This window comes from Lactuca virosa, chromosome 5, assembly GCF_052849685.1.
Source record: "Lactuca virosa cultivar CGN04683 chromosome 5, Lactuca_virosa_CGN04683_v6, whole genome shotgun sequence".
Classification (NCBI taxonomy): Eukaryota; Viridiplantae; Streptophyta; class Magnoliopsida; order Asterales; family Asteraceae; genus Lactuca; species Lactuca virosa.
This window is the reverse complement of record NC_136430.1, coordinates 110,772,890-110,844,978: the sequence shown is the minus strand read 5'-3', so window position 1 is coordinate 110,844,978 and position 72,089 is coordinate 110,772,890. Positions and strand designations below refer to the sequence as shown.

The 72,089-nt window shown below is 38.0% G+C and overlaps 2 protein-coding genes across 2 annotated transcripts; one reads left to right on the top strand and one right to left on the bottom strand.

The window, feature by feature from the left end:
- Positions 1–50,715: 50,715 nt before the first annotated feature.
- Positions 50,716–55,090, top strand: LOC145115100 (sulfite exporter TauE/SafE family protein 3-like). The gene is made up of 12 exons (XM_079051267.1): positions 50,716–51,213; positions 52,477–52,636; positions 52,781–52,981; positions 53,084–53,148; positions 53,227–53,254; positions 53,374–53,453; positions 53,566–53,652; positions 53,749–53,799; positions 53,876–54,097; positions 54,236–54,329; positions 54,407–54,547; positions 54,780–55,090. Exons 1-12 carry the CDS (start codon positions 50,983–50,985, stop codon positions 54,863–54,865), a joined length of 1,446 nt encoding a protein of 481 aa, XP_078907393.1. The 5' UTR covers positions 50,716–50,982; the 3' UTR covers positions 54,866–55,090.
- Positions 55,091–55,808: 718 nt separating this feature from the next.
- On the bottom strand, positions 55,809–57,232 carry LOC145111616 (uncharacterized). Its single transcript, XM_079047880.1, has 3 exons — positions 56,949–57,232; positions 56,433–56,774; positions 55,809–56,211 (listed from the first exon to the last, which is right to left on the bottom strand). The coding sequence occupies exons 1-3, from the start codon at positions 57,230–57,232 to the stop codon at positions 55,809–55,811; spliced, it is 1,029 nt and encodes a 342-aa protein (XP_078904006.1).
- Positions 57,233–72,089: the final 14,857 nt, after the last annotated feature.

The window sequence follows — 72,089 nt, the reverse complement described above, 5'->3', positions numbered from 1 at the left end:
CTCGATCTCCTCTCTGGCCTGCGTCTCCAGCTCAATCTCCCTCTTCCGGGCATTTGCCTGGAGCTCAGCAAATGTCTGATAAGTCGAGTTCGACACGAACTCCCGTATATCCCTCCTCAAAACACCCAAGTACCGGCTCATACGTGCCTGCTCAGTAGACACCTACTCAGGGCAGAACATCGCCCTCTCATGAAACTTCCGGGTAACCACAGTAACCGAATCAGTACCCTGTTTGAGGGTCAAGAACTCCTGAGCCAATCGCTCCCTCTCCACCGGAGGAACATACTCATCTCGAAACATCGTGGTGAACCTCTCCTAGGTCACCGCAGTCAGCTCTGCAGTAGTGAAGTCTGCCGTCACAAACTTCCACCAATCCTTCGCTCCCAAGCGAAGCTGGTTCAGCGCAAACCGAACCCTCAGATGCTCTGGACACGAGCAGGTATAGAAACAACCCTCAACATCGGTAATCCATCTCATAGCAGCAATCGGATCATGCGTCCCATCAAACTCTGGTGGCTTCATGTTGCTGAACTCTCTGTACAGCAACGAGTCACCCCCCTGCGGCCTGGTAGCAGCAACGGCTGCGGTGGCCGCAGCAACAGCTGCATCAGTAAGAGCGGCGTACCGCTCATCAAAAGCCTCCATCATCGTGGTCTTGATAGACCCGAACATCTCTGGAATCTCAGCGCGGATGGCAGCAGCCACCTCATCATGAATCATCTGGCGGAGCTCCTCATCGCTCACAACCCCCTCGCTAGTCCCTGGCCGGTGGCGCGTCCCAACCATGATGTCTCTCTAAAATACAACACAAGATATCAGAGACTCACTCGAGTATACTCGCACTCGATAACTCAACCCTACTTGCTCCTTAGTACCCAATGGATTCTTACTTAGGGTGCACACTGCGCCGGTGTCTTCAGTAGTACGGGCCCTATACTACCATTCACACCGCATCAGCATTCACTCTAAGTCCTCCTCCTTGGATTCCAGATCACAAGTACACTACATCTCACTGGCATAGGCTACCCTTCGGTAGGCCTCCCAACAGCTCCTCACTGCTACCTATTCGCTCTCAAGCATCATATAGCAGCAAAATCATTCCTAGGCTAAGGCCTCACAGATCAGGCCACTCTAGTCCTAATATGATCACCTAGCCTACTCAAGCATGCATAATATCTCATAACACATAAGGTAAGGGTATTTTGGGAAATCACCGTTCGGGCGCTGGCTGATCGTACACACTGCTTCCTTCTGCCTTTCTCAAAATCTTTTATTCTTTTAGAAAAATTGTTTATTTTATGAAAACTTTCTCATCTCCTCAGTTTGAGTTCGGATTCATCTGAAGATGCACCCGAATCCCTCAAACCAAGGCTCTGATACCAACTTGTAACACCCAAATTTTCAAAACAATTTTTCATTTCAAAACATACTTTCCACCACATAAAAATCACAAAATCATAATAAATCTCTGTATCATCACAAAACATGTCCCAAGATCTCATATAAATAAATCCTCTCTCGTGTGTACGAATCATGCCGACGCCTTCCCGCGATCCTCACTAGTACCTAAAACACATCACACAATAACTGTAAGCATAAAAGCTTAGTGAGTTCCCCAATATACCACATACAACACATACGCCACTCGAGGCTACAATACGACCCTCCGGTCCGATGTGTCTCAGCGGGACCCTCCAGTCCCGTAGCTCGTTGGACCCTCTGGTCCGGTCATAGCTCGTTGGACCCTTCGGTCCGGTCTGTATCGTTGGAACCTTCGGTCAGGTCTATATCGTTGGACCCTTCGGTCCGGTCTATATCGTTGGACCCTTCGGTCCGGTCTATATCGTTGGACCCTTTGGTTCGGTCTATACAAAACATAGCATACATATAACACAATGCACATAATCTCATACATACACATAGCATACAAGACCCTCTGGTCTACACATAAATACCACTCTAGGTAATGTATACTGAGAAGACTCACCTCGGATGTCTCGGATAATATCCCGCCCGTGTATATACTGATCTAGCCTCTGCCTATACACATAACATAATCATCTCAATCAATCACAACTCTCTAGGCTAGACTAGACTCTCACATGTCCTCTAAGAAGGCTAAAAGGCTATTTTACCCTTCAAACAGTCCACAAGTTCCATTGTTGACCAAACCCAAAAAGTCAACAATAGTCAACGGTCAACCCTTGACCAGACTAGCCGAGTGCACAAATGTGACTCGGCGAGTTCAGTCGTGAACTCGAGTCCTCTATCCCCCTTCTGACTCACTGAGTCATTCCCCCAATTCGGCAAGTCACTCACTGTGTGATTCACGGGAAACCCTAACCCTACTCGCCGAGTCTGCCCTTGGACTCGGCGAGTTCATGTCATGCACAAACTCAATTGACCTCCTGAGGTCAGATCTGTTCCTTAGAACCATAGATCTGACCTTCCCAAGCCTGATAATCACGTAAAGCTTGGATCTTGACACTCATGTGACGCCTAGGAGGCTTTACTTGGTGATTTAGCCCCAAAAACAACAACCTGAGCTCATTGCCTCCATAGCTCAACAAAAAGCAAGCTGGAATAAGCTCTTTAGACCACTATGGGTCCAGATCCGAAGTCTCAAAGTGAATAGGGGTCATATTCTCACAACTCCTTCCAATAAAAGACATAAAAACTCTACATCTATGGATTCCTTCAACAAAACAGATAAAGGGGCGACATAATACCTCAAAGATGAAGTCTTTTGCTCGAAATCCCCAGATGCACAACCTCCTTGGTCCCCTCCAAGCTGGAATCACCTCCTTCTTGTAAGAATCAATCACAAAGATCAAGAAATGGCTCCTTTCCTCTCACAAACGCTCTAGCTCTTTTAGGGTTTCTCTCTGGGGTTTGGTAGCCGCAAGTGACGGCCCTAAGGGCCTTTAAATAGGTCCCAAACCCAAGAAATTAGGGTTTCATTAAACAGCGTGGACTCGCCGAGCCCACGTATGGACTCGCCGAGTCCAGTCATTAATCCAGTCCAACAATGCACGGCTCTACTCGGCGAGTCTAAGCGCCTACTCGCCGAGTCCCTCTCCAAAACTCAAAAATAATTAGATAAATACAGTACCTAGAAATCCGGATGTTACACATTTCGAACAAAGAAACCAAAGAAGTGTTGCTAAGTTAAAACGAAAAGGAGATATGTTCACTCTCGATATCAAGCCAATTGTTGGTGTTCCCTCAGTATGTTTACTTTCAAAGGCTTCTTTAGATTTAAGCTGGTTGTGGCATAAAAGACTTTCTTACTTGAACTTCACAAATCTGAACAAATTGGTGGTAAATGATCTTGTACGTGGCTTACCCGTTTTAAAATTTGATAACGATTCGTTATCTGCAACGTGCGAACAAGGGAAGCAACATCCACAAGGTCATCCAATAGTCATCGATTCGAAGATCATTGAACCTCTTGAATTACTTCACATTGATCTTTGTGGCCCTTCGACTGTTGCGACTCTCAACAAGACAAGGTACATATTGGTCATTGTTGATGTTCCCTCATTGATATATGATGTTCGAAACAAACTGGAAGTAAAGAAGAGTGTCATTGAGAGTTTAGAGCTTAAAATAAGACCTTTTACAGTAGATAGAGATTATGTTAGGACAAATAACATGTTGTTAGTTAAACAGAGGAATATTTACTGTAATTCAGCTAAACGCTTGTATGCAAAATTGACTGCACTGCATCATTCATCTGACATATGCAAAGAACAACATCGGAAGTTTCTTCCTTTTTTGGCTTATAAAAGAGAAAAGATAGATGAAACTTTGTATGATTGTGAAAAGAAGATATTTTAATACGAAAAAACTCATAATGATTCATATGCATATGGAATAGTTAAGATTGATGATTACTTGAATGTTGATGATCTTGTGCATATTGTTATTGAAACTTCAACTAAAAATGAACAAGTCAAGATGTTGAACATAACTAAGAAGTCAACATTTGATTCTCAATTTTTTTTGCTGATATTGAAGATAATTCTGATAATATCAGTGAAATTGAGGCTAAGGATAGTGTCGATTGCTCACAATTGTTTGTTATTAATGTCAATTCGATGGCTAAAGGCAAAGAAAAATGTCATGATTCAATGTCGAAAGTAAACAGTGATCGACCTTCCACATCCAAAGTCTGTGATCCTCTTGATCATGTTATGGTTGAAGACTATGTGAGTGATGAGGATGATGTTTTGAATGAGAAACCTATTCCTAGAGTTGTAGTCGAACTAGTCTTCGAGGAATCAAATGAGTACATAAAGGTGTTGAAAGATAAAGGAAAACATTATCTGGAATCAAATTTAGTGGTCTATCCATGGTTCAAGGATACAGATGAAGTTGTGTTTCCTAATCAAGTCTTTGTCACTACAGGAAATGGTGATAAGGTGGATCCAGAATCGAACAAACTTTAAAAGCAAGACAATAAAGGAGTGACAAAAGAAGGTTTTTATTCGAATAAAAACACTGTCGAAAATTGTTTGAACAAATACTCAACAACTTTTCAATAACAAAAACCAAAATGTGTTTGGGCAGTGAAAACTGAAAAGTCCGTTATGGAAAATAAAAATAAAGAAAAAGATGTCAACTCTTTACCTAATGATTCAAGACATCAAAAGGTGAAAACACAATTTTTTAAGGGAAATATAGAAAAAGTGGCTTGTGAGGAAGGAGTTTCGAAATCTAAAGCATGAAACAAAACCTATTGAAAAAACGTAAAGCCTTTTTATAAACAAAAGGTTTTTAAGCAAAAATCTTCTGAAAACGTTAAGATATTTTCTCAAAATAAAAAGATATTTCGAAACAAACCGTCTCAAAAGCAAAGTGGTTTTCAAAAGAGTCGAACCAATGTTCAAAATCAATTTCGACCACATAATTTACAAAATCGTGGAAATGGAAGCTATGTACAAAACCATAATCAAAGAAATTTTGGTCAAAAATATGGAAATGGATGTTTTTTTCAAAACAATGAACAAAAGAATTTTGTTCAGAATAATGGATGAAGGAATTTTAGTCCAACTCATGCTCAAAGAAGTTTTGATCAAAATCAAAACGTTTTTCAACAAAATGGTGTTGGTTATCAAAATCAATACAAAAATCGTTTTCAAAATCAACCAAAAAGTTCATTTCAAAAATGAGAATTTGAAAAATTGGAAGTTAAAGGAAAGCAAAGCGAACCTTTCAAACCTAAAAGTCCACACTTTCCAAATCCTCATTCAAAACAGAAGATGAAAGCATCATTTGCAAAAGGGAGAAGTAATGTAAGGAACATCAATGATTGGCTTGAGGGAAAAGGAAAACAATATTAGTTAGGAAAGTATTCTCAAGAGAAAATTCAATCTGCTTATGAGATGTACTTGAATGATTCGATGTGTGGAAGTGCTTCGTCTTAAGAATCTACTCTTGCAGTACGAAAGTGGAAAGAAATTCCAAAGAAGAAAGTTGATGGATTTAAGAAAAAGAATGAAAGAAGGAAAGTCAATGTTGAACCTTTCCCATTGAATGATTACATTTTGATGCGCAAAGCCAATGAAATTGACTTAATTGGCAGTTTCAAGTCGAAAATTCGTAGTTGGGTTATAGGTTCTTCGTTGCATAATGTGTTTCAAGCTAATGTCCAAGGACCCAAAAGGTCTTGGGGACCTAAATTCTTCTAATTGATCGCAGGTTCTTTGTGACGATCAATATGGAGAAAGCTGGTATATCGATTGTGGATGCTCACGTTACATGACTGGAAGGAAGGAGAATTTACGTGAATTTCGAAAGTTGGACAATGTTGGAGTTGTAAAGTTTGGAAACAACAACAAGTTTAAAGTCAAAGGATACGGAAAAGTAAAAAATGGGAAATTCACGGTGAATTGTTTTGCATATGTTGAAGGCTTAAAACATAATCTGATTAGTGTTTCGCAACTGGTTGTTGGCACTGGAAATCAGGTTCTCTTTAACGAGGAAGGAAGTATTATTTCCAAAAAGCAAACGAAGTAAATTTTACTAACGTCGAAACGAAAAGGAAATATGTTCACTCTCGACTTGAAACCAATCGTGGGTGTACCTTCCGTATGTTTGCTTTCGAAAGCATCCCCTGATCTCAGCTAGTTATGGCATCGACGTCTTTCCTATCTTAACTTCAAAAATCTTAACAAACTTGTTTTAAATGATCTTGTTCGAGGCTTACCTGTCTTAAAATTTGATAATGATTCGTTGTGCGCTGCATGTGAACAGGGAAAGCAACATCGACAAGGTCATCCAATCGTTATAGATTCAAAAAATCATGGAACCTTTGTAACTTCTTCACATTGACTTATGTGGACCTTCGACTACTGAAACACTCAATATGTAACACCCGGAATTTTGAGGAGCAATATTGGGAATGAATCACCTTATGAGGATTTGACATGGCGTTTTGGAGGCACCAAAACGGCGTGTCCAGATAAGAAAAGACATGGATTTTATCAAGGACAACTCGACGTGTTTCCTCTTGGAAAACGGCGTGTTGATAGCTAGTAATGAAACCCTAATCTCTCAGGTTTTGCTCCCTATTTAAAGGAATGTGGAGGATAGGGTTTGTTCACCCTCAGCCCTCAAGCCCTGAAAGAAACCCTAATCATCTTTCCCTCCCATTTTTGAAGCTAGTTTGGTGTTCTTGGAGCTAAATAAGGAAGAAGGTAGAAGAAGGAAGTAAAGATCCAGCAAGCAAACCCCCCATTCTTCAATTTGGCCTCTTATGGACCTTTGTAAGTGTCCAAGACTCGATTTTTATCATTTGAAGTTGTTAGATCTTAGGTTTTGTCCCTTTTTCTTCTTGTTCTTGAATGTTGGGATGGTTAGATCTCATAGAGTTTGCAACTTTATGAATCTCCAGGTCAATGTGACCTAGTAGTGTCTTGGATCTGGTCTCTAATCAAGTTTTGATGTCATACATAGAGATTAGGTCATAAATCCTCAATTTGACCTAATATGGGTTAAAGACATACATTGGACATGTATGTCTAAAAATCACCAACCTTTGGGATGGTTTTGGTGTTAGAATCACTTCTGGAAAGGATGGATTTCGTACTTTAAGGATTAAGTGATTATTGGTTAAGCCCTTGCATTTTTAAGCTTCATGGATTGGATGTTGGACCTTTTTGGGTAGTCCCAATGGATAAAGTTGCAAACTTTATCCTTATGGATCACATTTCGGGCTAGATCTGAGCTTTGGAGCTCTTTGAATCAAGGAAAACGACTTAATGTATTAAGTTGTTGGATCTTCGGCAAACACGACGTGTTCTAAGTTAGGGGTGTCGAACGGGTAAAATGTTCGGGTTTCGGGTAGAACAGGTATTTCCTTAAAAAAATAATACCCGGTACCCGACCTATATTGTAATTCGGGTTTTCGGGTTTCGGGTATTCGGGTTTAAGGTCGAGTCGGGTAATTATCGAGACCAATGAGGAAGAAATGTCTGCTCAGTATGGCCAAACCCCTGCTCCAGCTTCAGTTAACACTGAACAATCAGGGCCAACTGAGGGTGTTGAGGTGAAGAATACTGATGTTTCTACTTACTATGCAGGTAAAGCAGTAGAGGATGAGAACAAGGAGAAAACTATTGAACAATCCAATAACTCCTTGAACTCTAAATCTGTTGCTTCTAATTCTGTTACTCCTAACAAGCCTGCTGTTGAGAAATACAGGCCACTAACACAAGTTAAACAGAATGCCTGCTGCAACTGTGCGTGTGGGAAAAGCAAGAGACAAGGCAAGGACACGCCACCAGGGGCAGGAAGAAACAACTTTCCAGTGAGGAAAAAGACATGTTTTCACTTTGGAACACCTGGACACATTTCCCGAAACTGTCCAAATCGCGCATATGTTCCCTACTACGCACAAGGCTGGCATAACGCGCCAAGAGGGAGATACTTCAAAAGAAACTCCTCAAGGTCACGTTCAGACAATGGCGACTGGAACGCGCAAAAGGCGAAAAATCAAAATCCCAAGGGCAAGAAGGGAATATCGGCCAAGAAGCCAAGCTCAAGAGATGCTCCTATGAAGCCAAGACCGGTTAGGTCAAAGTCATCTCGGCAGCCGACTTCAAGTTCACAATCAAGTGCCGAGGCACCCATCCGCTCGAAAAAGAAATGGGTTAAAGCCAACTACAGATGGGTACCGAAGGTTCACTCTCCCAAATCTTCTAATGATTCTAATATTTATACATCTTCTGTTTGTGATAAGCAGGAAATGTCATGGGAGAGAGTACCTTGCAAGGATGACAAAGGTCGACCAAGTTTCAAAATGGACTGGGTTCCAAAGACCAACTGATCACCGCTCTGTGTCGGAGCAGCTATGGAGGCATATCAACAGACTTCGATTTGTTGATAGTGGCTGTTCCAGGCATATGATAGGAGGCATCTCTCAACTGTGCAACACTCTGAACTTTAAGTGAGAGTATGTGTCCTTTGCGGGAAAGAAAAGGAAGAAAGGAAGGGATCACTCATGGGGTTTGTGCTTAACGACATGAAGAATTTTCGGATCTGTTTGGAGATTATGCGTGCTGTTCTCAGACCTTCTGGATGCAGATTCAATCGGTGACTTACGGTTTGAGTTTTCTTCTCTATACTCCTGAGTTTATCTTACACTGTTTCATTTCAAAGACATTTTTCTTTAATTTCCTTATATGTCTTTCTTTAGTAGGTATTGTTTGGGAAGTGATATGAAGTATAGTGCTAAAGGGCAATTTATGATGCGTGTAATGCATTAAAGCCGAATTGTCTAGACTGTGTATTCAATGTGCTGGTAGGCACAAAGGATTCAAAAAAAGGACTAGACATTGATTGACCATGAAAGGACTATACAATATAGACTTAGATACTTTCATTTGGACTGACCATACGACGCTCGGGTAGATTGAGCAGTGAGATAAACACGGGAACCCACAAGACACACTAAATTAATACGCATCTAGAACTGTGGCTTAACTCTTCCTTGATGTACGGACTTATGTCCTTAATTATGGTTCTGATAGGGCAACTGGGGGGTTCTGATAAAGTAGGTCTGTAGGAAATTATTTTCTTGCTTTCTATCTGTCAGTCATATGTTGCTTCCTCTGCGTGATTGGAACATATCCGACCTGGAATGCAACATATGCAACTCTATCTCTATACATTTCCATATCTATGAAATTCTTTCTATCTGTTAGCCATATGCACTCTACTATCTCTCTAAACCCCTATCCATGTTAGTCATATGTTGTTCCCTCTGTGTGATTGGAAGACATCCGACCTGGGATACAACATATGCACTTCTATATCTGACTTCTTTCTTAATGATTGAATACTCACCTAAAGTAAGGAGTTCTTTGGAAGTTCTTGATTACCGGGGTATATCGGGAAGTGGGAAACATGTTCTAGTACATCTAAAATTGAACCATTTAATAGGTTGTCTGTAGATCTTGCTGCTTAATTTAAGTGGACAACAATATCCTTGGTCGTCATCAGCTAAATGTCCATTTAGGAATATATATCACAATGACTTGTCACTTATAATCTGTCCAAATTGTCAACATCCTTTGTATTTAAGTGGACCACAATACCGGTGATTGACCAGATCTAGACATGCAGGCGTGTGCTGATAAACAATATTGGATTGCCTGACAACTTTGATCCCAAATTTTTTTGTTTTTGTTAAATTTGTTCATAGTTTTCCTCTATGCACAAATTTAGGGGGAGAATTAAAAAAAATCAAAAATCAAACAAAATTCAAAAAATTCAAAATAAAAAAAAATTCAAAAAAAATCAAACAATAATCAGAAAATGAAAAATCCAAAAATATGGTGTGCTAAGTTTTTCTTTTAGTTTTGTTTTGTCTTGAAAAGTGAATTCAGATGTAGATGAAACTCATGGAGTCTGTGTCGAAAATTTCTGAGCCAAGGCTTCGTCTGTGATCATCGAAGAATTCTCATTTGAAGGAGCAAGAAATGAAGATTCTTCTTTTATCATTCAATCCTTCAACCCCAGAAGCAAGGCGAAGCTGTTCTTGAAGACTATGTGACAGATTGCATTGAAGCCTCCTCAATCAATTTGCTGCTATCTTGTACCTGATGAAGTGATCTAGAAGATTAGTTCTCTCTGTTGTTCTCTCTGAAGATTCTCAAGCTGAAAGCGCTATCTTTCAAGAATCAGTACATCAAGCCTCCTCACCCGACGAGCGTTCAGCGTCAAATTCTGAAGAAAAAGCCCAAGTGCTCAAGATGAAGTCATTTATTGAAGATTCATCATGTTCATCTTGAAGCTGTGAAGAAATCAAAGATAAACGCTGAAGTCAAACTCCCAACGAAGATTAACACGAAAAGCCAGCTACTTTTTAGGGGGAGTTTGTTAGGTCAGTTAGAAAAGAAAGCTATAAACCAAGGGGGAGATTGTTGGGTCTAAAATTATGGTTTATACTTTGCTTTTCTAGGAAAATGTATTTTTATGTTTAGGACCGTAAACAGCTGGGTGTTTACGGCCGTATATGAGTTTACGGCTGTGTTTACGGCCGTGAACAGGTTTACGGCCGTAAACCCATTCACGGCCCATGTGTACTATTTATATGGTGAGGAGTGCATGTGTGAGGTAAGAGGTGTGGGAGAGCAAGGCTAGAGAGAAGGAGAGCATATTGTAGAGAGAGAAACTAGAGAGAAGTTTTGTGTGTGTGAATCTCTTATGTATGGATCTTCATTCTAATCAATTCATACAAGATTCATCATATTCTTCTTCTCCTTCTCTTCTATTAGATCTGTCATCATCCGTTTGATTGGGTTTCCGCACCATCAAACGGATCTGATTGATACACAAACATACTTGGGGACTTACACTTCAAATGATTCTTAGTTTCATAAAAATATTCATCAATCTTGTTTCTTCACGTTGCCACATTCATTTCCATATCCAATTCGAGCTCTAATTAGATGTACCAACTTCTCCCAATCCTATACAAATAGTATATAATTTGACAGCTTTATACATCAAACATATATACAAAGGAATTCAATTCCATTCCATTTCTTGTAACAGAAAGCAAAACAGATTCCAACTTAATTCCAGAACATATACATCAAACATTTGAAAGCTTTATACATCAAACATTTATACATCAAACTAGGGGTGTCGAACGTTGATTAAGAAGGAAATTATGAGCTTGTTTGATTTCTTATTCTTAGAGAATCTAGTTTGTTTGAGCATGTAAATAACTAAATACTAGTCTTAGGCAAGACTTGAATCATCAACGAAAGGCTGAAGGATGCATTTCCATTAACACATGATAAGATTAGGCTAGCAACAAGCTATTTGGTAAACAATACACCTATACTGTATATCTAATGCTTTAAGTTAGATGTTGTTCATTTGGGATGAAAGGCACTTGGAGAGCCCAATACCCTTACGGTGGGAATCATACAGATCATATTTCATAATGTCACGATGAAATTAAAATATACCCAGAATCTCTAATTCACAAAAATTTGCATAATGGTACAATTGGAGTCATGTCCCTCCCGACAACTGGAGTCCTTATATTTTTTATTTTTCTAAACATATTCAACAAACTAGACAACAAAGAAATCAAAACCAACATATTTTTCTACATAGTTATGCCTAAGCTAAACAAAATGTGAATCAAAACCAACATCTTTTAACTTGTGATTAACAACAACACAACAAAGAAATCAAAGAAAATGCATAATTTTTAACTTGTGATTGTGATTGCATACTTGAACCATCTTTTGATCGATCAAGGTTCAACCGTTCAAGGAGAGTGGGACTTTTCAGCGTGATCAGATGGAGAGGGAAGAAACCGAAGCGTGATCAAATGGAGGATTCGATGAGGGTTTAACGTCTTTGAGGCGTGCGATAGTGAGAAACTAAGAATTGTGATGAGGGTTCAGGACGTCAGCGTCATATTTCCTTTGCGAGTTTGCGTCGAGCCTTCGTTCATAAGAAGGAAACGAAGGGGTTTTTTTTGAAGCATGCGTACGTGACTACATTGTATATTTGGTATTATTTAAAAAACGAATTCGGGTATTCGGGTATACCCGAAAATAAATATTCATACCTTAAACCCAACCTATATTATTATTGGGTTAACCTATTACCCGAATGTTCATACCCGTTACCCGCTCTACCCGACCCATTCTACCCGAATTCGGAACGGGTCGGGTGGGTAGAACGGGTTTCGGTTTTTTTCGACAGGCCTATTCTAAGTAAACACGGCGTGTTGGTCAGGATTTTCCTGACTGTTTGGGTGCAGACGGAGGCGTGTTTCTAAGTCAACACAACGTGTTGGGTCAACATGGACTGTTGACCTTGACCGTTGACTTTGACCAAGTTGGACCTTGAGGGTATTTTGGGTATTTTGTGATTTTGATGGAATTGGTCACTTGGTGGAAATAGGTATCGGTTTAAGAGCTGAGATTCGGAGTCGGCCTTCATCAGTTATGTTCAGTCTGCGAGGTGAGTTTTCCTCACTGTACTTACAGGTCGAAGGCACAAAGGTCAGCCCTTTGGATTGTTATCCTGGTTTACCGTATGATGATGGTGTGTTGAAGTGATCTATTAGATCGGTATCCTGGTATATAGACTGCTATATGATGGTGTGTTGTAGTGATCTATATATCCGTTTGATTAGCTATAGAATGTTATATGATTATCTGTTATATGTGCACATGTTTGGTCGGTGGCTGAGGCTTCACGGCTTTGTGTGTAAGAAAACATGTCGGGGCATTCCAACCCGATGGTTGAGGGCCGAGGGTATTCCATCCCGAGGATGATTGGACCCATAGTATGTTGTCATTCCAACCCGATGGTTGAGGGCCTGGTGTATTCCAACCAATGGTTGATTAGACCCATAGTATGTTGGCATTCCAACCCGTTGGTTGAGGGCCGAGAGTATTCCATCCCGAGGATGATTGGAGCCATAGTATGTTGTCATTCCAACCCGATGGTTGAGGGCCGAGAGTATTCCATCCCGAGGATGATTGGACCCATAGTATGTTGGCACTCCAACCCGATGGTTGAGGGGCCTAGGGCATTCCAACCTGATGGTTGATTGGACCCATAGTATGTTGTTATTGTATTTGTGTTTTTGGTTTTGTTTTGGTATTTTAGGGGAACTCACTAAGCTTTGTGCTTACAATTTTGGCTTATGGTTTCAGGTACTTCAGTGGACCGTGGCAAGGCGACGGCATGACCGTACACATCCTTGGTTTTACAACTAATTGGATCTTGGGAGACTGATTTTAAATAATGTTTTGAAATAATGGTTTTGTAACACTTCTATTAGACAAAAGGGTTGTTTTGAAAAGTTTTAAAATCTGTTGAATTTTTGGGATGTTACACAATAAGAAGAAGTACATATTACTCATTGTTGATGATTTTTCTAGGTTTACTTGGGTTTTCTTTCTTCGACAGAAGTCTGAAACTACACAAGTGATGATTAACTTTATCAAAAAGCATAGAGTTGAGTTTAAAGAAGAAAGTTCAAAGAATAAAGAGTGATAATGGATCAGAATTCAAGAATCGAATTCTAGATTCATTCTTGACTGGGTTGGGAATATCACACAACTTTTCGTCTCCTTACACACCACAACAAAATGGTGTTATGGAAAGGAGGAATCATTCTTTATGTGAAGTTGCAAGAACAATGCTTACTTATGCGAACGTGCCTCAATATCTTTGGGCAGAAGCTGTTTCGACTGCTTGTTTCACACAAGATCATTCTTTCATTCATCGTTGTTTCAATATTACACCTTATGAAATAATAAAGAAGAGGAAACCTAATGTTAAATTCTTTCATTTTTTGGGTGCAGATGTTTCATCATGAATCTCAAGGATAATCTTTCTAAATTTTATTTGAAAACTGATGAAGGAATCTTCTTGGGATATTCACACAACTATGTAGCCGATAGGGTGGTGAGCAAACAAACGAGGAAGATCGAAGAAACTTTCAATCTTACATTCGATGACTATTACGTCAAAGATTTGAACAGACTTTCGTTCAAAATCCTATAATGGCTGAAACAATTATTGAATCTGAAATCATGAATTCTTATGATATTAATCTTGATTTGATTTTTGGAATTCCTGATAGGACCATTGATGCTGAAAATCATGCTGATGATAATCATGTTCCTGAAGCATCGAAACACTCTGATGATTCGACTGTTACAAGGGAACACATTCTTCATCAACTTCAAGGGTGAATGTCGAAAGAGTATCCGTTTCGACTGATGATCATTTGAAAGGGGGGCACTTGAATTCGACTTTACAAAATGACTATCATGATTCGACTGTTGAGGGGGAGCATATGCCAACTACAACTCAAGTTGAAGGGGAGCATGTGCTGAACCATGTTGATGTTGAGGGGGAGCATCACATCTCAAATCCATTGGTCGAGGGGGGAGCCAAGTGGCTTGAATCCTGATAATAACAATGATCAAACTAATGATTTTCATGATGTAACTAATAATATCTCGATTACAGGAGAAGGTTCAGAAGCGGATGATATTTTAAAATATGTGCCTTTAGACTTTGATCCTGCATATCCACCGATGGATAAATAGACAAGAGATCATCCAAAGGAACATGTTCTAGGTGATCCAAATACCGGTGTCTTGACTCCAGCACAGATACGAGCCAGAAATGAAGTGCTGATTGTTCATCAAGAATATTGTATGTTTAATGTGTTCATTTCGAAACTAGAACCAAAAACAGTAAAGGTTGCATTAGAACACTCTGATTGGGTTGTTGCAATGCAATCTGAACTTGCTGAATTCGAACGAAATAAAGTTTGGAGGTTAATTCCTAAACCAAAGGATGTTTCGTTAATTGGTCTAAAATGGATTTTTAAAAATAAAACTGATAAAGAAGGCAATGTTATTCGAAATAAAGCAAGACTAGTCGTAAAAGGTTATTCTCAACAAGAAGGTATCGATTATGAGGAAACCTTTGTCCCTGTTGCAAGACTCGAGGAGGTACAAATTTTTCTTTCTTATGTAGCTCATAAGGATTTCGAAGTTTATCAAATGGATGTCAAATGTGCACTCCTCAATGGAGTTCTAGAGGAAAAGGTATATGTCGAATAGCCACCTGGTTTCATTAACGATAAGTATCCTAATCACTGTTATATTTTAGACAGGCAGTCTATGGGTTGAAACATGTACCTCGTGCCTGGTATGCAACTTTGGAAATTTTTTTGAAAATGACTAAATTTGAACAAGGATCAGTTGATCCTACTTTATTTCGAAAGAAAGTAGGGGATCATCTGATGCTTGTTCAAATTTATGTCGATGTCATTATTTTTGGTTCGACTGGTCCTTTATTATCTAAGGAATTTGAGGAACTCACGAAAAGTAAATTCGAAATGAGTATGATGGGGAAAAATTAATAAATTTTTGGGTTTGCATATTCGTCAAAGCAGGGAAGGTATTTTTATTAATCAAGAAAAATATACATGAAATCTGCTTGAAAGGCCTAGCATGACGAATAACACTAAAGTTAAAGTATTTATGGCTGTTCGCACACACTTAAATCATTCATTGGATAAGCCTGATGTGGACTTAACGACGTATAGAAGCATGATCGGTTCACTTTTGTATTTGACTACAAGTCAACCTGATATTATTTTTGTTTTATTTAATTGTGCCAGGTACCAATTGAACCCAAGAGAACCTAATCTCAATGTTGTTAAGAATATCTTTCGATACCTCAAAGGAACAGTTTCGTTGGGATTCTGGTATCCTTCGAAGACAGGATTCTTTATCCAAGTTTTCTCTGATGCGGATCTAGGTGGATGTCAACTTGATCGAAAGAGAACAACTGGAGGATGTCAATTATTGGATGAAAATCTTGTGAGCTTGCAATCGAAAAAGCAAACTTGTGTTTTGATTTTCGACTGCAGAAGCCGAGTATGTGGTTGCTGATGCATGCACATCAAAAGTAATTTGGATTCAAAGCCAATTACGATACTATGCAATCAATATGAAGAAAATCCATTTGTATTATGATTCGGAAAGTGCTATTCGCATTTGCCACAATCCGGTCCAACATTTGAAAACCAAACACATTGTTTTCGATATCACTTCATAAAGGACCATGTAGAAGACGGGAACATCGAAGTCCATTTTGTCAAAACAACGGATCAACTTGCAGACATTTTCACAACACCTTTAGATGAAAAGTCATTTTTAAGGATTTTGAATGGATTGGGAATGATAGAAGCAAGTTGTGTTCCATGTTCTTCTTGATCGAATTGTTGTCGATTTGTTGGTGTTTTTCTGAACCCTTCAGAGGTTACCGTTTCCATTCAGCGGACTGTGTTCGCATTCGAATTCCCTCTGAACCACTCTGAACTCAACTCGCTTTTGGTAAAATTTGTTCGATGTGCAACACATGATTGATGGTTGCTATCTGATAGGTCGAATGAATCTCAGTAACATTTTATAGTTCATTTATTTTATTTGTTATTTTTCAAAAAGCAAAATTCCAAAAAGATTTTCATATTTTTGTGTTTAATTTATAAAACCAAAAATCCAAAAAGATTTTATTATTTTTGTGTTTGATTCCTAAAAACAAAACTCCAAAAAGATTTTCTTGTTTTTGTTTTTGTACTTGATATTTTTGTCTAACGGTTCATGTCTCATTGTAACAACCTGATGTTGTGATGCATGCAACGAACATATCCTTCAAGGGGACAGGTATTCATTCGAACTGATGTACTATATAAGCATCCCTAGAAGCATGTTGTTGCATTTTGTCCTCAAGCCTCATAGACTCTATGTGTTTGAAGCCTTAATGGAACTCTCACTACGAAAGTTTCTTCCCAATTGGGGTACATTCACATTAGTCGAAGAGCTACATTTCTCTTCTCATATTGAGTAAACAGATTTCTACAATGCCCATATATTTCACAGAGGTACAATGAGTTCTAATACCCAATCTTTTTCACCAAAATTTCTTGCATAATCACACACTACACTGTATATCCTCGACATCTCTTGTCGAAACCAAACAAAATGTATATATGACAACACTCTGTGTTTATGATCTTGAGTCATTCTTCCGTGATGACGGTGAAACCCAATGAGCCCAAATATCAATGAATTGGCGGTGAACATTTTTTGTTCAATATTTTAGCGAAACACTTGTTTCAGTACCTTTTCGATATTGAAAATCTCATTCCATTCGAATTGCGTGATTTTGATAAAAATGTTCTATCACCAATACATTTTTTCCCAACAAGATCCAGTACTTAATTTTTTTGGAATGTGATTTTCGTCTGAATATCATTTTGACTTCTTGTCAATTGAAATCATATCCAACCATACTTGTTCTTGACTACACTGGTCATCCAAGTAATTTTCTTCAATTGAATCACACTTATGTTAAGTTGTGGTGTTGAGAAAAATTGAACCTACCTTTCGAAACCAATGAAAAAGAAGCCCTTCGATGCTCATCAATGAGTATTTGATTGTAATTCACAGGAGACGACACAAGCAACTCGTCATCTCTCTTGATGTCGAATGAAGAGATCTCTTCCTGGGATCATTCTTCTTTCGTATCAAAAACACTTTGATATCTTAATATCCACATTTTTTTAATTTTCTTGTCTCTCATTCTTTCGCACACAAATGCACTGAAATCCTTGAGATTTTGGGTACTATCAACTCGAAACTTAGATTTTTCAAAGACTGGCATATGATTTCGCTTTCATATCCCAAAAGTGAATGAGCCTTGCCTCCATTCCGAAGGAATGATGATCTCTTAGTGTCGAACCAACAACATGTACTTGGTTCCGGTTCGAAAAATGTGATGGTTCTTATCCGTTTGGGAACAGCGAAAGATCCGATGGATATGACAGTTTAGGATTTTCATGGGATTCAAGGAAAATGTGATGATCACTTTTATGATGTAGAGCTTTTTACGGTGTCGGTTAAGTAACCAACATAATATGTGGCAAGGTATTATTGGATACCGGTTCAAATTCAAAATTACCGTCGATTATAAAAGGAAGTTGATGATTTCATTCTCAAACTTTATGCTCTCAGATCAAACTTCTAAAAACCCCAAATTGTTCATCGTGTTCAAACAATTTTGCATTCTCTATAATGGCTGCTCCTCAACTAAAACCAATGAAGAAGACGTTTCGCAACCCATGATGAAGATTCAGAATACTAATCTTCGTTTGGTTCCAACAATTGATCAGTATACGGAGCCATTACGGATGCTTGTTCAAATCCTAAATAACTTTGTATTATGAATTGCATTGTCGTCTTCATTCGCAGTTCCAATGATGTGGATTTCTCTTGCTGGTTCCACTGCTGTCTTCAACAAAACAATGATGGTGATCACATTTCAGTTAACGAATTCAAAGATGAGGAAGCTTACGAGAAAGAACTTTGCCCAAATCCTGAAGTGCATGTATCAGGTACCTTTTATGAAGTTTTGACTGATCAAGTTCTTCATATGTCCAATTAAATGGGGCATCAACCAGTTCTTATCAGGATCAGTCATTTTAAGAAGTCGAGTCTTCCTTGCATATGGAGTTTTCTATTTGGGATCGTGTTACGTTGCTTAACAGGGCAAAGCTCAGGGTTAGACAAAGCCAAACTAGAGATTTATTCAGTTATCACAGGGCTATACTATGGTCTGAATGTGGACTATGCCACACATCTTTGAGATGAGTTTGGAACTGAAATTACTCACACCAATCTTGCTAATGGTGTTTCAAGTGCTCGTTATTGGAGTCGAATTTTGAAAGAGGTTAATCAACAAGAAGGGATTTTGGTTCTTTCTGATGTCAAAACTGTTGAGTTTCCAACTATGGTTGCCCCAAGGATATTTGTTGATGATCCGACCTTGTTTCCAACTGTTGCTCGGGTTTCGGATGCAATGCTTAAGCTTGTTGATCCTAAAAATCCGCTTCTTGTGCAATATTTGTCTTCAATTGACTATATTGAATCAATTGGTGTTCTTCAACCAAAGGGGGCTGAAGGTTCTTCTAAAGCTCCTAAAGCTCCAAAGAAGAAGAAGCAAGTTGAGAAACCACCAACAGTGGAGGAGGATGTTACGAAAGAAATTATTCCTTCGAAATCAGGAATTCTCAAGAGAGCAAAGAAACCAGCAAAGAAATCCACTGATTCCCCAGTTAAGCAACCTGTACAAGAACCAGAAATCGAAAGAACTAAGCAAACGCATGTTGATTCTTCACATACACATTCCTCTCAGAAGGGTAGCAAGAAGATTTGAAAGCCTTAGTTCAACAGGGAAGGTGTTTTGTTTAGAGAAGTATTTGTTCCTGTTTTACCTGCATCGAAGAAGCACCAATCCCTGGATATGGCTCAAAAGTTGAAAAATAAGAAACGAAAGCACCGGGATCCACTTGACCAAGTCATAATCAAAACTGATCACGAAAATGATAGTGACCGATGTCAATGTAAACGTATCTAATTCAGTCATTAGATCACCTTGAAGGGATTCTCCTCTCAAGTCGAAATTTGAGGCAACAGGGGATCCTGATGTCAATGTAAACGTATCTAATACAGATACAAACATCAATTCGAATGATCAAACAACAACATCCATGTTTGAGAAGACTAAGGTCATACCATCCAGGGTTTCACCAACCAAGTCCAATACGAAGGAGGTTCGAACTCCAGACATCCCTGTAATCTTATCTGATAAGGACACAAATGTCAACACGGATGAAGGGGTGTGAAACAATGAATCATCTGTCACTTCTACCTTTGGAACTTCAACCATTCACACTTCAACCATCATCTCATCTATAATCGAAACTTCTACAGTTGAAATATCCACAACTTTACCACCTATTTCATCACCTTTAACATCTTCAGTTCCAGTTTCGACCATCTCACCAACATATTCCACAATCATGCATTAACTGATTACCACTCTCCTCTCTTCTCAGTTCCTTTGTTGATCTTCAATTTGATCCTGAGGAGGAAAATGTTCCTGGTGACTTAATAATGTCAGGTAAACAATTCAAAATCCTCAACTCGAAAATAAATTCACTTCTTCAAATACAAGCAGATACATGGGGAAGGAATTTTGTGACTGGGATTGAGATGGAGTATTTGTTGAAAACTCAAGAAAATCGTTTTTGAAGCTTGGTTGAAGGCATTGAGCAGAAACAAGCCAAAAGGTTATCAGTTCATTCCATAAGCTTTGATTATGAGATTCAGAAGCTTCGTGACGTTGTAGAGGAACGTCATAACATTTATGTTGAATAAGTGACGAAAATGAAGGAATCTGTGGATCTCAAAGTTGCTGAACTCAAATTGGAGATGTCAAAAGAAGTTCAGAAGATGGAGTAAAATTACATTTTGTTGCATAGCAAAGTCGGTGTCATTATGACTGTTATCTCTAAGTTGGTTGAGTTTAACACTGAGTATTCGAACAAGCTTGAATCGAAATCAGAAAAGGATTCTCAAGTGTTTGAAAAGTTGGAAGAATTTTTACCTAGTATCAAGGAGTCTATTTTGAAAGTTGATCTTTAGAACCAATCAACCGTTTCTCAAGAGTCTATTTCTCAATTGATTTCGACTATTGAGACCAATATAAAATAATAGCTTGCTCCAATCCTTGGGTTGGTTCTTCGATTACCAACAAATGCTCCACGTGCGGTGCAAGTGTCGCAAGGGGGAGAGAAAGAATTTTAAGGAGTTGGTTCTTTAAAAGATTCTGAGAAAGGGTTTTTTGTTGGGAAAGTGAGTTCAACTCAAATTCCGACTTTACTTCCCATATCATTGACCACGACTTCTACAACAACAACAACAACTACTACAAGAGCACTGACAAAAGGGATCTCAATAAACGAAGGAATTGTAGGTTCAAGTTCAAGTTCAGTTCCACCAACTTTGAATGATGATCCAAGTAATAAAGGGAAAACTATTTATGTGGTTCCATCAGAAGAACAGAAGAAAAAGAAACAAGCTCTTGAAATCAAGAAGCAAAGGTAGATTAACAGTATCATGAGGCAAAGAGTTAATGACCCACCTGGATTAAACAAGGGTGATCCCAACAAGCGGTGGTGTTTTGAAACGATTGAGGATATTGTTTCGATTAGGTTAAATGATTACTTTCGAAAGGTACCTAAGAAGAGCCATGATATTGAGAATTCTGATTACAATCAGCTTGATTTCCCGATCAACCACATGTTATTCACATCTTCTCAGTTCAAGATTGTTGAAAATTTCAATGGTAAAGATGAGTTCAAAAGACTGAAGATTCATTTCCATGCAGTCTTGGGGAAAAGCGAAGAAGAAGTATGGTCACCTGTGAAGATAGTGAAGGTGATGACTATCATGTGTGACAACCTGTTTGAAGGTCTTCTGCAAAATTTTCGCTATGTGGTCTTAATAGCAAACAATGTTGCTTGTGAGTTTTCAATTGCAGAATTCCCATTGATGAACTTGAACGACTTGATCACGGTCACAAATATTTTGAGTAATATGGATGTTTTGAAGCTAACTGAGACCAACAAGGATGATTTCATCATTGGTTTTGCTCATATCAAGGTTTTCGTAGACAACTACTATGATTACTTGGCAATCACAAATATTGAGCTTGCTTTAGCTATCAAAAAGCCTTCAAAAGTACCTCAATCTTTGCTAAAAGGAAAGATTAATATTGATAAGTATGAAGATGGTGATATAATTCATCAGCCTCTTGGGTTCGTGTTTCGAGGGAAGAACATGAATGGGAAGATGATGAAATTTTTGTTTCAAGTGAGTAATTTAGAGATATATGAATTCTCAATATACTAATCTCCTTGTTCGAATTAACTACTACAAGAAGAATGAAGTTGAAGACAAGGAAGAGATTCAAAATATTATTTTGTGGTATATGGAGATTCGCAATGTACTTCTTCAGACTCTAAAGTTGATGGCATAATTTTGACTACTCTCACTAAGGGGGGATTGTAGGGGTCGAAACGTTTATAGTGAGGTGTCAAAATGGTATGAGTCTGTAAGGAGTCGAAATCCAAATGATTTTGACTCTCTATATATTTGCAAGACACTGTTTGTATTCGAAGCTAGAATGTTTAGTCCTTGTATTTTTATTGAGTCTATTGTACCCTATAAATAGGGTATGTACTAAAGTAGAGAGTAACTTTTGTGTTCTTCAGATTGTAAAGCAATCTCGATACTTTGTACTTTCTTAAGACTTAATACGAGCCAACCAGATTATATTTACATCTTGTGTTCTTAATTGTTTTTCTTGAATTGATTGTGTTCGTAATCAAACCTAGCACACATCAGAAACGATGTGTGTTTTCATGGATTAGCATACAAGTTTCACATTTTTCCTAAGTAACTAAATTGGAAAATTTTGTTGTGTTCTAGTACTTTATGCTTTACTGTTAACGTGAATTATGCCCTATCAGAACCATTTAGGCTAACAACAATCTACCACACAAAGAAGCAATAGGTGAAAAGGACACCCATTCAACAGTCATTTTGTAGGTTGTTTCCTTATACCTCTTTTATAGCATGACTTCATAAATGAGGCCTAGTCTTGGTTTGACTAACAATTTATTAATCTTTTACATATAGTATTATATACTTTGTATCGTTCGGAACAAAACTCACTCCTTCACTTGATAAACCAGCAGCTGATAACTTTGTATCGTCAAATGATTTGGTCATTGTTGTATTTAACTTCAAGTAGACCTGACATTATGTTTGTTGTGTGTTATTGTGCTCGATTTCAAGCCAATCCTCAAGAACCTCATATGATGGCCGTTAAGAACATCTTTCGGTATCTGAAACATACTACTTCTCTTGGTCTCTGGTATCCATTGAATTATGGATTCTTCGTGCAAGCTTACTCCGATGCTGACCTAGGTGGATGTGGCCTTGATCGGAAAAGTACATCAGGGGCATGTCAAATTCTGGATGGCAAGCTTGTTAGTTGGCAATCTAAGAAGCATACGTGTGTATACCTATCTACAGCTGAAGCTGAATATATAGCTGCAACATCGTGTACATCTCAAGTAGTATGGATTTAGAATCAGCATAGGGATTATGGAATTAATATGAAGAGAATCCCTCTGTATTGTGATTCCGAAAGCACAATTAGAATCTGCCATAATCCAGTGCAACACTCAAAGACAAAGCATATTGCACTGAGATATCACTTCATAAAGGATCACGTTGAGGATGGTAACATTGAAGTTCATTTTGTTCGGTCGTCATATCAGTTAGATGACATCTTCACAAAGGCCTTACCTGAAGCCGCGTTTAATCAGATATTACAAGGGCTAGGAATGATTAAAGCGGACTCTGTTCTGAAATCCTATTCGTAATCGGAATTTACTGTTCATGTTCCGAATGGTTCCGAGCTTCGAAACGTTTCGTAATCCATTTTTCTAATTTTGGATGGTTCTGAGCTTCAGAATTGTTCAGAATCTACTATTCATTGGAGTTTCGGAATACTTTCTATCCTTCATGCATTAAGTCCATTCGGATTGGTTCCGAACTTCGAAATGGTTCGGATTCTACTGTGCTTCCTCATTTCGGAATGTTGTATATCCTTTGTATATTAAGTCTCTTCCGACTAGTTCCGAGCTTAGGAATTGTTCGGAAGTTACTGTTTATTTTTGTTTCTGTTTTCTTTATTTCTGTTTTCATTTTTTCTAGAAAATCAAAAATCTCAAAAACATTTTTCTTTATTTGTATTTTCATTTTTTTTTTCAGAAAATCAAAAATCTCAAAAACATTTTTCTTTATTTATGTTTTATCTTTTTCAGAAAATCTAAAATACCAAAAACATCTTACTTTTGAGAAACTACTGTTCTTTTCTCAGGAACATATTCTTTATTACCTCAATTCAGAACGAATGGGGGGGGGGTATGATTTTGAAATTGTATACTAGCTAAGTGTCCCTAGAAGCATGCTGCTGCATGTTGTCCAAAGCCTCTCAGACTATATGTTCGAAGCCTTAATGAAACTTTCATTCCGATCGTTTCTTCCCAATCAGGATATAAATTCACATAAGTCATCGAGCTACCTTACTATTTTCACATTGAGTTAAGAGTTGACTGATTTGTCATTCATTTATAACAGATGTACATTTTCTTCTTAGGAACCAATCTACAATTTCTCCATCAATGTCATGTCCATAAAAGTAACCCTTGAGACTTTCAGCAATTACCACTGAGGTTTATGGTTACACAACATCTGTGTTTATGATCTTGAAATCGTTATCACCACGATTTTGAGTGAGACCCAAAATCCGAAACCTATTTCTGAATTGACGGTGAACGAATTAAATGTTCTAGATATTTTCACCAAGGAATTAACGAATAAAACCTTTATGGTTTGTACCTTTACAAGTTTGAAATCTCATTTTTCTTTTTGAGTGGTCTTAATGAAATGCTCTCGACCCAAGACATTTCTTCCCAAAAGATCCAGGTTTTTTTTTAGGTTTCCATAATATCCAGTCACTTAAAGAATATCCAAAGCATACTTGTTTTTATGGCTACACTGGTCAAACAAGTACTTCTTTCAAATCTTCGAACTTATGTCGAGTTTTGGACTCTGGTTGAAGCTTAAGCCACCCTTATAGCCTGCTTAAAAGAAGCCTTTCACTGTTTCTCAATAAATAGATGATCGTAATTCAACGGGATACCACACAAGCACTTCGGAGTCTCTCTTGACTCAGAAGGAAGAGATCATTGCCCGGTATCCTTCTGATTTTCATGTTAATCTCATTTGACATCACAGAATCCCACAAATTTAATTTGATTTATTTCTTTATCTTTGGCACACTTTTGCACAAAAATCCTTGTTGATTTTTCAAAGTATGGTTCTAATTCCGATTGGTTACTTTTATTCCGAGAATAGGTTATGGTCTCAAAGCTGATGACTTGTAAGATGATTCCGAAAGTGTCAATACCGAAACGACGGTTTCTTGAAGATGAAATTTTCAAATCAGACGCGTCTTTTGAAATCCCTGACATGTGCGTGTCTGTTACAACGACGTCTGACACACACTGTGAGTTGTCACGATTTTCTAGGCTGATTTTAAGGGATACTGGAATCTGGAACGACAATTTTCTCTCACCACTTATAACCAACCATATAAAAGGGTATTGGACGGTTCATTTTCTCTCACCACTCACACAGTATTCAAAACCCTCAAGGGAAAAACCCTAAATGCTCTATATTGTTCATCGTCGTCTTCACAACAACAATGGCAGGATCATCTGAGCACGTCGTGTTTGCTAATCAATCCGCCTCTGTCTTCATGCTTAACATGAAGCACGGCCAGAACATGATCCTTGATCTTGATTCCTCTCGCTACAACGAAGTTCTTAGGCCGATCATCGAATGCCTCAAGTTCTCACCACTGGCCCAGGTGTTAACAATGGCAGAATCCGTTCCTATTGCTCATCTTTCCAAGGCTTACTCATCTGCCATCTGCAACAAAGCAGATGATATCATTCACTTCGAGGTTGCTTCTCACAAGACCTCCATCACTAAGTCCCACTTCAGCAAACTATTTGGGCTTACTTCTACTGAAGCTTCTGTGGATCCTGAATCAATTACCACTTCTTCCCTGATTCAAAAATTCTATCAGATGGGTTACACATGAGATACCACTCTACTATCAAAGTCCAAGAAACCCTTCCTTCCTCCAATGTGGAATGGGGTTTTCACCTTACTATTCAAAAGTTTTTCGGAGAGGGTTACAGGTTCAGACAATACAAGTAAGCTATTTTACACTCTCATCTACGGATTATTTCATGGAGTGAATCTCGACTTTGGTTCAATCCTATGGACTCAACTTATTCAGATTACATTCTCCTCTACTCGTCACACGGAGATCTATTGTACTCAATTTTGGTTGGTTGTGGTCAATCGATCCCTAGGTCATTCCAAAGTTTCATTGATGATTGATTCTGTCATGGCTGTCATTCCGATCCTCCAAACCTCGACGTTTATGATGTCAGACCCTAGGAATTTCACGTTTATCGGCTCAATTCTGGAGGAAATGTTGGTGAAAGTTTCTTCTGATAATGTGATTGTGAATGAATATCGGAAGCTACCATCGTATGGTGTTCGCCCAATAGCGGATGAGTTACGAAAGTTGATCGATGAGGGTACCAAACCGAATAGGGGAGGCAAGAGAAAAGCAAAAGTTGGTCCTTCTGATGTTGTCAAAGCTCCCAAGAAAACCAAAAAGCAAGCTAAGAAACTGAGATCTCCATCTTCAGTTGTTCAGGAGGATTCCGAATCACAAATTGTTACGGAAGTCATAGAGGACAACATAAACCGAAACGAAGTGGAAGACATTGCTGTCACTTCTGAACCAACTCCTACTGACACAATTCCGAAGGTATCAACTCCACCTCCTACTTCTGTTCATCCTTCAGATGATTCTCACATAAAAACTCCACCATCGTCACCTATCACAACCATAATTCCGATTTCCTCCATCCCTCCACTACATCCAAATATTTTTGTTGAAATTTCTCTTCCTTAGATCTCCATCCCTTTAACCTCCACAATCTTCACCGATTCCACCCCTCCAACAACATCATCTGTTTCTACTCCATCGAAAGATTCGATTGTCAAGTCCGTTCCGGAGGCGACTAGGACTTCAGACATTCCTGTCAACGCATCAGATGTGGGGGCAGATGTCAACATCGGTGTGACTATGTATAAAGGCACTACTCCCACTTCTCCTTTCAATGAGGAAGAACACATTCTATTTGAAGATGATTATGAGCCTATGTCGGATTTTGTATTCATCCCCTTTACCATCAACCTCAACAGTGATGATGATGATGCCCCAATGACGAAAGGGCAGTTCAAGCAACTTAATGAAAAATTGGATTCTCTTTTAGAGTCTTCCAAATCTTCAGCTTTATCCAACTGGGAGTACATGATGACAACCCACAAGGCCACTATGGATATGCTTACAAAAGAAAACGCCAAAGTCCTTGAAGAATCTTCCAATGCAATTAAAGCATCTGAGAATACCATCTCGGAAATGACCGCAAAAGTCGAAAAACTACAACAAGAGGTCACCACCTTTATGGTTGAGTTCAGAACACCGTCTGACTCAAATACCGAAGCAATGAACAAATTCATAGTAGGATTTCGTATTTCTTTACAAGCTGAGAAGGAGGCACTCTCAGTTGTATGTTCTGCAATCAAAGTCGACAATGTTGAACTTAACGCCTCCGTTCTCACCAAGATTGAAAAGCTGCAACAAGACTTGGTGACTGAAAACAAAATAATTATCTGATGAGGCTGGTTGAGACTCGTGACTCCCTGTTCATAGTCTCGGTTCGACAACATCTTTCTGAAAAGCTTCAACCAGTCTTTGCCATGTTGAATCAGATTGAAGGTGATTCGGGAAGTAGAGCTCTTCCGAAACAAGGGGAGACAAGGATCAAAAGAATCAACAGCCCAACACCGAAACCGAACAGAAGGATAATGTAGTTTCTGGTTCGGGAAAAGATCAAGATAAAGGCAAAGGCATTATGGAAGATGAAGCTAAAGAAACTCCGAAGATGATTGAATCCGAAAGGCTTGCTATGGAGAAGTGTGATAAAGAGCTGGATGATCTTCAGGCTCTTCGGAAGGAATTAGAAGCTCAAGAAGCTGAGGCTAAAAATGCCAAACTCATGCTTGAAACTCAGAAGTCACTATTTCCTCCTTGGTCGATGGAGCGAATGCAAAAAGAAGCAATTGACGATCCCATCATCTACTGGCTGGAGCCCTCAATTTCGTTTGATTTGAACAACGATGTGGAATCTCAACTTGATTTTCCCATCACACCAAGGGCTTTTCTGTTTCGTTGTTTTGAGAAGATAGAGAAGACTTTGATCTCAGATAGTACAGTGAATCGAAAGCTTTTCTCCTTCTATCTGAAGTATGCCAAACCTTAATTCAAGACTTGGAGTTTGGAGAAGTTAAGTGCAGTAAGGGTTAAATCGCAGGTTCAGACCGAAGACTTTCTGAACATTCAAATCAAGGGATTCAGAGGAGCAAATCACATTGTTGATGAATTCACTTTGGCCGACTTGCCATTTATGAATCCATACGACTCGATTTCTTTGTTCTTGATTGTAATGAAAGATGAACAAAAATACGATCTCATCATTGCCCATCTGAAAAGGATGCTTATCTGCTACATCCTCGAGATTGCGAAGATGGATGTATAGATTGCTTCTGTTCTGAAGAAAAGGCCAATTTTGAAGCCAGAAGAGGAACCAAAGGACCTTCATAAGCTAAAGGTTCGAAAAATCTGAAATGAGCAATTCATCGTAGTGTATAACCGAAAGGAAGGTGAAACAATTCAGAAGAGCATGTTCTTTTTATGAGACAAACATTTGTACTCTTCCGTTGGTCCGAAGACTATTCTTTCTGTAATGCCCATGTTTTGAGGCTAAGCATTAATTCGATGATGTAATAGTCAAGGTCAACCATTGTAACCTATTTTAAAGTAATAAAGATGAATTACTTGAATATTATGTGAATTATGTGATTTTATGTGATTATATACATGTTTGTAAAAATATAATAAAAATAAGCGTCAAAAATAAAACGTTAGATAAGCCCGATATCTATGAAGAAAGTTTTAGTGGTCGTGACAAGGATTTCGGACATATAAAGAACGCTGAAATCCGAGTTGCAACGAAGAAGTTATGGCCTGTCGAAGTTTCGCGACAAAACCGGCAAGACACTGTGTGACGTAAAAAGTGAATTTACGATACAATGCTTTTTAGCCTTAGCGATATAAACGAAAGTCTTATCATACGTTAAACCGAGAGCGTGCATAAAAAGAACGTCCAAATCTTACTTCGTATGAGGAAGTTATGAAATTTCTATGATTTGGTGTGCAGCCCAGAATTCCAATTATAGATCGAGCGATTTTTAGCCGACACAACCTAAACGAGAATTGAAGATCTCTTCAATAATAGTTCAACGGTAAAAAGACAGACAAAAACGGACGTCGTATGAAGAAGTTATGAAATTTTAACAGACTTTTCATATCCCGACCTGTTAAAAATATAACTTTAAAAATTAAGTCAAAATTAGCGAACGGAGTCTAAACGAAAGTCATAGAGTATGGTCTCACCTACGCGTGGATATAAAGAACGTCAAAAACGAAGCTCGTATGCAAAAGTTATGAATTTTTGAAGTAAGAGGTACACATTTCAAGGCTATCCGAAGGCGAACGCCCCGCGTTCGCAAAGGCTAGGTCCAGAGTTGGCCATGTAGCTCCATCCGAAGGGTGACACGTCCGAGCCTCGCAAGCTGCACCCCGCTCCTACGCGCTGTGTACGAGGGAACGCTCTGCGCACCGAAGGCCAGGCTTCCCTATAAATAGATGTGAGGCAGCCCGTATTTCACACACCTCTCACTATTTCTTTCACTCCCTACTCTCTCTAGCCACCCTAAACCCCTCAAAGCCTAGGAAACCTCCCTAGCACTAGAAGAAAGCCCTGGAGCGCCCGAAGGCACAGAGAAAAAGAGTTTTTCAGTTTAACACTCTGCCAGCGCAGAACACGGTTTTTAGCAAAACTGTTGTTTCGTCAAAGGAGATTAGTTTAAGAAGCGAAGCGCTGTCCGAATCACCACCTTAACAAGTGAGTGTATAGTCACTTTCATCTTACACATAGATATGAAGTATTTCATATGAATTACGTGCTATGTGTATATATTATCTGTTTGCCTGAGATCTATGCTGGATGAAAGATCTAAACCTCTTTCTTTTCAGATCTGGACTTTTCTTTCAGATCTAAACTTTTTCTTTCTAATCTGAACCTTTTCCTTCAGATCTAAACTATATATATATATATATATATATATATATATATATATATATATATATATATATATATATTATACTTTGAGATCTATGTTGTATGAAAGATTTAAACTTTGTTTTTCAGATCTGAACTGTATTTGTATTTTATATCTACAAATATGTTGGGTAAAACATGGGTCGATGAAATAGTTGGTGTGTGATGAAATAAAATGATGAGGGTCCTCGGTTTTGACGATGATCTAGTCATCTAGAAGAGTATGGATGACAACCACAGACTTTTCTAGGAAGTCCAGTGGAACGCTAGCAGGCTCGCAACCTGTAGGTGTTTGTGAGCGAGGTGTTCACCAGTGTACTCCATCCCCCTCATGGTTGCCTTACGAACCTATATGGCTGAGGAATCCCCTTAGCAGTAGTGTGCATCCCGATGAAATTCCTTAGGATAGGTCCCTTATAATAGATGCTTTAGGCACGTAAAGTGAGGATAACGGGAACGGGTAATTGGGTTGAATGATTGTTGAAAATAATAAAGTTATTTATTGTGGGTTGAAAACCCTATATGCTCACCAGGCTCCCCAGCCTGACCCACTCAGTTTTTTTTTGTTTCACAGGTAGTGGCATAGGAGCATAGTTGGATGATTTGATGATAGATTATGTATTATAGGCCAGTAGAAATAAATAGAAATGTTGTAAGGCCTATGTTGATTTTGGTTTATGCTTTTGATCTGTATTGACGATGACATCCCGAGATTTGTAATGTAATGAAAATACATTTCTTCGGAAATTCTTTGATAAATTCTTATCTATATTTTTGGGAACGAATTCCGCAACACTTTCTTTAAAAAGTTACTCTGATTTTATTACAAAGCATAAAAAAAATCGGTCTTTTCTGGCCGTGAAAATATGGATGTCACAGTTGGTATCAGAGCAATAGTTTAAGTAAACTAGGAATTTGTAGGATTTCTAGACTTAAACTTAGAATGCTAAGTGATGATTATGAGATGTGTGTCTACTATATTTTAGACACAAGCACTAGTTTATTTTAGGAAAGATGCCTAGAATGCTTTTATGTGCTAAATGCTTTACGTTTTCCTTATATGCTATTGTTTGTTCGGATCTATGGTCTATTGCCGACCGGATCTGGAAACCTTATATGTTCAGGATTCTAAGCGTTCAATTATGATATTATAACTAGCATGTAACGTTTCGGAGTGATAAGGAGAATTTAAACGTCTATCGTAAGTAAAGATCTAAATTCACCTACCTTGATGTATAAATCTAAATCGCAAGGACCCGAAGCGGAGCTGGAAACGTGAATGAAAACAGGAATCAGCGACCTCAACCCCAAGTGATTGAGCAAGCGTCGATAGTAGAAGCTGCACCATAGCTAGTCACTACGGCTGGAGTACAAGCCATGATTCGGGATATGATGGTCGAACAAAGGGAAGAAATGAGACAACTGTTCCTGAATAATTGGGATGAACCTTCGATGCCTGTTGAACAACCGGAACTGAATGACGGACAATCAGAGGAAGGGAATTACAGCCGCACTGTCAGCCAAGTTGAACCCCCGGTGGTGAGAAGGAATGACCCGGAGAGGGTATTCGACAGAGATGGACGTATGTATAAGAACTTCTTGGGCGCCAAACCACCAAGTATTTCCGGAAGCCAAAAGCCAGTAGAGATTATGGATTGGATCTCCGAAATGGAGAGGGTATTTGAAAGCTGCAACTATAGCGACAAGCAGAAAACCGTCTTTGCGGTCATACAACTAAAGACTGGAGTTTTAAGCTGGTGGAAGTTATTGGCAGACACGATGCCACGAGGAGAAGCTTTGAAGATGTGTTGGGAAGCATTCTTGGAGCAGTTGAAAATACAGTACTGCTCCGAAATAGATCTGATAGATCTAAACAATGAGTTCTAGAACTTGAAGAAGGGGAGGATGAGCATTGATGACTATGCTACTGCATTCACCGAGAAGATGAAGTTATTTCCATACATGGTGCCGACTGAACTCGCCAAGATAGAGAAATTTGCTAACAGGTTGCCATCAGACTTTGGTCCAACAGTCAAAATGGAAAGCACGTTGAAGGCAGTCATTAGAGCAGCCAAGAATGTTGAGACCCAATTAAGAGAGAGGGGTCTGGAGAAAACTAAGGTTGGTGAGAAAAGGAAGTTCAACGGATCTTTGAAGTCCAACAAGAAAAGTAAATTCTCGAAATATGGTTCGAGAGGAGGAGGAGGCGAAGCGAAATGGTGTGAAAAGTGCAAAAAGAAGCACCATGGGAAATGTGATGGAGAGGACGCTTGTTTTAAATGTGGGAAGTCTGGGCACTATGTCAGTGAGTGTACCTTCAACAAGAAAGTCTGATATGGGTGCAATGAAGAAGGAAACATTTCGAGGGACTACCCGAAGAAGAAGGAGGCAGCAAGGCCAAATGTTCCACCGAAGCCAAAAGCCAGAGCTTTCCAGATGACACTGGAAGCCACGAAGGATGCAGCGGATGTCGCTTCAGGTACCTTACTTGTAAATGGATTGCCTGCCAATATATTGTTTGATTCCGGAGCAAATTACTCCTTTATATCACATAAATTTGGTGGAAGACTAGCATTGCCTATAGAAAAACTTGATAATGCTCTAGTTGAAGAAGTTTTCAGTGGAAAATTCATACCTGTTAGCGATTGCATTAAGAACATCGTCATCGACTTGAACGGAAACGAATTCCACAAAGAGCTGTTACCCATTGAGTTGAATGGTTTCGACATCATACTGGGAATGGATTGGCTTAGCGCCAATGATGTCGAGATACTATGCAAGAAGAAGATAGTGATGGTAAACTCGCCTGGAAAGGAATCATTTATGGTGTTTGGGGACAAACGCAGAGTAAATTTTGGAATCATTTCCCTGATGAAGGCCAGAAAATGTTTGTCTAAAGGATGCACATCATACTTGGCATTTGTGATAGATGCTAAGAAGGAGATGCAAAGTATACCAGTGATGTGTGACTATCCGGAAGTCTTTCCCGAAGATCTTCTCGGATTACCGCCTGATAGACAAGTAGAGTTTCTGATAGACTTGTTACCAGGAACGACACCAATAGCGAAAGCACCATACCGATTAGCACCGACGGAGTTGATGGAGCTTATGAAGAAACTTCAGGAGTTTTTGGACAACGGTTTCATTAGACCTAGTTCATCACCTTGGGGAGCTCCGATGTTATTCGTAAAGAAGAAGGATGGAAGCATGAGGATGTGCATAGACTACAGAGAGCTGAACAAGGAAACAGTGAAGAACAAGTACCCATTGCCAAGGATTGATGACCTATTCGATCAGCTGCAATGTTCGATCTATTTCTCAAAGATCGACCTTAGGTCAGGATATCATCAGCTGAAGGTGAGAGAGCAGGATATTGAGAAAACCGCATCTAGAACAAGATATGGACACTATGAGTTCTTGGTTATGTCATTTGGACTAACCAATGCTCCAACAACATTCATGGATTTGATGGACAAGGTTTGTAAACCATTCCTAGATAAATCTGTGATAGTGTTCATAGACGACATTCTGGTTTACTCAAAGAGCCAGCAGGAGCATGGCAAGCACCTGCGAGAAGTGTTAGAAGTTTTGAAGAAGGAGAAGTTGTATGCAAAGTGCTCCAAATGCGATTTTTGGATTCGAGAAGTCCAATTCTTGGGTCATGTGGTTAACCAAGACGGGATCATGGTTGACCCAACGAATATTGAAGCTGTGATGAAGTGGGAACAACCGAAAAGTCCCACGGAGATCTGAAGATTTCTAGGATTAGCTGGATATTACCGAAGGTTTATCCAAGGCTTCTCTTCGATAGCTGCTCCATTGACAGCTTTGACCCATAAAGGAGATACTTATACTTGGAATGAGAAGCATGGAGAAGCATTCGAATAGCTAAAGAAGAAGTGTGTGTGAAGCACCAATTCTTTCTCTACCCGATGGAGTTGAAGACTTCGCAGTTTATAGCGATGCATCTGGAGTTGGGTTAGGTTGTGTTCTGACCCAAAGGGAAAAGGTGATAGCATATGCATCTCGACAATTTAAGAAGCAAGAAAAGAACTACCACACTCATGATTTGGAGTTGGCAGTGGTAGTATTTGCCCTAAAGATATGGAGGCATTATCTTTACGGCACAAAGTGCAAACTTTTTACTAATCATAAGAGTCTTCAGTATCTCTTTAATCAGAAGGAATTGAACATGAGAAAACGACGATGGCTAGAGTTGCTCAAGGATTACGACTGTGAGATACTTTACCACCCTGGTAAAGCAAATGTTGTCGCTGATGCTCTAAGTCGAAAGGTAAACCCTGAAAGGAAAAGGCCAAGAGCATTAAGAATTGAAGTTGTCTCAACGATTGTGGAAAGCATCAAGAAAGCTCAGGAAGAAGCTTAAGAGAAAAATGACCGAAAGGAAGAGCGTTTGGGCAAAACGTTGGTGTTCGGTACAAATAATCAAGGGTTGAAGGTATTCCAAGATAGGATTTGGGTACCTAAGATGGGAGGAATAAGAGATCTTCTGATGGAAGAAACTCACAAGACCATGTACTCGATTCATCCCGGCAGCACTAAAATGTATAGGGACATGAAACCCTACTACTGGTGGCCGATGATGAAGCTCGATGTTGCAAAGTATGCGGCCGAGTGTGTAACCTGTGCGAGAGTTAAGGCACAACATCAGAAACCGTATGGGAGTTTAGAACCTTTACCTGTACCCATGGGTAAATGGGAAGACATCACCATGGATTTTGTCACTAAATTGCCCAGAACAAAGGACGGTTACGACATGATTTGGGTGGTCATTGATCGGTTCACTAAGAGTGTACACTTCATAGCAGCCAATGAGAGATGGCCTATGGATAAGCTTGCAAATGCTTACGTGAAGGAGGTAGTAAGACTTCACGGTGTTCATTTAACGATTGTATCCTATCGTGATAGTCGTTTCACGTCAAGGTTTTGGAGAAGTCTACAAGAGCAATTGGGTACGATGTTGTGTTTAGTACACCTTACCATCCGCAAATTGATGGTCAGAGTGAAAGAACGATTCAAACATTGGAAGATATACTAAAAGCATGTACCCTGGAATTCCAAGGTAACTGGGATAAACACTTACCCCTGGTAGAGTTTTCCTACAACAATAGTTACCATTCGAGCATCAAGATGGCACCTTACCAAGATATGTATGGACAGAAGTGTTGTATGCCGTCTTGTTGGGTTGAAGCTGGAGAAAAGCAGTTTATGGGCCCCGAAATAGTCCATCATACTGCTGAAAAACTGAAAGTGATTAGGGAAAGGATGTTAGCAACTCAGGATCGTCAAAAGAGCTATGTTGACAAGAAAAGACGACCGATGACATTCGAAGTTGGAGATTAGGTTTTGCTTAAAGTCTCACCGTGGAAGGGACTTATAAGATTCGGAAAAAAAAAAGGAAAGTTGAGTCCAAGGTTCATTGGACCGTTCAAAGTTCTTCAGAGAATTGGGAACCAAGCTTACAAGCTAGAACTACCAGAAGAACTAGATAGTATTCATAACACTTTCCATGTGTTTTATTTAAGGAATTTCACGGGAGAAGTTCCTTACATAATTCTAATTTCTGAGTTAAGGATGGATGAAAATAAGAGGCTAATTGAAGAACCGGAGGCTATTGTTGACCGTAAGACGAAGAAGTTGCGACGCAAGATGGTCGACTTAGTGTTTGTGCGATGGAAACATTCGAATGGGCCAAACCTCACCTGGGAAATGAAGAGTGACATGATGAGTCGTTATCCGCATTTGTTTGTTGATACATGATTCCGGGAAGGAATCATCCTAAGGGGGGGGGGGGAGAATTGTAACGCCCGTGTTTCGAGGCTAAGCATAATAGTCAAGGTCGACCATTGTAACCTATTTTAAAGTAATAAAGATGAATTAATTGAATATTATGTGAATTATGTGATTTTATGTGATTATATACTTGTTTGTAAAGATATAATAAAAATAAGCATAAAAAATAAAAAAACGTTAGATAAGCCCGATATCTATGAAGAAAGTTGTAGTGGTCGTGACAAGGATTCCGGACATATAAAGAACGCTAAAATCCGAGTTATAACGAAGAAGTTATGGCCTGTCGAAGTTTCGCGACAAAACCGGCACGACACCGCGTGACGTAAAAAGTGAATTTACGATACAATGCTTTTTAGCCTTAGCGATCTAAACGAAAGTCGTATCATACGTTAAACCGAGAGCGTGCATAAAAAGAACGTCCAAATCTGACTTCGTATGAGCAAGTTATGAAATTTCTAAGATTTGGGATAACATTGTGCAGCCCGGAATTCGAATTATAGATCGAGCGATTTTTAGCCGACACAACCTAAACGAGAATCGAAGATCTCATCAATAGTAGTCCAACGGTAAAAAGACAGACAAAAACGGATGTCGTATAAAGAAATTATGAAATTTTAACGGACTTTTCCTATCCCGACCTGTTAAAAATATAACTTTAAAAATAAAGTCAAAATTAGCCAACGGTGTCCAAATGAAAGTCATAGAGTACGGTCTCACCTACGCGTGGATATAAAGAACGTCAAAAACGGAGCTCGTATGCGAAAGTTATGAATTTTTGAAGTAAGAGGTACACATTTCGAGGCTATCCGAAGGGGAACGCCCCGCATAGAAGGAACGCCCCGCGTTCGCAAAGGCTAGGTCCGGAGTTGGCCACGTATCTCCATCCGAAGGATGACACGTCCGAGCCTTGCAAGCTGCACCCCACTCCTACGCGGTGCGTACGAGGGAACGCCCTGCGCTCCGGAATGCGCTTCCCCCCTCGCAGGAACGCCCTGCGCACCGAAGGCCAGGCTTCCCTATAAATAGATGCGAGGCAGCCCGTATTTCACACACCTCTCACTATTTCTTTCACTCCCTACTCTCTCTAGCCACCCTAAACCCCTCAAATCCTAGGAAACCTCCCTAGCACTAGAAGAAAGCCCCGGAGCGCCCGAAGGCTTTGAGAAAAACAGTTTTTCGGTTTGAAACTCTGCCCGCGCAGAACCCATTTTTTAGCAAAACCGTTGTTTCGTCAAAGGAGATTATTTTAAAAAGTGAAGCGCTGTCCGAATCACCACCTTAACAAGTGACTGTATAGTCACTTTCATCTTACACATAGATATGATATATTTCATATAAATTACGTGATATGTGTATATATTATCTGTTTGCCTGAGATCTATGCTGGATGAAAGATCTAAACCTCTTTCTTTTCAGATCTGAACTTTTCTTTTAGATCTAAATTTTTCTTTCAGATCTGAACCTTTTCCTTCAGATCTAAACTTTCTCACTTCAGATCTAAACTTTTCAGATCTAAACTGTATATATATATTTTATACTTTGATATCTATGTTGTATGAAAGATTTAAACTTCGTTTTTCAGATTTGAACTGTATATATATTTTATATCTACAAATATGTTGGGTAAAGCATGGGTAGATGAAATAGTTGGTGTGTGATGAAATAAAATGATGAGAGGCCTTGGTGTTGACGATGATCCAGTCATCTAGCGGAGTATGGATGACGACCACAGACTTTTCTAGGAAGTCCAGTGGAACGCTAGCAGGCTAGCAACCTGTAGGTGTTTGTGAGCGATGTGTTCACCAGTGTACTCCATCCCCCTCATGGTTGCCTTACGGACCTATATGGCTGAGGAATCCCCTTAACAGTAGTGTCCATCCTGATGAAATTCCTCAGGATAGGTCCCTTATAATAGATGATTTAGGCACGTAAAGTGATGATAACTGTCACAACTAGCATTTTTGGCTAGGAAATTTCGTCCTCATGTAAGCAATAACTATTGTGAGACTTGTGCTAACACATTAAAAGTGTACATTATGGTTCCTAATGAGCCATGTATGGTTATAATCCAAGGGATATCTTCCTCTATGGAAAATCTCTCCAAGTATGTGAAATCTCTCCCAAATCTCTCCAAGTATGTGAAACCTCTCCCAAATCTCTCCAAGTATGTGAAATCTCCCCAAGTATGTGAAACCTCTCCCAAATCTCTCCAGGTATGTGAAATCTCTCCCAAATCTCTCCAAGTATGTAAAATCTCCCCGAGTATGTGAAACATCTCCCAAATCTCTCCAAGTATGTGAAATCTCTCCTAAATCTCTCCAAGTATATCGAATCTCTCCCAAATCTCTCCAAGTATGTGAAATCTCTCCCAAATCTCTCCAAGTATGTGAAATCTCTCCCAAATCTCTCCAAGTATGTGAAATCTCTCCTAAATCTCTTTATGTACCTTCCTCAGTCGAAAACAGCTCAAAAACCGGAGTAGAAAACCCAAAAGGACCCTCTTGGTCCAGAACCCTCCTGGTCTGGAATGCCCTGGTCACTTCGGAACTCCTCTTGCTTCGGACATTCTCGCTACTCCGGAATTTCTAGCCGGTCCGGACTGCTGGCTTCGCTACTGATCACGCGTCTGACTCCGGATCCGAGGGAGATGCTCCGGAAGGGAGCAGGCATCTTAGGAACCTCGCAGACCTAACCCTCCACTCCGAAACTTGAGAAGTAGCTTCGGAATTTAGTATGTGCCTCCGGAAATTGAGTTTTGACTCCGGAATTTTGCCTATTTCGGACCATTTCTTTATTTTGAGGCATTTTGACGCCGGGATTCCCTCCAAACTCGTGTTTTTCATATTTTAGACCCCTTTAACCCCCATTTTATGCCAAAATTTATTATTTAAACATATTATATAAAATATACCCAAGATTTTTAAAGGGATTCTAAGAGATAAGAGATTTGACTCTATGATGCAACATTTCAACAAGTTCCAAGATAATCACGGATAAACAAGCGATATCCTCCAGATATCCAAGCACACATCAAATCAACTTCTTTTCCTTTATTCAAAAGAAGAACCCCATCTTACTATCCTCACTTTTACTCCATATTGACTCTCTGGAAGATTTCACCCTCCTTCAAGAGTCCATTCCTCACCCACTTAACAAACTCTTCAAGAACAAGTGGATGCTCCCAAGTGCATTCAAGTTTCAATCTGATTTCTTCAAAGAAATTTCCAAAATCCTTGTAAGTATCTCCTAATTTGCTAAGTGATCCTTCACATTATTCTGTTAATATCACCATATTTACACATAAAATTATGTGTTAATATTCTTAGGACCCCTCAAGTGTTGAAACTTGGAAACTCCTCAACATCTCTTCAAATCACCCACAAAACTAACTCAAGGTGAGCTTCATACCCCTACTTTTTCGAGATTTCTATTGTTTTTGGGGGAGATTACAAATCAAAGCCTTGTGTAAATCATGATCTATTTGTTTATTGTGTATGCATGCCATCTTACATGTGCTTAAGTATGAAAACCCTTATAAATAGTCCAAAAACTCGAGATTTTGGTTAAGTCTCAAGAGTTTGGATTACATTTCACAAATCATGTTTGGAAACAAGAACTAGTATGTTACCAAGTATAAGTCGCGGATTTTTATAACAACAACTATAAGTATTCGCTCAAGATTAACTTAAACAAGTTGTGGGACAAAATATTTTGAAAATGATTAAAGTATGGAAATAATAATATTTTGGATCATTTTTGGCCAAACATAAATACAAGGGTTATTTTGGAATATTATGTCATGTTCATGACTTTTTACCAGACTAACAAACTATTCGTGAATATTTGTAATTATTTAATATAAATAATATTATCAAGGAAAATATACGAAAATAGAGTTTTCATGACAAAAATATTTGCATGTCATAAACTGCTGTCGTAAAACCTTCAAGAACATAAGTAATGATCTATATGTCATAAAACAAAAAATGCGTGTCATAACCTGCAGTTATAAATTTACACAAATTATAACTTGACACTTTTCTCTTGGCTAAAATGGGCCTGAGCCGACGATTCATGGAAAGGAAAGACCATTTTGCCAATTTCGATAATGTTGGGTCATTTTGATAAACGTTCAAAATGACTTATTTTTCAATGAATGAAACGGAACGAACCCGAAATACCCAGTTAACAAGCACAAATAACGATATGGAACGAGAACGATAATTATATTCATTGATTACGATATCATTATTTATCTAACAAATAATGAATCTCGAACGATTGCTCGAAAGGTTGTTAATATTCTAGTCAAACAAATCTCAAAAGTACCTAAATATAAAAATATTAGTGTACGTCTAAAGTCCTGTAACGAGTTATAGCCAGAGTCTCCTAGAGGGAGAGCGGAGATTTGTGTATAGATCTATACGGGGTTGACACCCCGCATCTTCGTTGTTCGCTACAGCTAGACAGGCCAGTCTAGGGTGACAAATGTCGTTTCCAAACCGAGGGCGCCTGAGAAACGCCAAAACATGCTTCCGTCATATTAGTATGGTTATAACGACTCACTAGAATATGTTATGTTATTTTGAAATTTATGCAAGGAAAAACCTCATTAATAAATTTTGGCGCGTTGTGTTGACTGTCCTACACATGATAAGTGATGGTCCGCATTTGTTGTGTTGACTGTCCTATTTCATCGCGTAGAATGCCCACAATTGCCATGTTGATTCTTTCATCTAACAAGTATGGAGTCCTAATACTGCTATTTTACAAATCAGAAAACGTAGGACTTTATGGAAAACGTTTGTAGACGACTCTTTTTGAAAAGGATAAACTAATACACATATATGCAAGTTTACACAGTTGGAAACAGAACTTACGAATATTTTATAGAAGAAAATATAGAATTTTCTGGAGGTAACGATTTTATACGATTTCGATAACGATAACCTAGAACGCACACTCAATTTTACTCGATAAGAAAAACACGATTTACAACTATATTCTCTTTTTGAAAATAGGGGATTTTCTGGAAACGGTTGGCTATTACTATACAAAAGAACTATTCTCGAACACAGCTTGCTTTTACAAATTACACTACTTTTCAAAATCACTCCTTATAAGGACGAACAAAAGTAATGACATGCACACCTATATACATGATTTTCAAAGCAAGGCTTCAAAACGATTTCATAGAAAATATCGAATTTTCTGAAAGTACAATAAGAACGATTCTAAACAAGTGTAAAACTATCTTATACAAAAATGCTTATGAACTCACCAACTTTTTAGTTGACGCTTTTCAAAACGACTTGTATTCTCAGGGATCTAGTAAGCAGGTAACAAGGGACGCGGATGCAGGACTATTTAGCTGTAGTTTGAAATTTTTTGCTTATGTTTCTTTGGGTAATTCGAAGGACAAATATAATATGTAAACAATGTAAGTTTTTTATCTCAATGTATGATGTTTGGATTGCTCTGTTTCATTTATATTCAATTGTTATGATACTGCACAATGTAGTCACCCGCCTCCGGACGTTTCCGCCGTCTGGTCCGGGGGTGTGACAATAACGGGAACGGGTAATCGGGTTGAATGATTGTTGAAAATAATAAACTTATTTATTGTGGGTTGAAAACCCTATATGCTCACCACGCTCCCCAGCCTGGCCCACTCAGTTTTTTTTTGTTTCACAGGTAGTGGCACAAGAGCATAGTTGGATGATTTGATGAGAGATTATATATTATAGGCCAGTAGAAATAAATAGAAATGTTGTAAGGCCTATGTTGCTTTTGGTTTATGCTTTTGATCTGTATTGACGATGACATCCCGAGTTTTGTAATGTAATGAAAATACATTTCTTCGGAAATGCTTTGATAAATTCTTATCTATATTTTTGGGAACGAATTCCGCAACACTTTCTTTAAAAAGTTACTCTGATTTTATTACAAAGCATAAACAAAAATCAGTCTTTTCTGGCCGTGAAATTGGGGATGTCACACTTTCCATGACCGAACCTTGTAAGGCAAACTCAGCTGGTGATCTGAAGTGCTTTTCGGATATGATCAAATGGTACCTGGTTGTCCGAAACACGCTTCTGAACTTAATGCCAAAATTATTCAATGTGCAGAAAAGACAACAATGAAGACATTCCTTCTTATTTGACACAAAGGGGGAGATTGTTAGGTCTAGAAAGTATTATGTAAAATGTATTTTTATTACTTTTGTATAATTCCGAAATAGGCCTGTCCAGGTTCTGGTTCAGAACTGGTAGATAGCGTAGTCTATAAATAGGGCATGCATGTAACATTTTGGGGTTACGTTTTCAGTAAACCCTAAACGTCGTTGTACGCTCTTACATAGAAGTTCCTTCCTAGAGAACTATTCTAGAGCTTTTTGAATCTAATTGTTCGACACACTTTTGATCATTATTCTTGTCTTTATTTCACATCATTAATATAGAATTCATCGATGATCTTGTTTATTTTTTCTATAAGTTGTAATTGACTATTTCAGATTTTGTGTTTTAGTTTGATTGTGTTTTGGTTGTAATCGACTATTCGAGACTTTGTGTTTTACTTTGATTGTGTTTTGGTTGTAATAGACTATTCCGGGCTTTGGTTGTAACTTGTAATAGACTATTTGGTTGTAAGACTCATGTTTTTTGAAGTATTTAATTTTAACTAGAAAGGTTTCCCGCGCATTGCGCGGGGCGGAAAATGTTACTTTTGCATGTATGTTCATGTGTTTCATACATTACTATTATCTGAAGTACACTGCCTGAATGGTATCCATAGTAAAATACGTTGCTATTCTGTGTAATTTGCCATGAATCGGATAAAACAAACCTGTCGTTAGTGGCTAGCAAAACAACATCAATACTTCAACTGTAACGCCCGTAGATCCGGGCTAGTCAATTTAGAGGCAATGAGTGTCGAAAACGAATTTTCGGCAAAAGATTATTTATAATAAATAATCTTAACCAAGTTGTAGAATATTTCTCAAGGTTTCCGTACATATAAAGAAATCCGAAATCCGAGTTATAACGAAGAAGTTATGGCCCGTCGAAGTTTTACGGCAAAACCGGCACGGCACCGGGAAGCGTAAATAGTGAATTTACGATGGAGCGACTTTTAGCCTTAGTGATCTAAACAAAAGTCGTAGAAAACGTTAAACCGAGAGCGTCCATAAAAAGAACGCCCAAATCTGACTTCGTATGAGGAAGTTATGATTTTTCGAAGTTTCGGCTTAGCAGTATACAGCCCGAAACTCGAATTTTTGTTCGAGAGGTTTTTGGCTTACGCGACCTAAATGAGAGTTGAAGATCTCATTAATAGGAACTCAACGGTAAAAGGACAGACAAAAACGGAGCTCGTATGCGAAAGTTATGGATGAAGCTTAGTCTCTACTTTTCGAGCGCGGCGAATTCGATACAGTTTTGTAAATCCGAGATAGAATGAGAATTAGCCAACGAGGTCTAAATGAGAGTTGAATATCTCATTAATAGGAACTCAACGGTAAAAAGACAGACAAAAACGGAGCTCGTATGCGAAAGTTATGGACGAAGCTTAGTCTCTACTTTTCGAGCGCGGCGAATTCGATACAGTTTTGTAAATCCGAGATAGAATGAGAATTAGCCAACGAGGTCTAAATGAGAGTTGAAGATCTCATTAATAGGAACTCAACGGTAAAAAGACATACAAAAACGGAGCTCGTATGCGAAAGTGACGGACGAAGCTTGGAGACTACTTTACTATATAATTCCTATAAATAAGAGATGAACTCTTCATAATTTCCTCACACCTTCAAACCTTTCTTTCTCTCTCTAACTTCTCTCTAACCTCCCTAAACCCCTCCCAAGTCTAGGGAACCTCCCTAGCACGAGAAGAAATCCCCGGAGCGCCCAACGGCTCCGAGAAGAAAAGCTTTCGGCTCGGAAACGCTGCTCCAGCGAAGCCCGGTTTTTAATTAAAAACTCGCTGTAAGTGAGCTACGCCTACGCTATTTTTAATATAACTTCTAATTAATTATAGTAACATTATTAGGACCTTAAAACAATTATTTGGGATATTATTATGAGTTATATAAGAGTGTTGTTTAACGCTTATATAATAATAATAATAATAATAATAGCTAGACTATTAATTAGTCGCGGTTAACGTTAGACTAAACCCTAGTGGTATTGATACTAGGTTTTGTTGAAGGAAATTGTTTTAAGAGTAACGAAGCGTTGTCTGAGTTTGGAATCATCACTTTAACAGGTGAGTGTATGGTCCCTTTCATCTTACACATAGATATGAAGTATTTTATATAAATTACGTGCTATGTGTACATATTATCTGAATACTTGCTGTCTATGATGGATGAATGATTTTATACATGTTTTAAATAATTTAAATATATATTTATTTTATATCTACAAATACGTTGGGATAAAACATGGGTAGATGAAATAGTTGGTGTGTGATGAAATAAAATGATGAGAGATAGGTGATGATAGGAAGGTGATGATAATTAGGTGATGGATAGGTGATGATGAATCGGTGATGTAGGATGAAAGATACTATAACCTTGTCCGACAATTTGGAGATGTAGTCATCTACTAGAGTATAGATGGCGACCACGGAATATTCTAGACAACCCGTGGAAACACCAGCACACTTATAACATGTAGGTGATGAATTACGAGTCCAGGTGATGTGGTGACTGTATATTCATGCGATGATACTCTAACCCTTACTATGAATTACGAGTTCAGGCGACGTTGTAACTACGTATTCATGCCTTAGGAACGAGCATATAAGGAAATGTGAGGTAGAAAGATGAGAGGTAAATATGATATAGGAGATGACCCTTAAGATAATTCTTTAAGGAATATTAAAGAAGATAACGGGGATGGGTAATCGGGTTGATTGTTTGATGTTTAAATATAATAATTATATTATTGTGGGTTGAAAACCCTATGTACTCACCAGGTTTCCCAACCTGACCCACTCCAGCTTATTTGTATCACAGGTGTCGATACGAAGCTACTTTGCACTAAGAGATTTAAAAGAGATGTAGATCACTAGTGTAAATGAATGTAAGTTTTCTTTATGCTTATGTTTCTGTATTGACGATGACATCCAAAATGTTTTAAATGAATAAAAATACATTTCTTCGGAAATGCTTTGATAACGTATTTATCATGTTTTTCTGGGAACAAATTCCGCAACATTTTTATTAAAAGAAGTACTCTGATTTTTATAAAGCATAAACAAAAATCGGTCTTTTCTGGCCGTGAAAAATAGGGATGTCACATCAACACCACCATGAACTTTCTTAGCATACAATAAAGCATAAAATAAGAAATGCAACGGTAAACATAGCCTAAAGCATCCAGATGCTTCTTTATAGATGATCAACATGAAATTAAACAAAAAACACATTAAATTAGATAATACCAATTACCTAAAGTATCCAATTGCCTCTTCCCAAAACCCGCTAGCCTTCCTCTGTTTTTCTTAGCTGATGAATCCGAATTTGGGGTTCCACCGCTGCCATCGTTTGAAGAATCCAAACAAATTGTCTCCTACCAAAAGTTGTTTAAACCATTCAGACATCATCATATCATCATATCATAATATTCAATAATCCAAAACTCCACAAACACAAAACCCTTTTCAAATTCAACAAAAGAATTCGAATTTTATAGACTCTCTCTATTCAAAAGCATCATCATCATCATCGGAAAGTGGCTGCCTTGCAGGTACAGCAAGTTTTGCCTCATGCCTGCAAAAACCAAGATTCAAAACATATCATTCATCACTCATTCCACACCAAACAAAACTTATACATAAAGAACTTAATAAACAAAAAAATAAACTAAGTGTCACTGTTGTTGAGCAGCAATGTCAGTTTCCACTTCTGGTGAAGCAAGGGCAGGAGACTCAACAAAATGCAAGTTGGGGTCCCTAAAAAAAATTAAGATCATATCAACACATGCAACACTTTTGATTTAATGTAGTCGGACAGATTCAAAATAGCAAATGAGTGTGTGCATTACCCAACAACTTTCCTAGCAAGATAAAGGAAAGCAAATTCACAGGAAACTCATAAATTAAAAAGAATGTGCAAAAAAGTAAATTCACAGGAAACCAAAAAAAAAAATTTGGATACCTGAACATAAAGAACAGGAGCTTTGTGTTCTTCAAATTTATGAACAGGAGAGCCAATTCCATTAGAAACTAAAATCCTCTGTCTTAACATGGAACGGTTTTTCTGAACCAAAAAAAACTGTGAATGTATTTCAAATGTATGACAATCTTCAAACTTTTTTTCTTCAAAAAATCAGTAACATGAATCATTGTTGTTGATTATAGCAATGTACTTTAAAAGTATATTGCTATGTTCGCTGAATTTAATAGTGTTTTTTTTTTCATTTCTAACATATAACTCGCATACCCTTTTAACTTTGTAAGCTGCAAAGGATTAAAAAAAATGTTTTAATAAAAACTCCATGAAAACAATTTTTTAAAATGTATTATAAAATATTATTATACCTTGTACAATGAATGCAGTAGTTGTGATGTGGGTTCTTGAGATTTGATATAGTTACTGTCATTAATTAATAAACAGCAAACCCATGAAAGAATGCATTGTCCATCTAATGATCTGTAACAAAAAAAAATAAAGAATTATGTTTATTTAACATACAAATCTTTATTTCAGGTTTCAAGATTTTTCATTCCATTCCATTCCATTATTTTCTGATTCCATTCCATCATACGAAAAGAAACAAACCTTCATTACCACAAGGTCAAGAATACTTTCAACAATGTATACGCATCATCAAGTGTCATAGATGAAACAGCTGCTATCATCTATCATGATGTTCATCTTCAGAATAGAATTATATAAAATAAAATAAAATAAGCTAAATGAAAATAATTAAATAAATAGAAATAGAAAACTGTTTTTGTGGCACACTATCTTAAAAATTAACTTCACCATTGTAAAAAATATTGAGAACAGGAAGCAATGCATATTCAGTATTTGCATGATCTAAAGCTGTAACTGTTAAAATCAAAACATATTTATTACCACATTGTAGTGGTTTTGTTTTTCTTCATGCGTGTGCATGTGGGAGATCAAGGAAATTACGATTAGAAAGCAAAAACAAAACGCCCATTAATAAATTAATATTTTAGGGTGTTTTTTATTTATTTATATTATATGGTATTATTTGAAAGCGTTAATAAATGTGATTTAAGACTATTAAATTTAACCAAATACCTAATGTATAGCCGGTCTTCGTATAATTTTAACAGATAATTGAAATTTATGATTTTTGTTTATAACTTTTCCAGTGTATTATCCTATTAGATTCGTCACATCACTGAAAGATATCATCCACAAAATGTGAATGTTTCATTATGTAATATAAATGTGGATATTATTTTTTACCGATAACGCATTTCGTACCTAAATGTGAGAAAAATTTGAAGTCAATTACTTTGATCCATTTCTACTGGTTTAAAGTTGAGAGCAAGCTGCTCACCAGGTACTTGCAACCTCTTCTCGAAGGACCTGTTTCATATGTTGAATAGACTGCATGAGACTGGATACAATATAATAAAGAATTAACTAATAAAAGGTTGTTATATCTAATAAATATATCTAATAAATAGACTGCATCAAAACCAAATAACCAAAGTATATAAAGTTAAAGACTTTAAGATGAATCTACCTCGGACAAGTATAAAATAGAAGTAAACAAAATAGGAGGTGCAACTCACATCACCATAGCAAGAACATACTCAAACATCATTTCAACCAACTATAAAATATGCCAAAAATAAATAATTAACCAATAAAATAAAGTATAAAGCATTAATCTATTTGAAAAATGATTCATCAGATTTATAAGGTGCAGCATGGTGCTTCAAAGTTACATTATTCCAGTAAACTAACCAAGAAACGTCTGTTGAAGGATTGAAAACTCTCCTACAGTACTTGAAGAGGGTATAAGGTACTAATAGGAAGAAATCAAAGTACGACTTAAATGATGAATCCAATTAACGAAGTAAATGACCAAAATGCCCTTTTTAAAAACCAAAACTTACAGGGCATATTCTATTTGAGCATCAGGTAAAACCATTGGAACTATCTGCATACCCCCAGTGACCGGCTCCCTTCCACATATCATTGGCTGTTTACATGATAAACATTTTTTTATGTTAAATTACATTGATGAAAAAAACCCAAAAAATATCTAATTTGATAAGAAATAAAAACCTGTTGAAAAGAAGGGGTAACATCGTATATGGGGCCTTCGGATCCGTCATACAGATTTGCTGAAAACCCACCATAAACATTTTGAGGACTAATATTGTCACATTTTTCTGTCATTGTGAGGCTTTGCGAGTACTATTTCCAGAAATTGACCTGTATATGTATATCAAAAGAGTATTTAATGTTAATTTTAACTTTTGAAACATGTTTCGATTTAGGATATTAAACAAATATAGTTTAAACAATACTTAAAAAAATACCATCTACTTTATATTTTTACATTCTTTGACATCTTTTAAAGCACTTCATCTTTCTGCAAAATGAACAAATCCAAAGTCCGTTAAGGAGTTCCATTTGAAGATTAAGCTAATAGATGGCGGATGCAAGATAAGGTCACAAAACAGAAAAAATGGAACATATTTAGTTTAAATAAAGATATACTTCACAATCAAAATGACATTTGTTAATCAGTTGTCAATTTACCATGGCTAATCCATGTATACCCATCTTTCAAAAAAAAAACTGGAATACCCTCATAAGCATAAAATACTCTTATTACATGTTTTGTAGCTTGTATGATTACTTCCATTTCCATTTCATGCAATCTCAAAAACAGTAGAAGTATAATCTAAAAATGTATCAATTCTAACATCCTATATTCAGTAAAATTCGTTACCTAGAATATACAAACCAAATATGCTCCAAGGATATGGCCTATAAGTTGGGGCTACTTCTTCTGCCTTGACTGGGGTGGTTTCCGGTGTCTTCTCAACCTCCACATCCGCCACCACCACATCTTCTTTCTTCTCTTCCTCCACCACAATCTCCTTCTCTTTGTTGCTTCGTGAAAAATAGTAGAAAGAGGAAACGTACAGGAAGAAAGTCATCAGAGAACTGAACTTATTAGCACCTGAAAAAAAAACAAAATCGAATGAAAAGAATATCAAGCGACCTCATCCTTGTAACCCATCTCGTAACCCATAAAAGGCGTATTTGACACATAAAAGAAACGTAAGGTTTCATGTGCTGTCTATACCTCAGATTCACTTGGGTATGACTGAATTACGGGCATGTGCGGATCACCTTCTATACATATGATTGATTTGGTATGTGAAATTCATCGACAACAGAAGCTTTTTCTTCCGATATAGCTTAGCAAAATACTGCATCAACACAATACATTTGAATTTGGACAGTGTGAACAAAAACAATGACAACATACGTAAAAAAACATACAATTGGAAAAAAAATTACTAACCTTGAAATTGTTTGAAACCTGATGGAATAGACATCAAATTGGTGGAAAGGTTTTAAAAAAACCTAATTACAAATCAGATCGTGTACCTTGGGCTTATCGGATTCCGCCATGGATCGATGCGGCTGTAGGCATACGACCGGTGACCTTCATGAAGCAGAAGAGAGGCGGTAGCCGAGCGAGTGGAAGGAGCGGGTTTCGGCGGAGTCGGTGGCGACGCACAAACGTTCGCTAAAAGTCGAATTTCATTTCTGAAATCGTCGATGATCGTGAAGTTGGTGATACGGTAACAATCGATTATACCTAGAAAAGGTGTAGAAGAAATCCACTCAGCAAGCTGACCAATGATTGTGGTGGTGCGGAAATGTTGAAGATTTTGAGGTCTTCTTCTCCACCTGTTGAATATGAAGGAAAGAAACCTACCGATCGGAGGTTTTGGGACAATGGAATGAGGCGGTGGGTTTCTGGGACAGTGGAATGAGGAAGGATCCAGAATATAGCGGATGCCTGAAGATATTTGATAAGGATGCGGTCGGAAGGATCGGGAAGCGATATAAGAATCTAAATAATTCCATAAAATGCCCAGTAAACGTAACCTATAATCAAGGGACCATTTCTGCCAAATAATACCCCAGTTCACTATTGCTAAGATTCATTTCCTTAATATATATATATATATATATATATATATATATATATATATATATATATATATATATTAATTTGGTGTTTTTTGAAGTATTTAAATTCTTGCTTTATTTCTGAAAAATTGGTTAAAAACCAAAATCCATGGGTTTAAACCCATAACCTGAGTATATGGGTTGAATCCAAGAAACCGAAAAACCGTCCAAACTGACCTCAGAACCCAAGAAACCGAACCAACCAAAAATCGATCATATTGGATTCTAAAAACCAGAAACCGACCATTTATGGGTTGGGTTCGGTTTGAGTCCAAAACCGACCCATGCACAACCCGACTGATTCTCCAAAATGTTATATATAGGTGACTACAGTAACAAGTCAGGTTAACCACATTGATGGCCCGATAAAAAACGGGGCTAGAATACAATGTTCCGGACTAAATGGTTACTTTGTAAAATAATTTCTTTTAGTGATTGTATTAAAGAAAGGTTAAATATTCGGTTAGTTGAGTTAATTTCCCAAAATCTCGTATATAATTTAAGAAGATAATAAGTTAAATCTTCAGGCGATAAAAAATTGTTGATAGTGGTAATGAAATAGATTGTGTTGCATTCATAATGACCAATTCCATGCTGTCATGTAAGAGGCATAAATGCAAGGGACATGCTCTGTAGATTCGTCTACCCTCACGCATTTATGGAATCTTGAAATTGTTTTACTTTGCCCCTTATTTAATATCATATTGTAATATTATATCCTCCTACATACTGTATTTGCACTTCAACCCCCTTCATTTTGTCTCTTGTAACCGTCTCTAGTCTACTCTGTACAACATTTTATGATTCCTTTATAAATTATTACCAAATCTCTGTTTCTCTCTCTCACACACACACGCAAACACAGATTATATATACACGCAATAATCTTTGGGATGTTGATATGATTTAATGGTTGGTTTTTGAATTTCTTTGTTCTTTTCAGTTGGGAAGGCTCAATTGGAGTGACAAAGAAGAACGAGAGTGTCATATCGTTTCGATTTTCTGGCCCTCACAGCCGGAAATAAGTGAACTCTGAATTCCGATATCTCGTAGATTTTCTTAATTATTGAATCAGATGGCGGAAATTGGATTGAGAAAATGGAGGATCATGAGATCGATAACGGTGACTGTGATTAGCGTCGTGACAGCTTCGATGCTCGCTTCGGCCGATAGAAGCGGGATGAAAGATGATTTGGTAGCAGCAGCGACGGCGGATGTTGATGGTGATTTGAGTTATGGTTATTTTGTGAAATTGGCAAATTATTTGTTTCAAACAGATGGATCTGGTTATCAGCATGTTTGGCCTGTAAGTATCTTCTTGTCTATTTCCCATCTTCCATGGAGTTTCTTTCACTGTTACAAAGTTTTCTGGATGCATACTTTACTGAATATACAGATACAGATTGCAGATTCGATGTACGTTTCAGATTTTATTTTACATTTGTTGCAGTTTACCTACCATTTTACTCTTCCCTAAATTACCAAATCCTTTTCTAAATGCAATTTAGGAACATCTTCTTTCTTAATTTCAATTTCTTTTTAAGTAAAAGATTTGTTCAAACACGCATGAGTTTGAAAACAACTTGTACACAATACAGCTTGCTTTATCTACTTCATCTCAATATTTAGTTTTTTTTTTTGTTTAACAAAGGATAGATTACTTGTCTTTCATTAAATAAAAGGAAGGGCCCATTTTATAATTCTTTAGGTATAAAAAATGTATCTAGGTGAGACATGATTGATAGCAGTTGATTTATTATCCTTTAAAAACTCTGAATCTGAGATTCATACATTGCATCTTTTTAAAAACTTGAATATTCTGTTGCAAAGATTGGTATTTCTTGCAAGTTCACATATTGGTCTCATTACAAAATAGAAAGCAATAGTCTTTCAACATATTTATTATATTATATTAATAATTTTTTTTATAGTTAACTTTAAATTTTGAAAATACTAAACTTATAATTAAACTGAGATTAAAATTATACAACAAATATAGTAGACTAGTAGTAATTTAAAAAATATATATATTATCCAAAATTATATACGAATAAAATATACATATTATATTTATAATCAACTGATGCAGCATAGATTACGAACTACTCCACTATAACTTGTCCAGAACTTCATGTTAGTTGTAGAAAAAGGGTCCCTCACACTTAAAAACAAAACCAAATGACAAAACACGTGATAATGATGCACATTTGACTTTTCAGACATGTCATTCATTTCGATATAACAGGTTAAAGCATTAAAATTTGTATTGTACAAATACAAACAACTCCATAAAGCATAAATTGTTATGTATGGAGAAAAATTGTTGTGTACGAATCACTTCTCTTTTTTTATATAATAATACCTGTTTTTTATTTAACCCAATCTTCTTGATCTTTTAGACTTTATTTCATGTAACAAGTTTTCCATAATTTCCAAACTCAAAATGACTTTTAAAGTTATGTAACATATTTGCAATGTAAACAAACATAGATATTATATTACAGATTCTTTCATGTTACCTAAAATAAGAACCAAGCATGAAGACTTTCTATTATTTTTTTTTTCACAGGAAATGGAATTTGGGTGGAAAATTGTGGTTGGTAGTTTCATCGGTTTCTGTGGTGCAGCTTTTGGGAGTGTAGGTGGTGTTGGTGGTGGTGGTATATTCGTGCCTATGCTTACCCTCATTATTGGATTTGATCCTAAATCCGCAACTGCCATTTCAAAATGTACGAAACAAAAAATATATATACAATCTGTCACCGACACTGTAACTGTAAATGTCACTGTGTCAGTGTCACTGTCAGTCTGTCACTGTCACTGAGAAAACAATAACCTTTTTTTTTATATAATTTTTGATTTTTGTTTTCCAGGTATGATAATGGGAGCAGCGGCCTCGACTGTTTACTACAACCTTAAATTAAGACATCCAACACTTGATATGCCAATCATTGACTATGACCTGGCACTTCTTATCCAACCAATGTTAATGCTTGGAATTAGTATTGGAGTTTCTTTCAATGTTATTTTTGCTGATTGGATGGTTACAGTCCTGTTAATTATTCTATTTATAGGTATTTTTCTTCATGATTTTATTATTGCTACTTATATGGTTATTCATCAAATGACATATCATGTGTGTGTATAATAATTATATATACTTAAAAAACCCGTAGGCACATCAACAAAGGCCTTTTGCAGAGGCGTTGATACATGGAACAAGGAAACCATTATGAAAAAGGTAACGATGTTTAAAAAAATACGGAGAAAATGAATAATAAATGTATTATGTTCTAAACGTTACTTTTTACAATTTCAGGAGGCTTCTAAGCGCCTAGAGCCAACTGGTGTGTTGATTTAACACTCTTTCAATATTATAATTTAAAAAAAAAAAAATACATTTGATTATAAATACTTTCATCTTTTCTTAATAAAAGTATGTATAATTAGTTAATTACCATGTCAGGAGCCGATGCAGTAGATTACAAGTTTCTCCCTGGTGGGCCCAGCAATGAAACAAAAGCCGAAGAAGCATTAAAAGAAGAGGTAAGAATAATATTTACCTCTACACTGTAACAACTCATCTCACATGAATAAAACTGAAAAAAAAAAAAGAGAGCTAAAATTGGATTCTTTATATAATTTTTGAACTTCTTAGGTCACTGTTTGGGAGAATGTTTGCTGGAAGGAATTTGGGCTTCTTTGTGTTGTTTGGGTCGCATTTCTCGCACTACAGATTGCTAAGGTTCTTTATCATTAATCACTTTTATTATTTTATTGTTATTTAACTTTTGGTTTTATAAAACATATTGACTTAAAATTTGTGTTGTTGATGAAACAGACTTATACGACCACATGTTCCACATTGTATTGGGTGCTGAACTTGTTGCAGGTATCTGATTAAAAAATACATAAAATTTACATCTTATTGATTTAGCTACTTAACTATTTTTATCATTCCTTTTTAGATTCCAGTTTCTTTTGGGGTATCAGGGTATGAGGCTATAAGCTTATACAAAGGTTCTAGAAAGATATCATCAAAGGGAGATTCCGACACCAACCTTACAGTTGCCCAATTAATTTTGTATTGCTTGTGTGGCGTCCTAGCTGGCATGGTTGGGGGCCTACTTGGTCTAGGTGGCGGATTTATCATGGGCCCACTCTTCTTGGAGCTCGGAATACCCCCCCAGGTATCCTTTATTTTCTTCTAGTATGAAATTTTTTAATAGACTCCTAGATTTTTTTTTTCCATAAAGAAAGAGGGAGACTCCAACATATATACAGACAGATAGGTATTATCTTCTCAAGGTTGTTGATGATTTGAGTAGGTTTCAAGTGCTACAGCTACTTTTGCCATGATGTTTTCTTCTTCAATGTCTGTTGTGGAATATTATCTTCTTAAGCGTTTCCCGGTTCCATATGGTAAGTCCATATTTTATTTTTCTATTATCAGTAAAAAAAATAAAAATACGTTGCTAATTGTTGAATTTATTTCACAGCTTTGTACTTTCTTGTGGTTGCAACAATAGCTGCTTTTGTTGGACAACATGTCGTGAGAAGGATAATTATTATATTGGGAAGGGCATCTTTAATTATATTCATCCTCGCATTCACCATATTCGTTAGTGCAATCTCATTAGGTATAATATTCTAATTTTTTTTTTTTAAGTTTTAATACACTCCTTCAACTTTCTGACCTCTTTGAACCACGTGTCATGTGTCACTTTTAGCCATATTTTAAATGTTACCCATTTTGTCTGGTAGTTGTATCTAACCTATACCAATCAACTTTAGTTAAATAGGTCGAAATTATTATATATATGTTTTTTTAAGAATCTTTTCTCTACCAACCTCGTGTATTTTGTGTAACAGGTGGAGTTGGAATTTCAAATATGATCGATAAAATTCAACGACATGAATACATGGGATTCGAGAACCTATGCAAGTACGAGGTTTGAGATTACTTTGTTATGCAAATGCAAATCCACATTGGATTTCGGGGGCTTGTGAATCATGCTTCGGTAGCAAAATTTGTAATTGTCTATTTTTCTTATAGGACCATATTTTTTTTTATATCACGTGTACTAGCTTGTAATTTCTTTTCGTCTTCATTTTTTTGTATAATTATGTATTGTGCAATAAGTTGAATCTTAATAAAGTGAGAAGAAAATTAAAGTTTTTCATGTGTTTACGTCTTATTTACACAATCCTTTTATAAAAAGTCCTCAGTAGCTCGGCTAACTATGTTTATCTTATGGTTCTCAGTTCTCACTTGGATTTTTATTTAAAGACAAACTGTCGTATTTTAAACTTGACAAAAAAACCAATATGATGATTAATTTTGTGAACTAAAAACGTAACGTTAGTAATATCAAAGCAAATAATCTGGAAAATAATATTGAAAATTAAATATCAAATAGTCAAAATGATAAGTTAGATTATTATTATTATTTAATTACCAAGTTTCATATACAAATCGGATTGATTTGATCGTATCTAATTAATCATATCTTGAAAATCATATTTAATCACCAAGTTCCATATGACTACTAGGTGTGGGCAACATGTTATTACATGTTACCAAACCCAAAAAGTGTCATGTCAGCATCCTACTTATACATGGGTGTTATAACACCCAATATGGAAATGAACATCTAATAACATGTGATAACACCAATTATTTTCTATTTTATTTATTTATTTTTTTGATGTTTTTTTTTCTATATTTCGAATTTGTTTTTTTTATTTATTTATATTTGAAAAGTAAATATGAAATTTTAATAAAACTTAAATTAAAAACAACATTAAAAAAAATTACAACAAAACACAAAAACATTTAAAAACCTAAAAAGCAAAAAAAAAAAAAAAAAGATGATAAAACCTACATTTTTTGGCCTAAAACTATTCATCTTCGTTTTCGTGACCAACAAAAATGTAATCTGCCAAGTCTTTACGAAGTTGCTTGTGTTTTCGCTGATCTTGAATATTAACCACTCTATGTAAATATTTCGATGTCCCTGGTTGAAATTGCACATGTCTTGGCTCCGTAGGCGAATACGTTGCAATATTGCGTCCTTTATCTTCGACAACCTTGTTATGCATTATGATACATGCATGCATGATATATCGTAGAGTATCTAACTCATAAGGTCTCGCTGCATGTTCAACTATGTGCCATTTTGATTTCAAAACCCCAAAAACACGTTCAACGTCCTTACGTGCTCCTTCTTGTCGTCTCTTGAAATATTTGTCCCTTGGATCTATTGGGTGTCGAAACGCCTTCACAAACGTGGATATATTCCGTCTGTAAGGTAATACCCAAACTTATATTCATTTCCATTCACTGTGAATGGAGCATCCGGGGCTTTTCCTGACAAAAGATCGTCAAATATTGGTGATTAATCGAGAACGTTGACGTCGTTGTTAGAACCCGCAACCCCGAAAAAAGCATACCAAATCCATAAATCTTGTGAAGCAACAACCTCTAAGACCAACGAAGGCGCTCCATGATGACCGCTCGAATACTGGCCTTTCCATGCCACGGGGCAATTTCCCCATTTCCAGTGTGTGCAGTCAATGCTCCCAAGCATACCCGGAAAACCATGTCTTTCTTCATGCGCCGCATATAGTTGTTGCATATCATGCAACGAAGGTTTGCGCAAGTATTGGTCACCGAAGGTTTCAACAACACCTCTTGCCAATAAATACAAACTTTCTCGTGCGGTCCTCTCAGACATTCTCATATAATCGTCAACAGAATCGGGCGACTCTCCCATTGCCATAAGTTTTATTGCAGCAACACATTTTTGCAACCCTGTGAAGCCTCGTTTGCCTCTAGCATCATATCTCATTTGGAAAAATTCATACCTAAATAAATATTAAACATGAAAAAATTGTATTTATTTTATCTAAAAGTGACATTTTATAAATTATAAAAATTGAAACAAACAATACCTAAATAAATATTAAACATGTAAAAATTGTATTTATTTTATCTAAAAGTGACATTTTGTAATTTATAAAAGTTGAAACAAACGATACCTTGCTTCCATAGCGTTGGCTGTCCTTTCAAAGACATTTTTTCGCAAACGGAATCTTCTTTTGAAATCGCTTGGCTGGTAGACACAATTTTCGGCAAAGTAATCGTTAACTAGCCGTCTATGCCCTTCCTCACGATCTCTATTTAACGCCGCACGTAGCGTGAGTAGTGGAACTGGATCTGGCTGTAGTAGGTTGTCTGTATAATACCGGTACATCATAGTCACGTACAAATCGTCTTCGTCGTTATCATCGTTGTACGGATGAGCCGGATCAAGACGATTCATATTTTGGTTTTGAAATATTGAAAGAATTATGTAGTTGAAATATTGAAATATTGAGAGAAATTTATGTTTTTTGTATTTAAAAATGATATAAGTTGTATGTATTTATAGTGTAATTTTTTTTTTAATTAGTTACCGTTTGAAAAAAACGGTCGAAATTGTGACCGTTTGCATCAATTATACGCGTTATGGCCCGTTGTCGTGATAACATTTGGTAACATAACACCTAAAACGGCAAGCCGGGGCGGTGTTCCACCCGTTATGACGCCGTTATTAGGTGCCATGTCACCTATAACGGGAAGCCCCGTTGCCCACACCCGTCCCTCTATAGAAATAAGATTGCCACGTTAGCATATGAATTAAAAGACAAAATAAAAAAGTAAAACCAACCTGAAAATTAAAGATTAGATTATTGACTATTGAAAACTACACAAAGTTAATCATATCCTTAAATGGTTTTATGTCGCTTGATTGCTTTAAGTTCTAGTGTAAAACCAAAGAATTTAATGCAAGTTGTTGTTCTTTCAAATAGCGATGGTAGAACCAATAAAGGGGGAGTCTAAAAACTATGGTATGAAATAAATGGGATCTAATGTCTTATTTATACTTATAGGAGCTCCCAATAACCAAAGACCGTAATGGCGGCCAACCACTCACGATCTTCCATATGGTATACTGTTAAAACCGTGGTCACTCACGATTAAGTAAATAAAATTTTACTGGTCAAATGCACTAAATGATAGCATAGGAAAGCAGAGTCGAATCTTTAAAGACAAAATCTAATGGTCAATGTCTCTTTGCATAAGACACAAACTAGTCATTTAACAGAAAATAATAAATAGCAGGATTTTTTAATATTAACTAAAACTAAAATAGCAGTGAAAATAACTAAATGAAATTCAGTAGTAAAAACGAATTCAGTTCTGCTGCGACTTTCTTAATCATGCAATCAATCTAGACTCGGATATTCAAAATGTGTAACACCCCGTTTATTTAATAAATAAGTAAACAAATTAATGAATGAACTGTAGCCCTAAAATTGATAATTATATAGCAAGGTGTTGATCTCGACGAGTTAACTGTCATAATTTTAGAAGGTGGGGGTTAAAGTGTAAAATCCGGACTTAATTTGTAAGTAATATCGAAGACAGGGGCTGCTTGGTAACAATTAGGACTCAATATGGAAGGAATTATGGAAGCAAGGGATAAAATGTAAATTCGGGATTTATATTGTGAAGAATTATGGAATCAGGTGTTAAAAAGGTAAATTTCGGATTTATTTTGGAAAAGATAAGGGAAGAAGGGACCAATTTTGTTAAAATTGGAAAGAGGTTATATTGGAGACGGGTTTAAACCCGTCATTGGCGTCCCCTCCCATAAACATGGAACCCTAACCCTAAGGGCACCATTCAGCAGCCGCCACCATCAAGAGCTCCACCAGCCGCTGCTGCATCATCAAATCCCCTGCTGCCGATTTTTTCGCCATCGGAATGCTACCACGACTGCCGAACATCGTGATCAGCGCTGGGAGCAAACGGGATGACCGCCGGGGGGCTGATGAATGGACCTGGTTCGCTGCTGTGTGTTCGTGAGCCACCAACGAGGTCTCCTCGATGATTGTCGACGAAACCGATGCATGTTGAAGACCGACGTTTGGGCAGTGTTGTTGTCGATATCGGACGTTCCTTCTCCTCCTTCTTCTTCAAGTTTCGCCGTCAGCCACGTCGCCGCTATAACGAGATCCTTCGCCGCCGTCATCCTCCTCCATGTTCGAAGTATATATGTGTGGTGGGTGTTCTGTCTGTGGGTTTGTGCGCGTTTCAATACTTTTGGTGTGTGCTGGTTGGCCGGAAAACCTGAGGAAACCACCATGGCTGCCAACCATGGTGGCTGCCGCCGCTAGTTCCTTTTCTGCCACCCTTAACCACCGTGAAAGGTGGCTATGGGTGTGTTTATGGGTGTATGTTCGTGTGAAATTGTTGCTACCGGTTTCGATGGGGTTGTATGTGTGTTTGTGTCGCCAAAGAGTCCACCACCACCACCACCGTGAGGTGGTGACTGCCACCATCTGCTGCTATATGTATGTGTTTATCTTAGTGAGTGGGTGTGTGTTTATTTGAGATTTTAGCATTGTAATTTGTATAAAAAAAATAGAATAATGGAAAGAAACTCAAAGCCACCACCGTAGGGTGGTGGCTGCCGCCTCCTGCCGCCACCGGCCGCCGTGTCGGGTGGCAGTGTGCTTACCTCGTTGAGTTTGATTCGTTTGGGGTGCTCGAAACCTTAATGGGCATTGTAAGCCCTAATGGGCCCAATAAAGCCTAATGGGCTTAGTGAAAACCCTAATGGGTCTAATGGACCCTAATTGACCCAATAAAACCCTAATGGGCTTAATGATATTCTAGTGGGTCTAATGGGCCCAATAAAGCCCTAATTGACCTAAAAGCCCAACAAATTGATAAATGGGCTAGTATTTGGGTTGGAAACCCTAATTAGGGTTTGGAAAACCCTAATGCCAATAAAACCCTAATTTTGAGAATTAATCGGGACACACACACGGGAATTATTTAATAGTTTGAAATATTAAATAACAATCATTGGCAAAGATTAATCTAAGCAATATTGGACATAATGGATTAAGTCCTTAATGGGTAAAGTTGGAAACTTAACCCTAATCATCATTTTATGTGAAACCCTAATTTCACTTGGGCCTTGAGTTTGGCCTTTCTATTGGGCCTTGATGATTGGGTTATTAAAGGGCCATCCAAGATCAAGCAAATGGAATAGAATAATTAATGGGCTTTGAGATAAGGCCCGTATGGGAGTTGGGCCCAATTTGGAAAATTGGGCCAGCCGTAGTTTGGGCCTTAATGGTTATATGATTTTGGGCCTTAGAATAAGATCATGTATAGGCTTGGGCCCAATTTGGAAAATTGGGCCATGTGTCGGGCTTTGATTCCTAGTTGACCTTAGGCCTAAGGATTGGGGCTTGGGCTTGAATAAGCCAAGCTTGGGGTAATGTAGTAATTACCCAAAGTATGTACTTATGGTTATGTAGTGGAACCCAATTATTAACTGGGTGTTATTTGGTGTTGACAGTTCAGGAATCTGTCATCCAACAGTTGGGGTTGAGTCTGCGGGACTTCAGCAGTGTGGGATTGAGTCTGTGGGACTTTAGCGGTGTGGGATTGAGTCTGCGGAACTTCAGCAATGCCAGGTAAGTCTTCTCACCATACCAATGGGTCTAAGGCACCAAGGTCGGCCCATTTTATGTTATGTGGTACACTAGCTGTAGTAGAGATATGTGGTATGATAGTTAGCTTTATGCTAAGTGATATGCTAGTGATTATATGATATGTGTTATGCTAGTTGTCTTTGTGATACTTGCATGGAAGAACCCAGAGGGGGAGCCCGTGGCATTGGATGTAAGACCATGTGGGGTAGCCCGTGGCAGTCCTAGGTAAAGACCATGTGGGGTAGCCCATGGCATTCTTACAGGTTTATGTATGCATGACTTATGTGGTATATGTAGCTTTATATCTACTATGATATGTGTTATGTGGATTGTATGTGGGGTATACTCTGGGGAACTCACTAAGCTTCGTGTTTACGGTTTTTAGTTTTGGTTTCAGGTACTTCATGTTCAAAGGAAAGGAGTCGACTCGATCGCAGCGCATCACACTATATTTTCCGCACATGAGATCCTTGGGATTACACTCTGATATTATTTTATGATAACATGTTTTGATTACTGACTCTTTGGTTTGACACGAGTTATTATTATGAATGTTTTTATACTGATGGTTTTATGTAATAACTTATTTAAAAATGAAATTTTTGGCCTTGAATTTTAGGATGTTACAAGTTGGTATCAGAGCCTTGGTTTGAGGGTTTCGGGCACACTCTCGGGTGTGTCTGAACTCAAACTAAGGACTTGGTATGAAAAATTTTCAAAAAAAAAATAATAAAATCATTTTATAAAAAGGAGTTTGAAAAGATAAATGAATTTTGAAAAGAACAAAGTGTGTGATGCGTGCAATCAGCCGAGCTCAAGTAAGTTTCCCAGAATACCCACATATGTTGTCTGTTATGACTTGATTATGAATCTGTGAATCGCATGCTAGTTAGGGCTAGTGGAGATGCTTGTGTATGTTGTATGAGCTAGTAGACTTGCATGCTAGTGCTGAGTAGTCAACAATAGGTTGGCCTGATATGTGATGTGTGTAGCCGCAAGAATATTGGATGCCATGCTGGAATGAGAATGATAATTGGTATTTGTAACTGCTATGTGTATGCTTTTAAAATTGTATACGGTTAGGATCTTATAGCCTTAGAATAATTGATTTGGCCTTATTTCATGTTCCTTGTTTGGTTGTGGTCCTAGGGTAGAGTCTATTATTCGACAGTCTATTAGATCCTGTTCTGTGTATAATTTGCATGCATAAGGCAGCCGACAGTGAGGATAGATGGATGTGGACAGCGCGAGTCGCGACATGTGGGCGGAATGTTCTATGATAGTTCTTTGGATCGGAGTGCTACTGCACGAATGCTACTTGCTTTGTGCTTTGTGGAACTCTTAAGTGATGGGAGTCAGCTACTAAGTGGATGTGACGATATCCAGGAGGTAGATGGCTGGCATCATGGGGAGTTCTTCAACAACTGATGGCATGGCGAGGTCGGGGACCTAGGAAAGCCTAGGATATGATTCAGCAGGATTAGTGAGACTTGGGTGCATCAGTTTGAGGAAGTGACTTGGAGGATTCGGGAGGATTGTCGATGAAAGTATGGATAGGTGTGGAAGGTAGTATTGGGCCCGTACTACTAAAAGCACAGGATCTATACTCGAATCGGTGAGAGTCTTGGAGAATCTGAGAAGCTTCAGGGAAGAGCTTGTGACCCAGTTTGGGGACAAAGGATGCTCTAGTTGTTGCAGCTTAGCCATTGGCAAGAGAGCTAGTGAGCGTGGCAAGGTATTAGACCTTGAAGGACATGATTTCCAAGAGGTTACAGATGCGAGATCGATTGGGAGCACTTTGAGAAGAGAGGTTCGTGCTCGGTGAGTATAGTAGAGGGTCCCGGGAAGAGACCCATGACTTCTGATTATCGGGTGAAAGGCTAGCAGGGCCTGAGTCAGTGCAGCACGTACATGACAGTGCACAAGGAAGTTTGTCACTCCAAGGGTTTAGGCTACTACAGGGTAGCGGGGTTGGTCATGTCAGCAGAAGGTGATCAGTATTCCTCCAGATGCTGCGGGTATGTCATATTCTATTGCTACTAGATGGATGTTGGGAATTGTACCACTTTTGAAATTTGATTGAGTTTGGACAAGTCAGATCTCGGGTCGGTTTTCTGCTAGTGTCTGGGTTATTAAGGATCATATATGCCATCTTGCATGCTGAAAAGTCCTTGATGAACCCACAGAGGGACGCATCTTGCGGAGTGGGTTCTGCGTGTATCGTTATCATTCTGGATCTTTATCGGGATCTGTGCAGGAGTAATATGTAGAGGATACTTGGTCAGGGTTAAAGTGATAGTTCTCCAGTGAAGTCAGAGACCAGTGGTTCTATCATTGTTCAGGCATGGTCGACAGTTGTCTATGGATGAACTTTGGAGTTCGAGGCACTACTGTTGCTAGGACAGGACTGGTAGCATGGAGATAGTGGAGTCAGTTGCGAGTGTTAGACGCATGGGTGTTCGGTCATTGGATGTTCAAGAGAATTACATTTCTCGCGTGGGCTATGTTCGGTTAGAGTTCAGTGGTGCTGCAAGATTGGAAGTGAGAACGAGGATTCGTCAGCCAGTGTGAGAATTAAGGCCTCCATCGGTCAGTGTGAGAGGTGGAATGAGGTGTCAGACCTGACCATATTTCAAGAGTACTCTTCAAGATTTCAGAGGATGGGCGATCTTAGGGTGTAACTGGTAAGTGATTGCCAGTGTTGGTAAGCTCAGGTTGTCATCAGTGGGATATTAGAAAGCGAGAAGGATTGGGAATCCTTCAATTCTCATGAGCCGTGAAGACTTAGCTGAAGCTAAGTGGGGGAGAAATGACCAGGTACTCAAGAACAGAAATAGGTGTGAAACTAGGATGAGTTTCGCAGCCATGTCAGGAAGGAAGGCGGCCGAGTGGCCGTCTAGGTTGAGGATTGGGTGAGTTGGGAATTTAGAAAACGTTCCAACATTTGGTTCACGCTTTTCCTTGGCATCGGATAACAGGTTTAGGGGACCAGGTTAGAGCTCCAGTTAGGACTCAGGTTCAATTGAGTGTTAGGTCGAGTGCGTGTTCGACCCAGTTTGGAAGTGTTGTAAGACTACGGGGGTATCCGTAGCATTCACTAGTGGTCAGTTAGCATGAGAAGTGTTGTAAGGCTGCTGGGGTAGCCGTAGCACTCACTAGTGGTCAGTTAGCATGGGAAGTGTTGTAAGACTACGGGGGTAGCCGTAGCATTCACTAGCAGTCAGATAGTGATAGAGTGTCGTGAGACTGCGGGTGTAGCCGTAGCACACTAGGTTGATTGATGGCATGAGTGTGTTGTTGGAACGTGGAAGGAACAGTAGCAACCAACAGTTCGGGTGTATAAGCGAGGATATGGAAATCCACGGATTGGGTTTCGAAATTACCCAAATGGATTAGATCTGGTTGAGACAGTGATAAGACTGTAGAAGCGCCACTACAATTATGAGATCAAGGAAGCAGTGGACTGCTTAAGGTCATTTGGGATATTAGGCTACCAGTGGTCAGGTAGCAATCACTTTTTGTCTTGGATTGATAATGACAGGATTCGACGCGTGGACCCAATTGGGTAGATCAGAAAGTTGCAGAGTCGCAGTGGTGTGATAACTAGTGGCAACTAGTTCCAAAGAAGGATTTCGTTCAGAAGTTGTGTGAGATGACTAAGTGGGAGCCCTTTGGCTCCCAGCCGGGCCAGAACCCGGTATTTCCGAGGACCGACGAGTGAATTGGGACCAGGAAGGTCTCGGTAGATTTTGGAAAGCAGCCATGTGGCAGGATACCGCTTCAGGCAGTTTAGTGTTTGGGCAGTTTCAACGTTTGGGCAGTGTGAGTAATTGTGTTTTAGGTTGCAAGTATGGACGGAATAGTTGGTTGATTGGGAAGAGACAAGTCACTCACAGCGGGATCAGCTTAGCCTTGGCCAAGTATAAGTGATCTGCAGGGATAATTAGGTATGTGATCCTATTTTATAGTGAGAACCTCGAGCTATTAGAAGTTGAGTAGTCAGTTGAGGAATAAACGGACTGGGTTCAACGATAATGATTCAGTATGAGTGGTCTATCTGGGAGGCAGAACTCCTCGAGACTGTAGATTTCAGGCGAGGTAGACGTGATTCTGTTGCAATAAATCCGTTCATATGTGGATTTTAGGGCTTTGCGAAGGTTGGTCACGGTTACCCTGAGAAGGCTAGTGTGTACCCAGGATTGTGACCATGTACTTGGGTGGTTGGGCGTGTAAGGAATGATTTCGAGGACGAAATCTAATTTGAGTGGGGGAGAGTTGTAAAACCCCGTTTATTTAATAAATAAATAAACAAATTAATGAATGAATTGTAGCCCTAAAATTGATAATTATATAGCAAGGTGTTCATCTCGACGAGTTAACTGTCATAATTTTAGAAGGCGGGGGTTAAAGTGTAAAATCCGGACTTAATTTGTAAGTAATATCGAAGACAGAGGCTGCTTGGTAACAATTAGGACTCAATATGGAAGGAATTATGGAAGCAAGGGATAAAATGTAAATTCAGGATTTATATTGTGAAGAATTATGGAATCAGGTGTTAAAATGGTAAATTTCGGATTTATTTTGGAAAAGATAAGGGAAGAAGGGACCAATTTTGTTAAAATTGGAAAGAGGTTATATTGGAGACGGGTTTAAACCCGTCATTGGCGTCCCATCCCATAAACATGGAACCCTAACCCTAAGGGCACCATTCAGCAGCCGCCACCATCAAGAGCTCCACCAGCCACTGCTGCATCATCAAATCCCCTGCTGCCGATTTTTTCGCCATCGGAATGCTACCACGACTGCCGAACATCGTGATCAGCGCTGGGAGCAAACGGGATGACCGCCGGGGGGCTGATGAATGGACCTGGTTCGCTGCTGTGTGTTCGTGAGCCACCAGCGAGGTCTCCTCGATGATTTCCGACGAAACCGATGCATGTTGAAGACCGACGTTTGGGCAGTGTTGTTGTCGATATCAGACGTTCCTTCTCCTCCTTCTTCTTCAAGTTTCGCCGTCAGCCACGTCACCGCTATAGCGAGATCCTCCGCCGCCGTCATCCTCCTCCATGTTTGAAGTATATATGTGTGGTGGGTGTTCTATCCGTGGGTTTGTGCGCGTTTCAATACTTTTGGTGTGTGCTGGTTGGCCGGAAAACCTGAGGAAACCACCATGGTGGCTGCCACCGCTAGTTCCTTTTCTGCCACCCTTAACCACCGTGAAAGGTGGCTGTGGGTGTGTTTATGGGTGTATGTTCGTGTGAAATTGCTGCTACCGGTTTCGATGGGGTTGTATGTGTGTTTGTGTCGCCAGAGAGTCCACCACCACCACCACCGTGAGGTGGTGACTGCCACCATCTGCTGCTATATGTATGTGTTTATCTTAGTGAGTGGGTGTGTGTTTATTTGAGATTTTAGCATTGTAATTTGTATAAAAAAAATAGAATAATGGAAAGAAACTCAAAACCACCACCGTAGGGTGGTGGCTGCCGCCACCGGCCGCCGTGTCGGGTGGCGGCGTGCTTACCTCGTTGAGTTTGATTCGTTTGGGGTGCTCGAAACCTTAATGGGCCTTATAAGCCCTAATGGGCCCAATGAAGCCTAGTGGGCTTAGTGAAAACCCTAATGGCTCTAATGGACCCTAATTGACCCAATAAAACCCTAATGGGCTTAATGATATTCTAGTTGGTCTAATGGGCTCAATAAAGCCCTAATTGACCTAAAAGCCCAACAAATTGATAAATGGGCTAGTATTTGGGTTGGAAACCCTAATTAGGGTTTGGAAAACCCTAATGCCAATAAAACCCTAATTTTGAGAATTAATCGGGACACACACACGGGAATTATTTAATAGTTTGAAATATTAAATAATAATCATTGCCAAAGATTAATCTAAGCAATATTGGACTTAATGGATTAAGTCCTTAGTGGATTAAGTCCTTAATGGGTTAAGTTGGAAACTTAACCCTAATCATCATTTTATGTGAAACCCTAATTTCACTTGGGCCTTGAGTTTGGCCTTTCTATTGGGCCTTGATGATTGGGTTATTAAAGGGCCATCCAAGATCAAGCAAATGGAATAGAATAATTAGTGGGCTTTGAGATAAGGCCCGTATGGGAGTTGGGCCCAATTTGGAAAATTGGGCCAGCCGTAGTTTGGGCCTTAATGGTTATATGATTTTGGGCCTTAGAATAAGATCATGTATAGGCTTGGGCCCAATTTGGAAAATTGGGCCATGTGTTGGGCTTTGATTCCTAGTTGACCTTGGGCCTAAGGATTGGGCCTTGGGCTTGAATAAGCCAAGCTTGGGGTAATGTAGTAATTACCCAAAGTTTGTACTTATGGTTATGTAGTGGAACCCAATTATTAATTGGGTGTTATTTGGTGTTGACAGTTCGGGAATCTGTCATCCAGCAGCTGGGGTTGAGTCTGCGGGACTTCAGGAGTGTGGGATTGAGTCTGCGGGACTTCAACAGTGTGGGATTGAGTCTGCGGGACTTCAGCAATGCTAAGTGAGTCTTCTCACCATACCAATGGGTCTAAGGCACCAAGGTCGGCCCATTTTATGTTATGTGGTACACTAGATGTAGTAGAGATATGTGGTATGATAGTTAGCTTTATGCTAAGTGATATGCTAGTGATTATATGATATGTGTTATGCTAGTTGTCTTTGTGATACTTGCATGGAAGACCTCGGGCGGGGGGGGGGGGGGGAGCCCGTGGCATTGGATGTAAGACCATGTGGGGTAGCCCATTGCAGTCCTAGGTAAAGACCATGTGGGGTAGCCCATGACATTGGATGTAAGACCATGTGGGGTAGCCCATGGCAGTCCTAGGTAAAGACCATGTGGGGTAGCCCATGGCATTCTTACAGGTTTATGTATGCATGGCTTATGTGGTATATGTAGCTTTATAGCTACTATGATATGTGTTATGTGGATTGTATGTGGGGTATGCTCTGGTGAACTCACTAAGCTTCGTGCTTACGGTTTTTAGTTTTGGTTTCAGGTACTTCATGTTCAAAGGAAAGGAGCCGGCTCGATCGCAGCGCATCACACTATATTTTCCGCACATGAGATCCTTGGGATTACACTCTGATATTATTTTATGATAACATGTTTTGATTACTGACACTTTGGTTTGACATGAGTTATTATTATGAATGTTTTTATACTGATGGTTTTATGTAATAACTTATTTAAAAATGAAATTTTTGGCCTTGAATTTTAGGATGTTACAAAATGTGTTCTATTCAAGCTGTCACTGAGAAAAACTAACAAACTCTTGTATAATCTCTTTTACCTAGTTAAATTAACCAAAACAAGCTCTTTAATTAACCCTAACTTTTTACTGGTCTAATTAAACAAGCTCTTAATTAAATTCAGAAAAGTTGCATTAAGATCTGTGTAAAATTCCAACAATATTCAATACTTCTCACAAGCTCGGAAGTGTAAAGATTTGAAATTTCAGTTTATAATAAAGTCAAATCTAAACATAGAACCAGTTTATTACTTGTTACTTTTTACTAGGTTGTCAAAACAATTACAAATTTCAACAACTGATTAATGGGAATGATTAAACCCTAGCTAGTTGATCAAACTAACAAGAATCAAAATCAAACATTCATTAAGCACAAAACTGAAAACTACTAAATACAATCACACAATCAAAACTAAATCTGATGACTGATCACATGAAACGTACTAATCTTTTGCAGAACTTAAAACTAGGGTTTTAGCCTGACATGGTTAAAATCGAATTAAAACTATTGAGATAAGAAACTAAATGACTAATCTTACTACACTAAATTTAGGAGATGATCGACAACATTCAGATCTTCAGAAAGTGATGAAAGATGCAAAAAATCGCCTTCGGAAGTCGTTTTCGTTGTCTGGGAACGTCTCTGATCGTCTCTGCTTCTAACTGATAAGATAGGTCGAATAGATATCCAAGCTAGTTACTTAGAGAGCAAGAAAAATATAAATTCGATTGAATTTTTGAGAAGCACAATCGAATGTTTGGGCTTTGATCGAATTTGGCTAAAAACTGATTTCTAACGAATTCTGAACTCCGAACTATTCACACGATCGAATATTTGAAGAAAATTCGATCGAATTTTTTTTGTTTTTATACTTTTTCACAAACACAAAAGTTGTCTGAAATTTTGTCTAGTTTCCGGAACATCTTGAATCTTGTCAATCGGAGTTACGAGTCATTGGATATGATCAAAATACTGACAAGGGGTCAAGCTGCCACCAACATCCTTTAGGCTTTAAAATGTACCAATCTATCTTCATAGGATCATTTCAATCAAATTTGTGGTTTTTCGCTTGAATCGTCCATTTCTTTCTTGACCAAAACATCTTCCAAGAATTCCTCAGCATCCTTCATAAGTTCTAATTAGCTCTAATGATCATTCAAACGCATCCAAAGTTGCTCCCAAAGTACCGCTCCGCTCGAATTATCTGAAAATGACATCAAAACATGAGTAGTACGGGAATTCTGAAGAATAACAAAGTCGAACATTATTTAAGCTAATGCACATGAAATAACATAAAATATGATGAAAAATGTTAATAAAAACTATCCTAAAAAGATGCATAAAATGACATTTATCAAATCTACCCAAGCTTGAACCTTACTTGCCCTCAATTAATAAAAAGACTAAACATTATAAGTGAAATGGAAAGACGTAGATGACATAAACAAAAAAAAAACTTAGAATAAAAACTGAAATAAAATTAAGGAAACTAAAAACACTTCACTCTTTTTTTCACATGATCTGACTTAACACAAAAGGAAGCTCCAATGGAATCACTACCTAGACGATCATCACAATACCTTCCATCTTTTACAAACTCCCAAATTCAGGAAGAAACTCGACTGTGTAAACCAATAAACCAACTATAACTTTTATTTATACTTTATACCTTCGTTATCCTTGCTCGCATGGATAATATGTTTCAGAATTTTATGTCCTTAAGACTAAATAATTAAGAACTAGACTAGATTAATCCTTAAGAACGTGTCACATCAAATCAGCTTTCGCTGAACCAGTGGGTCACACCCGTAGGGGCCCAGCCCCTATGCTTTCACTTTTCTGAGAGCAACAAATATCATATCACACAGTTCTTCATTCATGCTAGATTTGATTTTGAGGTGGTCTTTGATATGATTGAACTTGATTCTTTGTATCCTTGCCTTTGACTTTGAGTTCTTCAATCGTCTTTTTGTATCTCTTGAGATTTCTTTTATTAAGTGCTTGAACTTTGACTTGGGTATCAGATAAGACTCTCTGTTACGGCAAAAGTAACGCGTGTTAACAAATAGGTCCGTGTTCTGTGTGTCCAGACTTATCAAACAAGGTTCTTGTTAAACTTTCAAAAGCAATTAGTTATGAAATTGTTTTATCCAAGCTCACGCACTGTTTCGGTATACAATTATTTTTATTTTTTACAGTCGGCATCTCAGATCAAGGTAATTTGCAACCCCTAGTTCTGAGAACTATTAATGAACTTACCATTACCGATCTGGTCGCTGCGGTCTTTCATTTTCCATCTTTATAGAGCTATCGAATGTAAGAATGTCCTCATATCATGACTTTTTTTGAATTTGTTTTCTTTTTTTTTTAATTTTTTTTATCTATATATGTAGAAGATAAATTAACAATAAAAATGGGGTTTTTTTTATAAATGCAGAAAAATAAAAACATAAACATAAAATATTTTTTGGATATTTTCTCAAATGTTTTAATGCAAAGGCAATGAAAAAAATAAAATACAAATGAAATTTGAAAAGTTTAACTGAAAAACTGAAAATTTATTAAAATTTTTAACTTGAAATGCAAATTTTCACACTAACCCCCTCCCCGATCCTAAAATGACGCATTGTCCTCAATGCTCAGAGAGGAATGAACAGCTCAATGTAACATATAAAAGCAAAAGGTTGCAGCTAGGAAAGAATGTACCTAATAAGTTTTGCAGAAAATTCTTGGCGAAAAATTTGATTTTCAGCAACTCTAGATATCCTCTGATTTCCCCAAGCTTGCTTGAAACCGCGACCATCTCTTTATTGAATGCAAAAAAAGTAAACTACGTGAGTTTCCTCCTGGAAAGCCACAAGTTTTTTAAAGTAGTTGGCTCGACAGTCCCCAACCAGATTGTCAACTGGTGTGGTTGGGACTTCTCTTTAGCTCAACTCTTTTCTTTCTTACTCGAGATCCCTTCAGATGTGGCATCAACAACCTTGAAAAACCTCAGACAAAGAACTACTTGTACTAAAAAAATTAACATAACTCAGACAAAGAACTGCTTGTACCCAAAAAATTAACAAAAATATTATCAGAAGTAGTTTCATCTTCATTTATTTTAAAATTAACCACATCCCCATCAAACTCTACTGAAAGTGTTCCAACTCTACTGAAAGTGTTCCATTAAAAACATTAATTTTAGTTTTCGCAGTTTTCATGAATTACCTTCCTAAAATGATTGAGTTTTTACTAAAAAGATGTACACATTGCCCATGTCCAAGATGTAATAATTAGTATGAAAAATTAATTCATTCGGTTGAACAGGAGCATCCTCCAATACACCTTTTGGGTTGTACTATTGAGTGATCAACCTACTGAATAATGGTCCCGGTCTTTTGTAAAGTTCCTAGTTTTAATTTTCCAAAAACATAAAGTGGGAGGACATTGACTAAAGCACCTAAGTCTAGCATGACTTTTGGAAAAGTAAGGTTTCCCAATTTACAAGGAATCGAGAAAATTCTTGGATCCTTGCACTTTGGAGGTAAACCTTTTTGCAAAATCGCAGAAATGTTTTCGCCAACTTTCGTTTCTTTTCAGCTTTTTTTCTTAGAAACAAATAAGTCTTTTAAAAATTTAGCATAACGAGGAACTTGTTTAATAACATCTAAAAGTGAGATATTTACCTCCACCTTATGAAAGGTGTCCATGATCTCCTCGTCCTCTTGCTTGTGTTTTGTGCTCTTTAGTCTAGATGGGAATGGCAGCATCAGCTTGTAGTATTTCAGAACTGGATTGGGTTGCTTGGGAGTCCCTTTTTCCACCTCTTTTTCAACTTATTTCTTACCCAAAACTTCTTCAGTTTCTTTTTTAGGTTTAGATATACTTAGGCTTTCATAAATCTTCCCAATTCTCAAGGAATTTGCACTCACGTTATCCTTTGGTTTGTGTTCAGTCTAAGCATGTAGTTTTCCTTGAGACTCCAGTCGACCCACGGAAGTGGCAAGTTGAGACGTCTGCTGCTCCAGATTTTGGATACTAGCTCTAGTTTCATTCTGGAAAGCATGAGTGCTAGTAGCTATGCTTTTAACTATGTATTCTAATGTCATACTGGAGCTGCCAGATTGCTGATTTGAAGGTTACTGAATAAAATTCTGATTCTGGAAATTCTATTGATAACCCGACTGCTGAAATCTAGGAGGGTGCTAAAATTGTTGTCTCTGCTTTAAATTATTGTTCTGATAATAATTTGGAGGCTGATTAAAAATCTTTTGTTGTTGGTATCCTCCGACAACATTCACTAGAGCAACATCCTCTTGTAGTAGTGGACACATATCAGTAGGATGGTCCGACTTCAAGTAGATTTCACTTTTTTTTGCAG

What these genes read in the sequence shown, in the direction of transcription:
- LOC145111616 (XM_079047880.1), bottom strand. Translation starts at nt 57,232, where the DNA reads ATGAATCGTCTTGATCCGGCTCATCCGTACAACGATGATAACGACGAA. An exon ending in GCCAACGCTATGGAAGCAAG is followed by an intron (nt 56,775 to 56,948) that starts GTATCGTTTGTT and finishes ATATTTATTTAG; the next exon opens with GTATGAATTTTTCCAAATGA. An exon ending in CCCGTGGCATGGAAAGGCCA is followed by an intron (nt 56,212 to 56,432) that starts GTATTCGAGCGG and finishes ATTACCTTACAG; the next exon opens with ACGGAATATATCCACGTTTG.
- LOC145115100 (XM_079051267.1), top strand. Translation starts at nt 50,983, where the DNA reads ATGGCGGAAATTGGATTGAGAAAATGGAGGATCATGAGATCGATAACG. An exon ending in AGGAAACCATTATGAAAAAG is followed by an intron (nt 53,149 to 53,226) that starts GTAACGATGTTT and finishes TTACAATTTCAG; the next exon opens with GAGGCTTCTAAGCGCCTAGA. An exon ending in TAAGCGCCTAGAGCCAACTG is followed by an intron (nt 53,255 to 53,373) that starts GTGTGTTGATTT and finishes TTACCATGTCAG; the next exon opens with GAGCCGATGCAGTAGATTAC.